This window comes from Acomys russatus, chromosome 26 (assembly GCF_903995435.1).
Source record: "Acomys russatus chromosome 26, mAcoRus1.1, whole genome shotgun sequence".
Lineage (NCBI taxonomy): Eukaryota > Metazoa > Chordata > Mammalia > Rodentia > Muridae > Acomys > Acomys russatus.
In genome coordinates, this window is record NC_067162.1 from 53049288 (window position 1) to 53121376 (window position 72089).

General features: G+C 41.3%; 1 protein-coding gene across 1 annotated transcript; it reads left to right on the forward strand.

Moving 5' to 3' along the window:
- Positions 1 to 4772: 4772 nt before the first annotated feature.
- On the forward strand, positions 4773 to 46986 carry Itgb1 (integrin subunit beta 1). Its single transcript, XM_051169265.1, has 16 exons — positions 4773 to 5011; positions 21575 to 21641; positions 23147 to 23232; positions 25458 to 25680; positions 28203 to 28373; positions 28913 to 29151; positions 31073 to 31228; positions 31759 to 31854; positions 32168 to 32257; positions 34281 to 34421; positions 34779 to 34978; positions 36931 to 37169; positions 37356 to 37578; positions 39175 to 39407; positions 41180 to 41346; positions 46503 to 46986. Exons 2-16 carry the CDS (start codon positions 21575 to 21577, stop codon positions 46566 to 46568), a joined length of 2397 nt encoding a protein of 798 aa, XP_051025222.1. The 5' UTR covers positions 4773 to 5011; the 3' UTR covers positions 46569 to 46986.
- The last annotated feature ends 25103 nt before the right edge of the window (positions 46987 to 72089 follow it).

Consider the following 72089-nt stretch of genomic DNA (forward strand, 5'->3'; position numbering starts at 1 on the left):
AAAGTAAATGATTCTTAATATTTTGCCGCTAAGATAAAACTGAAATCAGAATAATCAGATATATAGTACAAATGAAATTCTGCTTACAAATCTTGAGGCCTTAATGGTATCTCATTTATATGCCTGAAGCAAGGACTTAGTGGAGCAAGAATTCATACTGATGTAAGACGTGAGGATTAATTTGGGAGCAATGAAATAAATATATATATATATATTTCTTTTTCTTTAGGAAAACGCAATCCTTCCTGCTTCTCACTGAATCTAGCCTAAAAGGCAGCTGTTTCTAATTCAAGATTGTCACTGCTACATTTTCCTCAGCTACTGGAGTAGGTAAGTGAAGAAAAAGACAATGTTGTCTCACGGTTGCTAGCCCTCTCTACAGTCCTCCCTTCCTGTAATGAATGACCCTTGTTCCCAAAAATAACTTCAGTGCTGCTCAACTGCTGTGTTCCACATATTCATTCTTATTTAAGAAGGCACATTCCCTTCCACAGCTGGACAAACTCAGTCTTTGCAGAGAGCTGCCCCCAGACACTGCTCCCTGTAGGCCTTTAAAAATGTTCAGCATCTGAGTTCTGGCAAGGAATGCTTACACCCAGTGGAAACAAACCTCTGTGGCCTGAGCCAAGAAAAAAACAGGGTGCTATATATGGAGTACAGGAAGCAGGGCCAGAGCTGACAGTCTTACTCAGACACCCATATACAAAGCCGTGAGCCAGGCACTACTAACTTACCTGGAAAGGGAAAGACTCGCTGCCTAGCTGAAACTGCACTGACTGGGCCAGCTTTCTGCCACTTCCCAGGACACTCTTAAGTATGCAGAGAAATGAAGGGCTGCCTGACGCCTTAAGACAACCTAGTCAGCTGGAGTGTGGTTCAGCGCAAAGCCCAGTCTGCCATGCACAAGGCCCTCGGCTCTATCTCCATGATAGAAAACAAACAAACAAACAAAACCAAAACAAAACAGAAAAACAAAACAACCACCACCAAATAAATAAATGGAAAGTTTAAAAAGCTAATCAAATGCCCCGACACATAGGACATGTGCCCAGCAGGTGGCTGCACAATGGACTGGCTTTCCACAGCTTCTCTTGTGGACTGTTGAGGACCATCATTCAATGGAAGCTCTCAAGCTCAAGCCAAAAACTTGCCAAATCAAGAAACTTCCAGTTTCTTTGCATTATATGACTCTTTGTACGTCACTTGCTTATTTGGAGACAGAAAAAGTAGGAACTGAGAGATGGCTTCACCTTTTCACTCACTGTAATTCCAGTTTCAGAGGATCTGACAACTTCTTCTGGAAAACCCAAGCACTAGGCTTGCATGTGGTGCACAAACACCATGCAGGCAATATATCCATACACATAAAAAAATTTTAACGCTGGGTGTGGTGGCACATACCTTTGATTCTAGCAACTCCGGAGGCAGGGGCAGGGGCAGGTGCAGAGGCAGTTGTATCTCTGTGAGTTAAAGACCAACCTGGTCTATAAAGTGAGTCCAGGCCAGGAAACAATTTTTTATAGAAAAAAGTGCCATATTTAGGACAGAGTAACCTATTTTCATTTTGCTAATTTGGATGTTCATACTAAGGGGTGACCAAGTGACAATTTTGTCTTCCTTACAAGAAAATAAAAAGTACTCATCTTTTCTCTTTTTTGTTTTTGTTTTTTTCAAGACAGAGTTTCTCTGTGTTGCCTTGGCTGTCCTGGACTTGCTTTGTAGACCAGGATGGCCTCGAACTCATGGAGATCTGCCTGCCTCTGCCTCCCGAGTGCTGAGGTTACAGGTGTGCAATACTGCACCTGGGCTTATCTTCTCTTAATAAAGATGGAGCCATGGAGAAACATTCTGTGCATAAGTTATGAGCAAGATCACTTTTGCATTTCCCCTGTACCCTGGCCCAAGATGGAGGCTTAGTCCACAATGCTGGCTATTGCTAGGGACTGATGCTGGGGCCCAAGATAGGGATTCTGGGCACAGTGACTATAGGTGGAAAACAACAACAATGAGGCTAATGATTGCTTCTGTCTGATGTGGCTAATGATTGCTTCTGTCTGATGTGGCTAATGATTGATTGCTTCTGTCTGATGTGGCTAATGATTGCTTCTGTCTAGAGTCTAACAAAGAAGGACACCTGTGGTTTGGAAAATACTGGTGCATCTCATCTATGACGGCCTCAAATATAACTTGTCTGCCATCGTAGTCCATGAGCTCGATAGAAACATAGCAAAGGTGTTCAGGGGCAGCAAGACATGGCTCAGGGATCATTTCAAACCTTTGCAGGGTGAAAATGTATCCCTAGCTCACTTTCATAGCCTGAGGTTTGGTCTTAGACTAGCAGTGGGAATTCGGAAAGAAAATGCCCTAGCACCAAGAGAATTGCAAACAATGATGGATCTTCGGCAAGACAGACTCTTCTTTTTGTTATTTTTTTTGAGGGGGGGGCTTTCTCGAGACTGAGTCTCTCTGTGTAGCCCTGTCTCGAAATTGCTTTGTAGACCAGGCTAGCCTCGAACTCAGGGATTCGCCCGCCTCTGCCTCTCAAGTGCTGGTGAAGGAACCTGCCCCACACCCTCCTTAAAGACCCCCATTAAGGCCAAAGTCTGGGAAAAGTCAGCCTACCCAGTCTTCCCTTAAGGACCCCAATTAAGGCCAAAGCATGTAACTTTCTGGAGGGTCCTAGCTTGACCCAAGGACAGCCAGCTTGTGTAGGGTCCAGCTTGAGCCAGGGATAGACAGAGGTATCAGATCACTCTGTGTGTGTGTGTGTGTGTGTGTGTGTGTGTGTGTGTGTGTGTGTGTGTGGCAGGGACAGGAGAAACCTTAAATAGTCCAGCTTGACTCAAGAATAGCCAGTTTGTGTTACAGCTTGTGTTTAAACATTTCCACTACTCCAAAATTGTTCTTACCCGTCCCCAACTAAGAAAGTCCCAATGCTAGTCTATTAACCAATCAAGTTTCTCTGCTAAGTTCTGCTTCTGTAAAGGGTATAAAAGCCCATGCTTCTGCGCTTCGGGGTCTCCAGCTCGAAAGAGTTGGCAGACCCCGTCCTGTCGGCTCAATAAATTCCTATGCGTTTGCATCGACAATGGACTCTGTCTCTCAGGGGGACTCCGGGAATAGACTGAAGATTTCCCTCCGGAGATCTGAGTCTTGCACTGGGATTACTGTTTCACTGAAAGAATTCTATCTCTACCCTAAGGTTGTTACTAAAGCGGCAACAGCTATTGCTAGGGAGAACAGCCCACACAGCACAGCAATGATACAGTGGAGAAAGGCTTACACCCTGAAAATGCAGGAGACAGTTTATATTCTCTGCCTAGGTAGAACTTCAACCCTCGAGGCGCAGGGTAAATAGTTGTGGGTGTAATACAATCTCAAGCTTCTGCCACCACAACTGTCTTTCTGAGATGGATGTACCCTGGAACTGTGAGGTAAGATGAATTCTTTCATTAAGTTGCTTTTGTCAAATTTTGTGTTCCAGTAGTGAGACTAGTAACTAGAACAATGCTTATGCATTTTATATCGTTAAGTAACTGTCCGCTTCTTGACATCTGTATGAATTCAAGTATAGCGACATTTCTGAGCAATTGCTGCATTATTATGACTTTCTGCATGTAAATTGTACTCCTTCCGCTTAGGCTGACCCCTGGGAGTGCTGGGCAAGCACTACTTACTTTTGTGTCTTGTAAGTGCTCGAGGAACTGATTTTCAGAGCTGCCTGTGAAGCCCACTTAGGATCTTGTGGTAGACTTGTTACTGCCTCACCAAATCACTCAGGCCAAGCACGGATAAATTATGTTTATATAGTAGTTTACTGTGCAGAGATCAGGCAAATGGTTTAACTCCGAAGTGGTAAAAAATCAGTACCTTTAAAGACAAGGTTACTGAGCTTTACCTGGGCTGGGCTGCTGCTGAAGAAGTAGCGCCCCCCGCCCCCCACTTTTAAAATTTTTTCATTTTTGGTTTTTTGAGACAGGGATTTTCTGTGTAACCGTGGCTGTCCTGGATTCCAAACCAGGCTGGCCTTGGAACTCACAAAGATCCTCCTGCTTCTGCCTGAGTGCTGGGATTACTGGCCTGCGCCACCACGTCCAGCTCTCAGTCACAAACCTGATAATGAGAGCGGTCTTTCCGGCAGGGCAGGGCGCCCTGCTCCTATTGGCAGCCCACACTCACTCGGGTAAGCTGATGGCATCTGCATGCCACAGTATGATGTGGTAAGTCCAAGTTTCAAGCTTCTTATTTAGATTCTGAGACTGGCTGGCTTCTTTTCAGTTCTTTTCCCAGAAAAAAGAAGATGAATCCGTAAACAGACGATTTTTCTTTTTCATATTGGCCATCCAGATAGAAAACTGGGCAAAAGCAGCTCCCAGGTGGGCAGGGCGGCACAGGCGGCGCGGAGGGGGAGGGTGCAACTTTGGGGGGGACGGGCTGCTCCGTGAGCTGCCTGCAGAATGCCACCACCCCATCTTTCTCGGCCCTCAGCGCACAGACAGGTCAGGCCCGGGATCCGAGGGGACGGAACGGAGACTTCGGCCGGGCCTTCCCGCCGGGCGGCCCGCGCCCTCGCCTGAAAGGGCCGAGCTGCCGCGCTCCTTTGTCTGCGCCCTGCCCCACCTTCCTTCTTCCTGCCTCCTCCCCCTCCTTGGGGCGCGGCTGACGCGGCACGGAGGAATGCGTTTCCGGAGGGACAGAAAGCCGGGCTGCCCGGGAGCGGGATCTTAGCGGCGGGGGCGGGGCCGGGGCGGCTTCCTGAGGGAGTCGGCCGGTCGAGACTCCGCCCACGCGCTGAAGAGCCGCTGAGACCCGCCGACACCACCCGAGACCATCCGAGAAGCCGAGCCCCGCCGACACCGGCCCGAGACCCTCCGAAGGGCCGAGCCCCGCCGACACCGGCCCGAGACCCTCCGAAGGGCCGAGCCCCGGCGACACCGGCCCGAGACCCTTAGAGAGGCAGAGTGCGGCGGAGCCCCGGCGGCGCGGTAGCCGGCCGGCCGCTGCGGAAAAGGTAAGGCCGCGGGCACACGGAGTGCGGGCGTGGGCTCCGAGCGGCTGCGGCCGGCCAGGCGTGTGTCTCTGCGGCCTGGGCCGGGAGGAGTCGGGTCTCAGGGTCTCTGGAGCACCGCCACGTCCCGCTGCTGCTCCGCGCCCCGCCCGGCCTTGTCCCGCGCCCCGCCTGCCACTCCGGGGCGTGGCGGGACGAGGGGGGGTAACACCGGGATTGCGGTGCCCTGTGACCCCCGAGCGGTTCCGTCCGTCCGTGCCCAGCGGGCGCCTTTCCGGAGCGCAGAGTGGGGCCCCGGGGACCAGGCCGCGCGCGGCGGCGCCTGTGGTCGGCGAGGCGGTGCCCGCCCCTGGCCTTGGGTAGTGTGGTTGCCTGCTCTTGTCATGCCTCCTAGGGACTGGCTGGGCTTATGGTTGCCCTGATCCCTCATGGCACAGTGAATTTGAACTTTTAATTTGAAACCAGTGGCGAAATGAGTAATAAATTATGCTATTTCCGTTTCCTCATCCGTAAAAGAGAAAAGGTGCTCTTACACTAATTATAATAATACTTGTGGCACAAGGGTCAGACCGAGCTCCTAGCATGTGTTTACATGTACTGACCTCACTGCAGACCCTGACCCATGGTGGTATTGGGTCTGTGTATCTCCTTTTTCAAATGAAGAAACTGAGGTACAGGAGTATAAGTAATTTAGAGAGTTCATGGGCTTTCCTTCAGAGCGCTCTGGAGATAAATAACTTTACCGATGTAAGGCATTGTTTAGGGCAAGAGAATTCCAGTGCCAATGCCAGTCTAGACTTCATAATGTCGTGAGACCTCCTTGTCTGAAAAAAACAACAAAACAAAACAAAAACTAAATAAAATGTAAAAACCACAAGCTTAAACAATAATATTCCATATATTGATTGCTTTTTGTTTTTTTAAGATTTATAAACTTATTTTATGATTATGAGTGTTCTGTCTTCATGTACACCGCATGCCAGAAGAGGGCATCAGATCCCAGTATAGATGGTTGTGAGCCCCCATGTGGTTGCTGGGAATTGAACTTATGGAAGAGCAGGCAGTGCTCTTAACCCCTGAGCCATCTCTCCAGCCTTATTGATTCGTTTTCATTGCTCATTGCTACATTAAAAAGATCTACGAACTTCTCAGAATGTTTTCGTAGCATGAGAAAGGTTTCCTGGAACTGCCGTTCCACTTGGGTATGAAGAGGGAAGCATGACTACGTTTTTGTTTTTGTTTTTTGTTTTTGTTGTTGTTGTTGTTGCATAGGATAGAAAGAAATGTTAGATGGATTTTGATTAGATCTTCCTTCCTTCCTTCCATCCTTCTTTCCTTTCTTTTTTCTTTTTCTGGTTTTTCAGTATAGGGTTTCTTTGTGTAGCCTTGGTTATCCTGGACTCACGTTGTAGACGAGGCTGGCCTCAAACTCACAGCTATCCACCTGCCTCTACCCTCCTGAGTGCTGGGATTAAAGGCATGCACCACCATGCCTGGCTAGATTTCTTTCTTAAATCACACACAACCATTACAATAGATTGTATCCTAGATAACGTGTAGAAATGACTAAGAACTTTTAGTTGAAAGTTAACCTATTGTGGGCTGGAAAGATGGCCCGGAGGTTAAGAGCACTGCTCTACCAGAAGTCCTGGGTTCAATTTCCCAGCAACCATATGGTGGCTCACAACCATCTATAATGTGATCTAATATCCTCTTCTGTCATGCAGGCAGAACACTGAATACATAATAAATAAATAAATCTTTAAAAAAAAGTTATCCTTTTGAACATTGGTGGACATCAAGGCCAGAAGGAAAGGACTGACTTAAGAATCTCAGTGTGATATTTATGTTTATGAGAAATTTTGATTCATTCATCAATGGTAAATGACCAAAGATGATAGAATGTCAAACAGAGTACAAAAACCCTGGTATGTTGTATACAGGCACTTGGGGAGAGTAGCAGATACTAGAATGCTATTTCTTAGGTGAGTAGAATGCAAATTCTAGCTTATCTGTTGAATTCATGAACCTACATTTGAAGAATCTGTGTTGTTGAGAGTGTGAAGCTCTGCCTTAAGGTTTTTGGTTGTTGTTGTTGTGTGTGTGTTTTGTTTTGTTTTTTGGTGGTTTCTCTGTGTGGTGCTGGCTGTCCTGGAACTCTGTGTATTGCAAGCTGGCCTCAAACTCACAAAGATTCATCCATCTCTGTCTCCTGAGTGCTGGGATTAAAGGCATACTCTACCATGCCCTGCTGAGATAATTTCTTTAATTTTAATTTATGGTTGTTGGTGTGCGCATGTGTATGCTGTGACATGCATGTATGGAGGGCAGAGGATAAATTTGTGAGGTTTATTCTTTTCTTCCACCATCATGTGGATTCCAGGGACTGAATTCAGGTTGCCAGGCTTGGGTAAGCACTTTCATGGCTGAGCCATCTCACTGTAACCCGTTGTTTCCTTTTTTTAAGGTTTTATTTTAATTTGTTTATGTGGGTGGGTGTTTGCTTGTATGTAAGTTTGCACTGTATGCCTATAGCACCTGTGGAGGCCCGAAGAGGAGGTCAGCCTAACCCAGGACCTTTGGAAGAGCAGATAGTGCCCTTACCCTAACCCTAACCCTAACCCTCACCCTCACCCTCACCCTCACCCTCACCCTCACCCTCACCCTCACCCTAACCCTCACCCTAACCCTCACCCTAACCCTCACCCTAACCCTCACCCTAACCCTCAGCCTAACCCAGGACCTTTGGAAGAGCAGATAGTACCCTTAACCACCGAGTATCTACCTCTCCACCCCACCCCCATGTTGTTTTAAATGTTCAATATTCTGTACATGAAAAGTACAGAATCAACAAAGTTGAAAAATAACTGAGTTTAATACTTTTAACACCAATATTTATTTATTTATTACTTATAGATAGGGTTTCTTTGTGTAGCCTTGGCTATCCTGGGCTCTCTTTGTAGACTAGGCTAGCCTTGAACTCATGAGATCCCCTACCTCTGCCTTGCCACCACATCTGACACCAATTTTTTTTTCAATTTTTCTGGTTAGCCTAGTTTGAATCAGTCCTGAATCAATGTCACTAAAATGAAAATGTAGTTCTGTGTTCATTAACTCCAAGAACACTGATCACCTCTCCTCACTGTTTCTTACTAGAAAAAGTAGTAAGTTTTTTCATATTGCTTGCTGCCTGCACAGTTCCTTTACTGTTTGACTTTTTTTCTAGCAGAACCCTCCCTGCCTTATATGTAAAGAGAGAGGCGTATAACCTACTCTGTTAGTATTCTGAATGTATTGGTATTAACTGTGCTGCCAGAGGGATGAGATAAACATGTTGAAACTGGTAAAAGTTTCAGAAGACTTTTTTTTTCTTCCTCAGCATTTAAATGTAAAATTCTTGATGTGTAACAAGCCCAACTGATTTGAAGATTCGTTATGGATGGAATCCAAGATATATTCTGTGAATATGTTAAAATAAGCTTTTACCATTTATCTGCAAATTAGTGAGTTCTAGAGTTGATTATATTAGTGTTTTCTATATTTTGTGTTTATCGTGTGTCAAATAGGTAGTAGTCTGGGATGTGAAGAGAAAGGGAGACAGGAGGAAGCGCGTCCTCTGGAGCAGATCTGAAGTAGCAGCAATGCACAGTCTCAGGAAGTGGAAGTGTACCAATCCTGAAGGGCAGTCCGCAGACCCCTGACTGGCTGCTGGCTGGCGTGGATGAGAGCAGTGCACTTCACTTCCAGGAGCTGCGTGGGAAAGGACTAAACTACTTTGTAAATTTCTCACAGTTTGAAAACTTTATTTTTGGTGTGTGACTTTAGAAGATAAAAATAATTACCTTACATGTCTAGCACGTTGTTTGTTTGTTTGTTTGGTTTTGGTTTTTAGAGACGGGGTTTCTCTTGTAGTCCTGGCTGTCCTGGCCTCACTCTGTAGGCCAGGCTGGCCTCAAACTCACAGAGGTCCTCCTGCCTCTGCCTTCCGAGTGCTGGGATTAAAAGCGTGCGCCACCATGCCCGGCTCATCATGTAATTTCTACATGAATAGAGAGGCTCCTTCAAACTTACATGCATAGGTAAGCAGACATACATGTATATATATCTGTATGTACATACATGGGTATATATATTATATATTACAAATATAAACATTTTCTATAAATGTGAACATATATGTGCACACACACACACACACACACACACACACTTTTTTCTTACATGAGCAGTCTCATTATCCCAAGACTTCAAAATACCAAGGTTTTTAACCCAAGGGATGTGTAAAATGACTCATTGGACTATAAGGAAGAACATTTTATAAGAGTAGTCTCTGTTTATGGCTTTTAAAAGTTCTAAGTGTTTGTTGGGGACAATAGGCCATATGGCCAATGTTCAGCCATCTTGTCAGAGCCTGCACCTTTAAGTCTCTGTTTTTCCCAGAGCTTGCCTTTCACCAGAAACTAGCTGACCCCGTTGTGGGTCAGCAGTTAGACTAAAGACAGACAGAGGTGGAGCGACCCTCTTGTGAGTCAGCAGTTAAACTAAAGCTAGATGAAGACAGAGCCAGATACCCTGTGTGGCAGGACATTACAACCCTGCCTGGAATTCCCTGTGTTTTGAGAAAAGCCTGCAGCTGGGTTGCTATAGCAATATGCTACCCTGCCTTCTGACTTATAAAAGCTGCTGCCTGACTAATAAAGTTTGAGCCTTGATCAGCATTTAAGACTTGCTGTTCTTCTTTGTGTCTTGCATTTTATCATTCAGATAAATCTCCTCTCGAGCTTTAGTTGAACCCCCACAGGCCGGGGCAAGTGTTTATCATAATGTACACTCTTTCTATAGAAACAGGTGTGTTTTAGTTTATAAATAATGGGCACATGGTTACTCCAATTGTGTGTGTGTGTGTGTGTGTGTGTGAGAGAGAGAGAGACACAAAGGTGAAACTCGATAAGCTTAGAGATCCTAAGTGGTAGGCAGTGGGGGGATAAGAATCATGCCATTTAGGGAGAAGAACTGGTGAGATAGAGTTCATGTTGAGGGAAACAGAAGGGCTGGTAGTGCAGTGTACCCAGGGAGGCAGTGCTACTACACTGGAGGGTAGGATCTACACTGCTGAGCCTTTTTAAGGTGGCTATTGGGCATAGGTGGAGATATGTAGCCTAGAGTTTGGGAGTTATTCATCATGTTTGAGAATTAATTGCTCATTCATGTGGGGTTTGGGAATTATCCATCTATCAATGCTGGCTGACAGTGTAGGCTGCAAATAAAAGCACCAGAGCGTAGAGTTGAAAAGGCCCTTGAGAGCAACAGGGAAAACAGTTCATTTCCCCAATTTCTTCTCTGAACTTTGGTTCCTTTGTCAGGCATTGTAGATAGTGTGTAAGAATCTGTGGGGCTTTTCAGCAGTTAGCATGTTTAAATTAAAGACTAGTTTGTTTCTATACCCATTCACCCAGAGCAGTAATCAGAGCCCCAGTCTGGTTTAGGAGAGGCTTCCTACTGGGCAACCTGGCTTTCAGCATAGGCTCTGACTTGGATTTCTATATGACAATGTTGCACCAGTGGGTTTTGGTTTCACATCTGTACTGTTGTTCTCACTTTGAGATAAGAGGTAGTAGCTGTTTGAGCTAAGTACTACAGAGTACAGTTTTTGTTCTTTTATGAGAAACCATTTTAAATAAAAATTTTTAAAAATATTTATATATTTATTTTATGTATATGAGTGTTCTATCTGCATGCACGTGTGCATGCCAGAAGAGGGCATAGACCCTTTACAGATGGTTGTGAGCCATCATGTGGTTGCTGGAAATTGAACTCAGGACCTCTGGAAGAGCAGACATGAGTGCTCTTAACCCCTGAGCCATTTCTGTAGTTGACCCCCCCCCCCTTTTTTTAAGACAGGGTTTCTCTGTGTAGTTCTGGCTGTCCTGGATTCAATTTGTAGACCAGGCTTTGTAGATTCACCTGCCTCTTGCCTCCAGAGTGCTGAGATTAAAAGAATGCACCACCAGTGCCCTAAAAATTATTTTAATATGTATAGATGTATGTGACTTCATATGAGTTTGTACACATGAGTTGAAGTTCCTTCACAGGCCAGAGACTTTAGATTTCCTCCATCTGGAGTTACAGATCATTGTGGGCCACCTGATGTGAGCCTTGGGGAAGTGAACTTGGGTTGTCTGGAAGAGCAGAAAGTGCTTTTGACTATTAAACCATCTCTCCATCCCCGAGCAACCATTTTCCTGTGTCATAATAATAATGGCCGATTAGTCAGACCTGTTACTGGCTGCTCTTTCTCAGGATGTCTTTAGTTACATTTTAGCTCAGTACTCATTTAGTACTGAGTGGCAGTCACTGAAAGAACACTGTACTCAGTGAGTGTAAATCGAGGGGTTGGCATGCCTTTGGTTATGAGTGAATTCCCTAATTGGGACAGTTGTGTTTCCCTCAGGAAAACCTAACACCAAAGAATAGTTTATACAGTTTATACCATGCCAGATGATACTCTCAGTTTTTGAGGTCAGCTGTGGCTTAAGTGGTTTTGGAAGGCTTGGTGGAGAAGATGAGGTCTGAGTGAGGAACAGGCTGAGCTAAGGTGTGGATGACATGATGCTGTATTTAAGAGACCAAAAGACAGTGTAGTTGAGAGGTGGAGTCCAGCCTGATTTGGCAGGTATTACTTGGACATGACTGTGAGTACTTATCAGTGGAAATGTATGATGAAGGCCTGAGTTCTTTCTCTAGTCTAGCAAGATACGACTCCTGCATGAATACAGTTAGTTTAAAAATAAGAAAAGTAACAACACATTATTGAATGTCCTGGAAGCTTGCCATTTTTTGTGCTAGGGAACATCAAGATTATATTCTTTAAAGAAAAGAATAAACTCTGTTGTGACTGTTGAAGATTGATGGCCTCAAATAAAACAAAATAAAAAACAAATAGAAGTTGCAAGGATAGAAGAAAATTTGCATTGCATTTTGCTTAAGAAACGTAGTTGAAGTGGAGGAGTAAGAATACTTACACACACGTTCTAGTATGTGCCATTTGAAGCACAGAGCATATTCCACGGTCTGTATGTTTATTGACGACTTTCATACTCTGAAATTGGATGTTATTAGCTCTTTCTAATACAGCTAGTATTTTCTAGATTATGCATGACTAATTTCATATGATTTTGGCCTGTCTTAGAGGTCAGTTGTGGGGCACTGTACTATTTGATTATTGGGGTATTGAAGTTTGAAATTGTACATTTAGTAGTCTAATGTTACATTTGGGAAATGTAATAAAAATATAGTAGGAGTGAGTTATCCTTATTTAAAAAGTATAGAAGCATGACTTTAAAAGGGTTACAGAGGCTGGAAGTGTCTCTTGGGGTAGAGTCTGTGTTCATACTTGGGAGGCCCTGGGTTCAATCTCTAGCACAGAGCAACAGAAGAAGTTAAGAAACACATATTAAGTAGTCATTCAGTCCCCCCCCATGTGATCATTAAGGAAATCAGCACAGAAATACTTGTTGCTAAAACTTTTCCATTAGGGTAATATTTTATTCTTCTCAAAAGACTGAAATAGATGTCACTCCTGGCCTAGTCTTGAGCAAATTGAGAAATGAAGTAGCTTCTCTGTTGTTTGGTTTCTAAACATTTGTTGTATAAAGTTTGCCTGTGTTGTGCTTGTTCCATTTCCTGCAGGGTGAGAGAAGAAATACAGGATAAAAGGTCAAAATGAACTTTATCAAGAAAAAAAAAATTTGTAATAATGTTTTTAAACCAGTATAGTAGATTATGCAATGGAGAAATGTAGTTCAAAATCCCTCCTAATTGAAGTTATATAGAGGGAGTGCTTTTGGTACCACGAACAGGTAGTTAATTTTCTTTTTTAAAGATGTGTTTATTTTTATGTGCTGTACCTGCATGTGTACATGTGTTACTGCTTGTGTATATGTTGTTGCCAGCAGAGGCTAGAAGAGGGTGTTGGGATTTCCTGGACCTGAGTTACATATGGTGGTGAGCTGGAGGTGTGGATGCTGGGAACTGGACTTGAGTCCTTTGCAAGAGCAGCAAGTGCTCGCACGCACTGAACGGAGCCCTGGATGCTCTTATCCAAGAGACTGGAGCTCACGTGCTGTTCGGATCTAGGTGATGCTGGCCCGGTCTTTTTCTCCAGCTCCCAGCAGTTAACTTTCCCATGATCGCTTCACACTTACATTTGGGAACAAAGTAAATTTTGCCAACTGAAGCATTTAGTAATTCACATACTCTCCAATCATAGGGAAAAACAAGAAACAAACAGAAAAGAAAGACAAAAATTTATATAGAAAGTGTAGTGGGACAGCTTACTAGGTTAGTGTGGAAACTTACTTGCTATTTAATAAAGTCTTAATGGCAGATGACCCTGGGAAGGAAGGCAGTTTTTCTCTCACTGTGGACTGAGTGTTCATAATTTGGCTTAATAGCTTTTCTTAAACTGTTTTATTTTCCAGATTCATCTTTTGGCAGTTACTCAGTTTACTTTGTAGTGTCTGATTCAAATTTGATGCTTTCCATGGGGCTGCCCTTCTTTCTGGTGAGGGAGGTGGAGGCAGATGTCAGTTGTCTGTTGAGTCGCCACACATTCTGCCATATTGGCTGTTCCTCTTTGGTAGTTTGTATTTTGTGTGACATCTCAGATTTGATTTTTTGTTTTTTCAAAACAGGGTTTCTCTGTAGCCTTGGCTGACCTGGAACTCACCCTATAGACCAGGCTGGCCTTGAACTCACAGAGGTCTGCTGGCCTCTGCCTCCTAGAATGCTGAGATTACAGGCGTGCACCACTGTGCCCAGTTTATATTCCTTGAGTTCTGAAGAGGACATCCATACTCTCATTTTCCTTGGGGTGGTGGAATAATCACTAGTCATGAATGGCTGTTTTTTTGTTTTTTGTTTTTTTGTTTTTTCCGAGACAAGGTTTCTCTGTGTAGTCCTGGCTGTCCTGGAACTCTCTTTGTAGACCAGACTGGCCTCTGCCTCCTGAGTGCTGGAATTAAAGGCATGTGCCACCACATCCAAGATGCATTTTTTTCTTCTTTCTTTGTTTTGTTTTGTTTTGTTTGAGACATGGTTTCTCTGTGTAACAACTCTGGCTATCCTAGAACTTGCTCTGTAGACCAGGCTGGCCAGGTCATGGAGCTCGGCCTGCTTCTGCCTCTTGAATGCTGGGATTAATGGCGTGTGCCACCACATCCAGCATGCATTTTTTTTTTTCTTAAGATAACTATTGTGTTGTGAATGAACTGCTTTCAGATTTCAGATTTTTTTGTGAGCTTTGGATCAAACACTTTAAATTATTTTTTTGCTATTACTATTATTGTTGTTATTATTTTAATGTAGCTTAGCCAACCTGGAATTCATTGTATAGAACAAGCCAGCTGTGGGCTAGAGAGATGGCTCAGTAGTTAAGAGCACTGGCTGTTCTCTCAGAGGTCCTGAGTTCAGTTCCCAGCAATCACATGGTAGCTCATCTGGAATGGAATCTGATTCCCTCTTTTGGTGTGCATGAAATCAGAGCATTCACATACATAAAATAAATAAATCTTGAAAAAAAAAAAGAACAAGCTAGCTACAAACTTATAAAAATCTTTGTACTTGAGCCTCAGAGTGCTGGGATTACAGGCATGAACCACTGTACTGAGCTTCCAGCAGAATTAGGCTCAGACAGATGTTTTCTTGGTTAGAAAGGGTTATCATTGAGTTCTTCAAATGTCTTTGTCTGCAGTCAGGGTTGAGATGTGGCTGGCATTTAGGAGGCTGTCTAGTGAGACTGCTGTATACTTGTTAGGCCTGTAGTCTGCAGTGAGGTGCTACCACATTCCTATTTTAGATTGCTTAGCCTCTTTTTTTTCTGTCTGTACTGGCTGGTTTTGTGTGTCATCTTGATGCAAGTTAAGAGTCATTAGAGAGAAAGGAGCCTCAGTTGAGAAAATGCCACCATAAGATCCAGTTGTGAGGCGTTTTTTCAACTAGTGATTAATGGGACATGTGTGTCTCTGAGTTTGAGGTCAACCTGGTCTACAAAGGGAGTTCCAGACCAGCCAGAGCTGCACAGTGAAATGCTGTCTCTCCAAAATGAATGAATGGATGAATAGATTAGGAAGAGAAATAGACAGGCCAATATCAGAGATGTGCAGGTGGTGCCATCCCTGGGCTGGTGGTCCTGGGTCCTATAAGAAAGCAAGCTAAGCAAGCCATGGGAAACAAGCCAGTAAGAACCCACGCTCCATGGCCTCTGCATCAGCTCCTGCCTCCAGGTTCCAGCCCTGCTTGAATTCCTGTCCAGATTTCCTCCAGTGATGGACTATGATCTGGAAGTGTAAACCAAATAAACTCTTTACTCCCCAACTTGCTTTTGGTTATGGTATTTTTATCACAGCAATAGAAACACTAAGACACCTTCCTTGTTTTCTTCTTCCCTGTGCTTTGTGATAATTTTTTGTTTGTTTGTTTGAGACAGGGTTTCTTTTTGTAGTCCTGGCTATCCTGGAGCTTGCTATGTAAATCAGGCTGGTCTTGAACTTAGAGAGATTGCCTCTACCTGGAATTAAAGATTGTGGTGCCATTATACCTGGCTATTTGCTAAGTTTGTTAATCCTTAATTTGGTCTTGTTATTAATATTTGGGCCAATGACTGACCCTCTAGTTACCATTACACCTCATCCTGCCAGACAGAAAAAGCTGAGTATCAGTTGTTCTTCCTGTAAGAGGACAGTGCCCTTGCCATGGTCTGACTTCATCTCCCTCAGGTGATGCAGAGCTCAAAAGGTTGGCTTCTTTTACTCAAGCTCTTTGATTTTATTACTGTCCGTGGGTGACAAGTAGACGAAACCATTTGTTAATTCCTAGAGTCTTTTACTTTCCTATGTTGTTTTTCTTGAATACTGATTTTTATGTATTAAAATCTGGTATTAGACTGTTATTTTGGAGAGGCAGTATTTCACTGTGTAGCTCAGGCTGGTCTGGAACTCCCTATGTAGACCAGGTTGATCTAAAACTCAGAGATTCACTTTCCTCTGCCTTCATGTTGGGGTTAAAGACACACATCCCTCTTTAAAAAGCAGATGCAGGGAATGGTGGTGCAGCATTTAGGAGAGATGTATGACACACTTTAATAGAAGTAGCATATTTTCTACCAGTATGACAAAAGGTTTAAAAATGTTATGATATTACAAAGGAGATCTTAGAGTGAGAATCTTTAGCCTTTCATATTGAACATCTAATGTTGTTGAGCGTTTGGGCCTTGGGCTTTGGCCTGAGGGGTTTTTGTTGTTTTCTGAGGCTTTTTATTTATGAACCTAGCACTTAGGAATGCACTGTTTCCTCACTTGATTCATTGGAAGGAGTGTGACTATGCCCATACTACAGAAATAATCTGGCTGGTCATGGTGCTGCACACCTTTAATCCCAGCACTCAGGGAGGGAAAGGCAGGTGGATCTCTGTGATTCCCAGGCCAGCCTGGTCTACAGAGTGAGTTCCAGGACAGCCACAGCTACACAGAGAAGCCCTGTCTTGAAAAATAATAAAACAAACAAACAAAAAATCTGCCCCCAAACCAAAACAACAACAAAACCCAGCCCCCTCCCAAAACCCCAAAACCAAACAGACCGAAACATAAAAAGTTGGAGAAATGTTTAATTACATGGGACACTTGAGCAGCAGCCAGCATTTCTGAATGAAGCTATGAATGTGCTCTCGGATGAAGTTGTTGCATATTTAAAGTAAGAAATGTGAATCGAAAAGCTGATTTCATTTGTGGTCTGGGTGGTCTTGTCTAGTCAGATTGAAATTGTGTAATTGATGAAATAAATATCTGATTTTCTTTATTCTTTGAAGACTCATTCCAAATTTTAGTTACCACAATTAGAAGTATTTGTTTTTCTAAGCCATCTTTTAAGAAAAGATTTCTAAGAGCCTATCATAATAGATCAATACTTTAGAAAACTTTATTGTTTTAAACAGAGCCCAGCCCTCATTTTATCTGTTATTGAATTTTGACATTGAAATTTTGATAAGACAAACACACACACACATATATACACACAAAAACAAAAAAAAAACTTAAGCACTTTCTATAAGTTTCATTTTGGCCGTTTCTACAACACAGTTTAATCTTTTAAAACAATTCTCTTCTATTTCTACTTTGGAACAATCTTTATCTAATTATGTAAAGTCCTTTCATACCCCAAAGCAGTTTTCCAAAAACTGTATCTCATTATATATAGCCTTTATAGCTTGCTTGCTTGCTTTATTTGTTTATTTGTTTGTTTGTTTGTTTATTTGTTTATTTATTTGTTTATTTGTTTGTTTGTTTATTTGTTTGTTTGTTTATTTGTTTGTTTGTTTGTTTGTTTGTTTGTAGATGGGGTCCTAGAACTCCTACATCAGGCTGTCCTAAAACACAGACTTGCCTGCTCTTGCCTCCAAAGTGTTCAGATAAAGGCTTGTGCTACCCTGCCTAACTTAGAAAAAACATTTTAATACGATAATTTAAAATGAAAACCCACAAGGAGGCTTCATCTAAAATGTAGAAAACATATGATATCTTAAATAATGAATAGTTATAAATACAGATAAGACATTCATGGGTCAGGCAGTGGTAGCACATGTCTTTAATCCCAGAATTTGGGAGGCAGAGACAGGTGGATCTCTGAGTTTGAAGTCAGCTTAATCTACAAAGTGAGTTCCAGGACAGTCAGAGTTACATAGAGAAAAACTCTGTCTTGAAAAGCCAAACTAAGCCAAACCAAACCATATTCATACTCTGTTTTCCTAACCAATTTAATTTTTTGTTACAGATTTGAGTCATAACAGGCACTTTGAAATTGTTTTGTTGAAACCAAATATTCTCATTAGAGTTTGTGAGCCCTCTAAAGCAGGATAAAATGTGGTATTTTTTGTCTTTATTTCCTTTGAGACGCCTGTTTATTGTTGTAGTAAATATGTTCATCATTTAATAAATGTTTTATCTAAATTTATATATTTCTTTAAAATTAAAAATAGATGAATAGCCAGGTGTGGCGCACACGTTTAATCCCACACTTGACAGGCAGAGGCAGGTGGGTCTCTGAATTTGAGGCCAGGCTCAAATCAAGTCCAGGGCAGCCAGGGCTACTGTACAGAGAAACCTTGTCTTGAAAAACAAAATAAAAGCAGGTGTGGTGGTGCATTCCTGTTATCCCAGTGCAGAGGCAGGCGGATCTCTGTGAGTTTGAAGCCAGCCTGTTCTACAGAGCAAGTCCAGGACAGTTAAGGCTACACAGAGAAACTCTGTATTGAAAACCAGCCAACCAACCAAAACAAAAACAGATGAATAACTGTGCCATATATATTAGTATGATGTAACACATTAAAATTATTTATATGGGGCTGGAGAGAGGCTTCAGTGGCTAAGAGCAATTGTAGCTCTTGCTGAGGATCTGGGTCCCATCTGGGACTCAAGTTTCAGCAGGTTTGTCGATTTCTTCTGGCCTCTGTGGGTACTTCATGCAGGTGGTGTACATGCAGGCAAAATACTCAAACATCTTTAAAAAAACATTATCTGTAAACCTTAAGATATCTTTGGTGATGTCCGTGGGCAGCACTACTCTTGAGATCCATGTTGATGTTTATGGCCCGTGCTGCCACCTGAGCCATGTTGATTTTCATGGTCTGTGCTGACGCTGGCGGCCATGTGGATGTCTAGCCATGGTTTGTGCCTCCATTGACTATAAAGGGCAGAGAAGCTTCTTTTGCAGTAGTATCGGTGTCTACAGACTTACAGTTGAGAGTGAGAGACATAGAAGGCTTCTGTGACAACCTCTCCCCTCCCCTCACCCCTTCCCACTCCCCAAAAGAAACAGTCTAGCCAGGGGGAAAAAAAGGCATTTTTTGTTTGTTTGTTTTTGTTTTTTGTTTTTTTCCCCCAAGACAGAGTTTCTCTGCGTAGCCTTGGCTGTCCTGAACTCCCTTTGTAGACCAGGCTGGCCTCGAACTCACAGTGATCCACCTGAGGCAGTGGTATTTGTATTTCTAGAGATGACACAACCTGACATGACAGCCTGAAGAAGGACCTTAAAAGATTAAGAGACTAAGCCAATAGAGTCCAAGGAGTAGAGGTACTAGGAAAGAAAGCTGAAAAGTATTGTCCTATTTTCCTTTCTGTTGCTGTGTTTAAACACTGACCAAAAGCAACCTGGGGAAGGGGTTATGTATACTCAAGAAGTTTATAAGTGAACAGATAAAGGCTGTAAAGTCCATGCATGGTAAGCAGAATCTATATCCATCAGCTGCAGTAGTTTGATGAGATGAAATGCAGACCAGCTAACAACCTTTGGTTATGATGTCTCATGACATTTTCCCTGTTGTCCCCCTCTGGTGATGAGTTATCTTTAGATGCCAGTGATAGGGAGCCTCTGAGCTCCTTTTTTAGTGCAAGGGCTGCCTGCTGAACAGGCCTTGCTGCTCCAAGGTGCAGCTTTAGGCGTGGGAGGGACATCTATGTGACTCAATGAGCTGTGATGCAATTTTCTCAAGCCCCACTTCTTGCAGGTACTTTGCGTCAGTTGTGCTGCCTTCCTTAAGGCCACTCTCAAGAGTGCTCTCAGTCTTACCCTTCCAGCTCTTGCTCTCTCTAGTTACTGTCATTGTCCTTAGATCCCTACTGAATTCTTACTTATTTCTGTCCCTAAAACCCAACATTTACAAACGCCACCAAGCAACAACAGCTCCTCTGTTTCTTGCCAGACTACAGACGCTTACAGGAGAGTTGATGACTGTCTCCAAGCTGTTTGCAGAGCTGTCTTTGTTCTCTTAGCTGTTCTTGAACACTGGAACTTTGTTTTGTCTGCTTCTGGGCTTGGCATACTTCCAGAGGCACGAGGGCCTTAGTAGGTTCTTTGGCCTATCAGGGTATGTAGAAGCAGAGGTCTGGGGTACTTACACTAATGTTTAAAGTGATGCATCTCAGCACATTGGGAAATACCACTTTTTCATTCTATCACAGTGTTTCTCTGACATGTATGGTATTTTGAAAGATTTCTCAAGGATGATTAGCAAGTATCAAAGTAGCCTGAAGGAATGTGTTGATCTTTATTCTGTGATCATACGCTCCTGCAGGAGTGGCATGTTCTCGGTCCTTAGTCACCAGTGGCAGTGTTGACTTACTACATTGGCCTTAGACAGACCTTAGAACATGCTTTTGTAACCCTCAAGTTTTATTCACTGCTTGGATGCCTGGCAGCCCTGGGAGGGACTCATTTCCTGGAGTAAGCCTGATAGCTGGCAGATGGTTCCTAGACCCTCTCTTGGATAGATACCTCTCTCTTGTCTCTGGAAATTCTGCATGAACAGAGGAGGCAAATGTTCGTCCCAGGATTAAGACTTGTGTTTCATGGCACAGTAGTATGCCTGCCTTTACTCTTTATGTGAAAGGGGCCTGTGACCAGAACAAAGATTTCTGTGCTTTGTAAAGGTTGATGAAGAGCTGGAAAGGAAATATTCATTGTTAATGTGGAATTTAAAGGACTTAGAAAAAAAGAAGACAAAGTCTTGAACTTGCTGTGTGGGGAAGGATGATGACTTTGTACTTCTGATGCTCCTGCCTCCACAATCCCACTCAAGACAACAATTTTGTGATTTAGACCAGATTGGCCTTGAACTCACGGTAGCTCTCCTGCCTCTGTCTCTTAAGTTCTGGGATTATGCCCACAGCAGCATCCCTTGTTCCCCAGTCATACCGAGGGTGAGTATATGCATTTATACTAGACTGGAGGTGTCCATGAACAGAAGGCAGTTAAGGTATTAGCTGACCAGTCTGTTATCTCAGCCATCTTTGAACACATTTAATTAGGAATGAAAACCTTGGTTGATAGAAGTAGAGGTAGTGATTAGAAGTTGCCTGTTTAACATACAGAATATTACCTGATTTCCTCACTCCTCACTCCCCAGGACACTACAGCCTCTAGGTCTAGTAAGACCTTTTGTTGTGGAAGGTTGAGGGAATCAAAGCTGATTAATTTACCAATTCCATGTATAGTTAATTTTCCTACAAAAGAAAAAAAAAAATAACAGGAAAACAAACTGAATGATTGGATCAGAGTCTTGCATGTGATGTTGTGATTTAGCCAGAGGAGTTGTCAGCATGAAGATGACTGATTTAGTTCTGGAAAGTTCCCTCAGTTTTGAGGTACCTGGGCCTTTGGATGTGCCTGTTGGGCTGAAGGCCCCAGAAAGCTGTGGGGATGGACATTCTACAGGACAAGCTGCCGTAGTTTTCTTCTGTTAGGAATACTAGCTTGGTTTCTTTAGGACATATGTAGTTTTGTGACATTTAATTGAATGCTAAGACATTTCATTTAGAGAAGACAGGAACATACTCTGCAAGTGTGGTATGAGTGTTGGAGTAGTGTGGGTCAAAGGTATGGTAGCCATCTGGGGAAGAAAGGCAGATAACAGCACAGAGACGTTTGGAGGGAAACAGATTGAGAGGGGAAGGAAGGGAGTGGGACACAATGTATCTGATGTTCTCTCCAATAATGACACCTAATTTTTTTTTATAGATGAATTTGCAACTGATTTTCTGGATTGGACTGATTAGCTTGATTTGCTCTGTATTTGGTCAAACAGGTAAAAAAAGAATTGGTTTTTTTTTTTTTTTTTTTTTTTAAATTTCAACATCTTGTATCAGTAGTCTTTGGTCAATTAGATTTGGGTCAGAGGGCAAAAAAACAAAAAAACAAACAAACAAAAAACAAAAAACAAAAACCCTCCCTTAGCCCAAACTACTACTTTTGAAATTCTGCAGCACTGTGAATGAGAAACAGGTTTCTAAGCGGCCTGCAGGATCTTCACCATCAGTTAATCATCTCTAACATTAGTGTGAGGATAGTATGTCACAGACCACACAGAAACACCCGAGAATGTGAGAGTGCTGGAGGAACTAGAACAAAAGCAGAGGCATGTAATATGTTCTGAACCAAATAAAATAAACATGTACCTTGGTGGATTACAAAGATGTGTCCATTGGCATCTAAAAGTGAAAGTAGGCTGGTGGTGGTGCACCCCTTGTAATCCGAGCACCTGGGAGGCAGCAATAGTCAGGAGCATCATGGGTTTTAGGCTAGCCTAGGCTAGACACAACTCCCCTCCATCTCCAAATTTACAAAACCGCAAAGGGTTGGGGATTATTTCAGTTCTGGGTTCTGAGCAGGCAAAATTAAAAAAAAAAAAAAAAAAAAAAAAAAAAAAACTCAAGGGACATGTACTTTCTAGAAGAAACTCTTACTCTGATTAAGAAGTCTTTGTAGTGTTAGCATATTTATAACAGCAGAGGACAAGCTGAGGATGGTTTAAATTTCCATGGCAACCATGACCATCTATATTCGGAGCAAAGGACACCTGGTTCTATTGTCTGACTCTCAGAGAAACCATAGTAAATAGAGTAATTAGAATCATCTGACCTCAGCATGGGTATGTGAAAATGATGAAAGATCCTGAACAGGAAACTTGGTCCATTTTATACATGAACTCGACAGCCACCCAGAGCCCTGAATTGTTAGTGCTTAGGGTTACTGAGAGGATTGTGGGCAACCTCTATCTAGTCAGAAAACATAACTCGAGATGGTCTTTACTATAAGAAAATGTGCCAGACTAGACGAGTCAAAGAAATGTAAACTTAAGGAGTTATGGATTAGATAAATGTGGACTTGCAGTTATTTAACATACTAAAAGTGGAGTGGAACCCCTGAGGGTACTTAATGTGGTATGAGCATGGGATCATAAGTCACAGGAAAAGACAAACCCTGACCTGGGTATAGGAATACCAGGGCATTTATACCCTTTCAGAATTATAGCTACTGAAATTATACTTTTCAACAGACTGACTGGTGTGTAGCTAAGCCAATGGTACCTACTCTGTCCTACAAAAGACAAGAATGTCTTTTTATGGCTCTCAGTGTCAAGGGGATCCCAGACCATTATGTTTTCTTTGGAATAGCCTAATGTAACTTAGTAACTAGGCCAGAATGTTCATATTTAACATGTATGTTTATCTGCATATCACGTCTGTCTTTCATTGTGATCCATTTATTTTTCTTCTTGGAAACTTAAGTTGTCTGTTTTTTTTTTAACAGATAAAAATAGATGTTTAAAAGCAAATGCCAAATCTTGTGGAGAATGTATACAAGCAGGGCCAAATTGTGGGTGGTGTACAAATACGGTAAGATTTCGGATTCTGGTCCATTTATTCTTTGTTTTTGTTGTTGTTTGTTTATTTGTTTTGAGGTTTGTTTGTGGTTTTTTGTTTGTTTGTTTGTTTGTTTGTTTGTTTGTTTTAAGACAGGGTTTCTCTGTGTTAGCCGTGGCTGGCTTGGACTAGCTTTATAGACCAGGCTAGCCTCGAACTCACATAGATCCACTTGCCTCTTCTTCCTGAGTGCTAGCATTAAAGGCGTGTGCTGCCACACCCCGCTCTGTTCTCTGATATTTGAGCCTCACTCAGAGTCTACCCTTGTGAAGTACCAGATAAGATACCACTGGAATCAATGTTCATTGAAAATAGTGTATGGTGGTCACAGCTGTGGGGCTTGACAAAGTACATGTCTTAGGTAATTTCCTATTGCGGTGACAGAACACCACCATCAAGGCAACTTAGAAACAAACAAAACCCATTTAATTTGGGGCTCATAGCAGTGCTAGTTCATGACCATCATGGCAGTGAGCATAGCAGCAGGCAGGCAGGCATGGCGCTGGACCAGTAGCTCGCTGAGAGCTTATATCCTAATTCATAGTATGAGGCAGAGAGAGCTGACTGAGTGATGTGGGCTTTTGAAACCTGAAGGCCTAGCCCCACTGAAAGGAAATAAATGTAAATTTGAGTTCAGATGCCTGACGTGGCCCCTTATATAAAGCTTACTAAAACTGCAATGAGTTAAGTTGAGGTTCTGTTAGGTCAGAGGTTCATTGTGTATGTCTTTTCTCACATGTTTGGTCTTAAATTGTAAGATGTCAGATAGGACATGATCTGACAAGGTAAAACATAAAATGAAAAGCTTTTGTTTTGTTTCAGAATTCTCTTTTTATGGTACTGTCCCCCTTCTAATGGTGTGCTGGGTGAAACTGGGGACATTTAACAATGGCTAGTCGAAGCTCTTGCCTTCTTTCTCCAGAAAACGAAGAATATAACTCTTGTTTACCAGTTGCAGTTAGAAATGGTGGATTAAAAGAGGGGGTTGGACATGGTGGCCCAGGCCTTTAATCCCAGCACCCAGGAGGCAGATCTCTGTGAGTTCAAGGCCAGCCTGGTCTACAAAGTGAGTGGAGGACAGCCAGGGATACACAGAGAAACCCTGTTCTGAAAAAACAAAGCAAAACAACAACAAAATGGAAATGGAGAATTCCCTAGGAGCTTGAGCTTTGTTGGATTTTGAGGTTTGATAGTAAAAATAAACCTGTTTCAGTTTTGACCCCTGACTCTGGTCATTCTTTCTAGATGTCTCTATAATTGTATAAATGCTCTTGCTATGTGACATTTGCTTTAAAAATACTTTGACAGCCACTGTCATGTTTTGAGTCTTGTGCCCTATGTGGACACATTCATGTTTGTGCTGGAGATGAGAGCAGATAGCAGGGTGTCTCTCCTGTTGCTTTCCAACTTATTTTTTGTGACAGGGTCTCTCACTGAACCTGGAGCCTGCTGCTTCAGCTAGATGGCCTGAACCAGCATGGACGGACCACACGGTCCTGGACAGTGAGTCTGAGAACCCACTGTTTCTGTCCTCCCTTATTGGGGCTGTGGTTACAGATGTTCACTGCCGTGTGCAGCTTTTATGTGGATGCTAGGGATCAGAACTTAGGTTCTCATGTTTGCATAGCAAGTACTTTACTCATTAAGCCATTTCTCCAGTTACCACCTTTTTTATTTGTTTGTTTGTTTGTTGGTTGGTTGGTTTTTAAAGATTGTTTCTCTTGTCCTGGCTGTCCTGGACTTAAAACACACACACACACACACACACACACACACACACACACACACACACACACACACACACACACACACACACTATTAATGGGATGTATTTAGGCTAATGCGCTTTTCCTAAACATCTGGTTGCTCTGCTGGGCAGAGTGTTACATACTATGAAAGACCTTCTAAGGACTTTTTCTAAGAGAAAGTTTTAGAAAAATACTGTCTGGTATGCGGGCTCATCTATAGTAGGACTGCCGAGAACTGAAGGGGAAGTCTGGGGAAAGATGGTACTTTTTCTGTTGATTTTACTTGTTTTTATTTGAGAGCACTTACCATGATGGGAGTTGTTAAGAAGCTAGAAATGAACTACCTTAGATTAAGCCATTTGATTTTTGTAATTTGTTTACATGCAGTTAAACCATCAAAATACTTGCTACACTTTTTTTGTTGATGTCAGTATTTTTTATGTCATTTAGACATTTTTACAAGAAGGAATGCCTACTTCTGCACGATGTGATGATTTAGAAGCTCTAAAAAAGAAGGGTTGCCAGCCAAGTGACATAGAAAACCCTAGAGGCTCCCAGACTATAAAGAAAAATAAAAATGTCACCAATCGCAGCAAAGGGATGGCAGAGAAGCTCCAGCCGGAAGACATCACTCAGATCCAACCGCAGCAGCTGCTTCTGAAGTTGCGATCAGGTACCTCCATCCCCACTTGAGTTCTCCATAGCAACTTTACACAAGCCTTTCTCTCCAGTCTTGATGGTTCAGTTTTAGAGGTGAACTGGTACCCAAAGATAGAGTATAAGTTAAATTTTAGCAGATAGAACCTTTTGTTTTTGTTTTTTGAGACAAGGTCTCTCTCTATAGCCCTGGCTGTCCTGGAACTTGCCAAAACTGGCTTCAAACTCAGAGGTCTGCCTGCCTCTGCTTCCCAAGTGCTGAGTTTAAAGGCATGCACCACCACTCCTGGCCATTACAATTTTTGTAACACATATACTTTCAATAATTTTAAATCTAGCCTCTGTCAGAAGCAAAATCTGTTAAAGATTCAGGAAATACCAATTAAACTCACTGAGCTTTAAAAATAATAGTATCTATCTGTTACTATAATTTCATAATATAAAAGCAGAGTTTTAATTCGTGTATTTACTTAGTATCATTTAAATACTGAGGTACTTAGGTGCTTGTGGCCACTCCACCTCTAGAATAGACAACATGCCCTCTTTCTGCCTGTCACCCTTCCCGTCCTTCTGTTATTGCTGCCTGGGAAGTGGACATCGCTCCAGCTTGAATGTGAAATGTCCCACACAGGGTCATGTATGTGAACATTTGTTCCCTGGCGTGTAGTGCTGTTTTAGGAGGCTATGCAGCCTTCAGTTGGCAGCCTTGGCTGGCAGAGTGGGTCACTGGGGGTGGGCCTTGGGCTTCCTGATTTGCCAGGATACAGAGCTGCTCCCTCATGGTCCTGCTGTTAAGGGTAGATACTAGCTTCTGTGGCCTCCCTGAGACGGAGCCAAAATCAGTCTTTCTTCTCCTAAACTTCTGTGTCAGGAAAAGAACTTACTACAGAATTCTACTTCTACTGGAGCAGAGTACCACTGCTGTCTTGGAGCTACAGACCTGCAGGATCCTTAGCAGGACAGTCATTATGTACTTGCCTAAATCACATTTTATTTTAATCATCATTCCTTTAAACATCTTTTCAGGTTTTTTTATTTATTTGTGTGTTTTACCTGTGTGTGCCTGATGCTGCAGAGGTCAGGAGTCATCTGATCCTTTGGAACTGAAGTTAAGGATGGTTTTGAGCTTGGAAACAAACCGTGTTTGATTGTAAGAGCAACAAGGTCTCTTACCCTCCAGCCCCAAATCATTACTATCACTATTGGGTGTTTGTAAGAGGCTCTCTTCTCAAGCTCAGAAGCTCATGGTGGTTTTCCTCACTTTCTTTCATTGCTTCCAATTTCCTTTGTGTTTTTTCCCTTCATTCCTCTGCATTTGCTTAAAAGTTGGTTTTCTAGCCAGTTGTGCTGCGTACACCTTTAATCCCAGCACTTGGCAGCAGAGGCAGAGGCAGGTGGATATCTGAGGTTGAGGCCAGCCTGGTCTATAAAGTGAGTCCAGGACTGCCAAGGCTACACAGAGAAACCCTGTCTCAAAAAACAAAAACAAAAAAGGATTGGCTTTCCCTCAAGTCATTGAGAATCATTCATACCCTGCAACACCACAGACTTCTCAGGTAGCTGCACCTCTTCCTCCAGCTGCCTGCCGGTGGCTATAGAGAAAAGACTGATATTTTTTTCATCCAACCAGACTGTTTTTTCATCCAGACCTTTATTTTCTAAGTGTTTTATTTTGTGGTACCGGAGATAGGGTGTAGGACCTCTCATGTGCTGGGTGGATGCTGCCTTCCGGCTCTGCTTTATAAGTAAAGAACATGTGACAACTTTTACCTCTCTCACCTCCCTCGTTTTTTTCAGTTCGGGCTTCATCTCTTGCTATTGATCTTCTGTAGTTTCTAACTAACCTCTTTACCTCTGTAACTTATTTGTACAACTCTAAAGTAAAACTAGATTGTTACTCCACCTACACGTAGCACTGTTGTTTTACATAGACAACATTTCCCTCCCAACTTCAGTCTCTGCCTGTCCATTGTGCTCTGTAGTGTGCTGGTCTTTCATTCTCCCAAAACTTACGGTGTTCTGTTTTCCTCATAACTTTTTATGTAAATCAGCTTGTGATTACAGTAACAACTACTTGTAATAGAAGAAAACGTTTATTTTGGTTCATACTTTTATAAGTTCCAACTGATGGATGGACTGGCCTGTTGCTCTTAAGTTTGTGGTGAGGTGAAATGTCATGATGGGGCATCTGGGAGATGATACAGAAAGGAGATCCCATAGCCTCCAGGCCACATCCCTGGTGACCCACATCTCCTGCGTCCTGCGGTTACTGGTAGTGGGTTTTGCTTTTATTAGTTTTGCTTCCCTAAGTCTTGGTGTTGTGATTCTTTTAAAAAAAATATTCATTTTACATCCCAGTCGTAGCCCCTCCCTCCTCTCCTCTGTAATGAAATCAAGTGTGTGCCTGTCGAGGCTCTGACAGAATTCTTAGGTCACTTAAGACTATAGCATTGAACCTGAAGTTGGACTTGTTATTTATTTTTCTCATTTTTTTCTGATTACTGGCCACCTAATTTCAACTGTGACTCTATTAATTAGGAGAACCACAGAAGTTTACATTAAAATTCAAGAGGGCTGAAGACTACCCTATTGATCTCTACTACCTTATGGATCTCTCCTACTCTATGAAGGATGACCTGGAGAACGTGAAGAGTCTGGGGACAGATCTGATGAATGAAATGAGGAGGATCACTTCAGACTTCCGCATTGGTAGGAATGCTGGGAACATAGTTTTTACGTGTGTGTGTGTGTGTGTGTGTGCGCGCGCGCGTGTGTGTGTGAACGTGCTTGTGTGTGCGCGCGTGTGTGTATGTGTACGTGTGTGTGTATGTGTGTGCGCGTGCGTGTGTGTATGTGTGTGCGCGTGCGTGCGTGCGTGCGTGTGTGTGTATGTGCACGCGCGCCACACCTGGTCTTTTACCGGGGTGCTAGGAGCTGAGCTCATCCTCATGTCTGTGCAGCAAGAGCTCTTGCCAGCTGTGCAGCCTCTGCAGCCTTCATTCTGGGCCTCAGAAAAGGGTGTGTGTAGAGTTGTTAAGACGGCTCAGTGGATAGGGCCCCTGCTTCCAAGCCTGATGCCTGAGTTCAGTCTCTAAAATCAGCTCCTGTAAGTTGTCCCCGACCTCCAGGCGTGAATGTGGGGTATGCATGTGCACCCTTCTCCCAAATAAATAAACACCAATTTAAAGGGGATGTAAGTGTGTTGGTCTCTGCCCGCTCATCTATCCAAGTGCATTTTTTTTCTTTAGGCTTTGGCTCATTTGTGGAGAAAACTGTGATGCCGTACATTAGTACAACCCCAGCAAAGCTCAGAAACCCTTGTACGAGTGAACAAAACTGCACCAGCCCATTTAGCTACAAAAATGTGCTCAGTCTTACTGACAGAGGAGAGTATTTCAATGAACTTGTTGGTCAACAGCGCATATCTGGTAACTTGGACTCTCCAGAAGGTGGTTTTGATGCAATCATGCAGGTTGCAGTTTGTGGAGTAAGTGATTTCTATAGGGGCTGGTAGCATTGTCTGTGGGAATTTATGTTAAGTGCGTTTTTACTAAACGTTAGATCAGAGTGGCCTTAGCGACTATATTATAAGATCCCCCCTCTTGAGGAATAGTGGTGATGTCAGTCTTTTAAGTTCCCACTTGTCACTGCTGCTTTCTCAGGTCCCTCTAATTACTGCATCTCTTATTTGAGCCAGGTAGGGAATTCACTCCTAGTAGTGGTCTGTCCATTTTAAGCAGCAGAAGATAGACTTTGGCTGGCTTGGGGTTTTGGAAGAGGCTAAGGTGTCTTAGGTAACTTTGTGGCTCTGTTCTGGAAATGTAACTGATGTTGTCTGGGGTGTCCCTGAGAACTCCGAACATGCCATGTGGAATAGTGTCACACCATGGCTCTGTCCTGGAGATGTAACTGATGTCCGGGGTATCCCCGGGAACTCCGAACATGCCATGTGGAATAGTGTCACACCATGTTTCTCAGGTCAGTTCATTGCCTTTGGGACATGTCTTCCTCTTTTGCCATAATAATAAGCAGAAAGAGCTTTCAAAGGCTTGATTGATGAGCTATATGACAACTTATGTTTGTAATAAAAGTAGTAATACAATATTTGTGGTTTAATTGTAAGGTTTTCAGGGATAGTAAGCCTGGTTCTGTTGTACTAGGGACCAATGTTTATGATCCGTGGGTATTTCTGATTGATTTGCTTTTTTGAGTCATGGTCTTGCTGTGTAACCCAGGCTATCCTTGAATTTGTAGAAAAGTTTTTGCCTCTACAACTGGGATTGTAGGTGTGCTCCACCAACCAGACCCTTAGTGATCTTTTAATGAGAACTGAGGCTGAGAGTAGAAAACACTGTTAGGTCAATGAACATTGTGTGGATTACCATAGTGTAGCAGGGAAAGTGTAGGGCTTCGAGATACTAAGTAAAGCACTGTGGGAGTGTAGAGGGAGCATTTTCCTGTCCTCTCTGCTCCTAGTCAGTTGACTTGATGTCTTTTGGAAAAGGTAACAACAGAAAGCTCATAGGGCAGTGGTGACATATGAAGTACACACAGACAGCACATGCTGACCACTGTCCTTACTTTTGACCTGCCAATGCAGTGTTCTTTATTTAAAAAATAGTATTCCAAGTATTTACTACCCTTAGCTTTCCTTACTCTCTGAAAAGCTTGTTTTTCCTAGTCACTGTATGGAGAACATTTTCTGGGCTGCTTCTGCTTTAACCAACAGGATCAAACTAGCTCCCCCTGCCCACCCTGCCACAGAAAGGCTTTGGCTGCCTTTCTGAATTTGTCATAGTTCAGAGGCAAAGGAGCAGGTAACCTGCTTTTGAAAGATGACTAGAATTAAGAAACTTAGTTTCTGTCTTCAAGGATTTTATAAACATGTGTTGAGTCAGTTTAAATTTAGAAAAAAAAATTAAGCTAGTGAAATTATACAAATGAACTGATTTCATGAGATAAAATGAAAATTTAGAGTAGGGCAAGTTCTTAGACAACTTTTCTTATAGTAAGAAAATGGAGCTATGTATGGTGACACGTGTCTATAACCCTAGTTTAGGAGTTAGGGGCAGGGGGATTAAAAGTTTAAGGCCATCCTCAGTAGGTTTGACACTAGCATGGCTTAAAGGAGAGAGCTGATAAAGGAGGTGGTGGTGTAGGAGAATGCAGGGTGCACGGGGGGGGGGGGGGGGAGGGAATGGGAGCCAGAGAAGGTGGGCAGCAACAGGTGTAGACCGAGTCTGTGTAGTCATAAATTCTCAGCACCACTGTAAAAGGCAGACTCCGGACTGAGGGATGTCCTTATGGGTGGCCAGCAGGAAGAAGCTATAAAGTGCTGCAGCTTGTGAACCTGGGAGCATTTGAGTTACTTGAGCAGTGTCTGCAGTTGACCTTTTTTTTTTTTTAAGTCACTGATTGGCTGGAGGAATGTGACACGACTGCTGGTGTTTTCTACGGATGCTGGGTTTCACTTTGCTGGAGATGGGAAGCTTGGTGGCATCGTTTTACCCAATGATGGACAGTGTCACCTGGAAAATAATGTGTATACAATGAGCCACTACTATGTAAGTACTTAAGCCCTCACAGAGGCCTTCTCTGGGCTCTCCCCTCTCAAAAGTTCCCAGAATTCCAAATCAATCCTCAGCTGCCAAGATCACGCCCCTGCTAGAGCAGAAGACAGTCATAGTTAGTGGCTGTGGACTAACTGAAGCAGCCCCATACCTATCCCACACCTGGGATTAAAGCATTCAAACAAAAACATGTTCACATAACATAATTGGTTTTTGTTTTGTTTTGCTTTCCTGAAACAGTTTCTCTGGTATAGCCTTGGCTGCTTGGATTTGCTCTGTCGACCAGGCTGGCCTCAAATTCATAATGACCCTCCTGCCTCTGCCTTTCCAAGTGCTGGGATTGTAGGTGTGCATCACTGTGCCCGGCTACACACCTGGGTTTTTAAAGAAACCAAAATTCTCACTAAATACACACGACCCAGCTCAGCAATTATTTGCTACTGAGACCTGAGCAAAACAAAGAAAACTCCATCATTGGTTATACAGTGTATTTATTTACTAAATTGTATTGCTTGATTCCTTAGGATTATCCCTCAATTGCTCATCTTGTCCAGAAATTAAGTGAAAATAATATTCAGACAATTTTCGCAGTTACTGAGGAGTTTCAGCCCGTTTACAAGGTAAAAAGAATGAAGGTTCTAGATCTTTCTTGTTGTTTAGTCTTTAGTAGCAGAATTATGTTTTTGAAATTTAGGAAAATGCTGCCAGGTAGCCAGACTGAATTCAACAAACATCATTTATGTTAATTTTAATTGCATTTTATTAGGGTGGGGTTTTTTTTTTTGTTGTTGTTGTTAAGGTTTTTTTTAGGTTTAACTTTGAAAGATACTTAGGAAATGAGTGGAGACTTGGAGTGTCAAAATAGTTGTTACTTTTCAGAAGATTCTAGTTGGTTGACTAAATAATATTAATATTTTACATGTTTAATTTCAGGAACTGAAGAATTTAATTCCTAAGTCAGCGGTGGGCACACTGTCTGGAAACTCCAGTAATGTGATCCAGTTGATCATTGATGCCTACAATGTGAGTGCATGTTAAATGCTGTCAGCTTCATGCTGTGTCCTGAATAAAACACCCTTTGTATACATGTCAGAGAGCTGAAGGGTCAGTGCAAAATGTGAATTTAAGTTCCATGTCTGGAGGAAAACCTTATTGTCTTAGTCTCATGGAAGCATAATTTAAGCAAAGCAATACTTTTTAGATAAAGGCATATGCATAATTTCCAAGCTCTTGTTTATGTGTCATCAGGCCATATATTTCCTAGTTGGAATAAGAGTAAAACACGACTGACATTTTGATGTATACAGCTCTTCTTACCTTCTGTTTCTTCCCTAAAGTCACTTTTATTGATTCATCTTCTCTCTCTCTCTCTCTCTCTCTCTCTCTCTCTCTCTCTGTCTCTCTCTCTCCCCCCCCCCCTCTTCCTTTCCTCCCTCCCTCCCTCTCCCCTTTCCTTCCTTCTTTCCTTCTTTTCTTTCTTTTGTAGACAGAGTCTTTCTATGTAACCCTGCCAGTTTTGGAACTCACTATATAGACTAAGCTGGCTTTGAACTCATAGGAATCCACCTGCCTCTGCCTTCTAGGTGCTGGGATGAAAGGTGTGCATTACCACCATGCCTGGCTATATTCACCTATTTTGATGATATATCCTGGGCCCCTGGCATACCTAGTGGTGGGCAGGTGATGATGTCATAGGTTGTTAGGCAGCCTGGAGGCAGGCTTGTAAAGCTGCTTATATGCTAACACAAAGGACTTGCTTTTTTGTTTTCAGCAAGGCTTGCACACTCTGATATGTATGTACATACATAGGCATACCATTTGGGAATTGAAACTATAGCAGAATTCTCTCCCTTTGGGAGCTTAAGTCAGAATGTCTGATTCCCAGTAAGCACCAGCCAGTGATCATTTAAAATAATCCACAGTCATCTACAGTTTCATGGTGACTGTTAAGAACTATATGTACCTATAGCCCCAGTCTTTGGTTGGTTAAATTTAGATTAAACCCCTCCCCCTTCAGACTGCGTGTGTATATGTATGTGCGTGTGTGTGTGCGCGTGCGAGCGTGCACGGTAGGTCACAGGATGGGAGTTCTTTCCTTCTACCATGTGGATTTGTGATCAAACTTCGGTTGAGGCTTGGTACAAGCTTCTTTCGAACTCTGATCTATCTTGCCAGCCCTGTCTTTTGAGACAGTATCATGTGGCCCTGGCTGCCTTGACTTTTCAGTATAGCTGAAGGTCTGAACTTGTGATGTTCCTGCCTCCGCCTTCTAGGTATGCTACGTCATGCCTGGCTTTGAACTTCACATTGGTTTTTACACATGCCTAAGATCCCAAGACATTTTGGAAAGACTTTGACTCAGAGGGGTTTGTCAGGGACAGGATTCTACTTGTTTCACACCCTTCCGTTCAGCTGTTGTCTTGACAGATTGCTTTTCTCACTGCTATCCCTACAGGGGTGTGAGTGAGTGAGGCTTATCACGATAGCCTCACTGTTCTGAGATATCTGCTCTTTTAATTAAGCACTACTGTACTCTTCCTTGTCTGCTGTTCCCATGCTTTATTTTTTGTCAGTGTTGAGAACCAAGCCCAGGGCCTCATAGCTCCTGTGCAGGTGTTTAGGAGGTGGGTAAGATGACAGTGGTACCAAGTAAATTTGTTTACTCTGTTGCTCTGGTCTCTTGTTAGCTAAACGAGGTTAAGCCAGCAGACAGCCATGTGACACTGGGGGAGGGGGGAAGCAAACATCCTTTATATGTTCTTAGAGTTGCTCATAATCAGGCCTTTGTGCTGTGAGATTAGTAGCATTTTGTTGAATAATGAAGAAATGCTTTTACATTGTATATATGATTTTGAAGATTGGGCCCTTTTTAGAGTTGGTTACTCTATAACACTCATTTGGATTGAAGCCTTTCATAACAGCTTATTTCATCCGTGTGTGTGTGTGTGTGTGTGTGTGTGTGTGTGTGTGTATGTGTGTGTGTGTGTGTACAAGTCATATTTTATTGTACTTTACTGTTCATTGTTAGTCTTTTTTTTTTTTTTAGTCCCTTTCTTCAGAAGTCATTCTGGAAAATAGCAAATTGCCAGAAGGAGTAACAATAAATTACAGATCATACTGCAAGAATGGGGTGAATGGGACAGGAGAAAATGGACGAAAGTGTTCCAACATTTCCATTGGAGATGAGGTATGTTGTATGAGCATTTTTCTGTGAAAAGAAAAAAGCATGTATAAAAAGCTGGAGAGATGGCTCAGTGGTTAAGAGCACTGATTGCTCTTGCAGAGGACTTGAGTTCTATTCCCAGTACCAAATGGCCATGGAAACTCAAAGCCACCTGTAATTCCAGTTCTAGGGGAGCTGATGCCCTCTTCTGATGCCCACAGCTACTGTGTGCACATCGTGCACAGATATAAACACCATACACATAAAATAAATCTAAAAAGAGTTAAAAATTTTAATTTCTTATATGAGAAACATTAAAGGGCTAGCTTTTGAGATATTATATTCATTGCTAAATTTGTTAGCCTATTCTTTCCCTTTAAGGTTCAATTTGAAATCAGCATTACTGCAAATAAATGTCCAAATAAGGAGTCTGAAACTATTAAAATTAAACCTCTGGGCTTCACTGAAGAAGTAGAGGTCCTTCTTCAGTTTATTTGTAAGTGCGATTGCCAAAGCCACGGCATCCCAGCAAGTCCCAAGTGCCACGAGGGAAATGGAACATTTGAGTGTGGAGCCTGCAGGTGAGTGCAGCCTTGCTACAGCAGGACAGAAACATTATAGGCATCTTTATTTGGGAAGCTCATAGAACATTAAAAAACAAAACCAAACCGTAATTCCTTTGCGCCAGTGACTTACTCACATACTGAGGAGCTCTGTTCTTCATAATAACTGCTCATACTCCACAGTGACGCTTTTGGCTAGGTAAGCATTGTGCCCACAGTCTCCAATGGCAGGCTTTGGGCTTTGCTCTCCTAATGGCACTCCCAGGTCTCTGCAGCAAAACACATCTGGAAAAAAAAAAAGAAAGAAAAGTAGATAGAAACATGTTTTGTAAAAACTGTCAAACTGATAGTGGTGACTTTCTTTTTAATTTTTGTTTTACTTTGAGAAAGGGTCCTTTTTTTATTTTTATTTTTATTTTTTTAAGCCTAGGATGGCTCCAAGTTTATGACCTTACTGCCTCATTACTTGGGTTATAGGCAGAAGCCACCGCTCCCAGTGTTGGTGACAGTTTGATCGGTGATGTAGTTAGCAAGAAAAATGTTTATCTTGTACTGCATTGATTTTGTGTTGCTGGGATAAAGAATAAACAGTATTTAAAGTTTACCTTTATTTATTTGTCTTTGTGTGTACGTGCATATGTGTGTGTATCTGTGTGTGTGCATGCACGCGTGCGTGTGCACTCGTGTGTCACGCAGGCTTGAGAAGGTAAGGACAATTGCAGCAGTTTGCTCTCTGTCTACCATGTGAATCCTAGGGATTGAACTCAGGTTGTCAAGATTGGTGGCAAGTGCCCTTACCCCCCCCCCCCCCCCGAGCCATCTCACAACCCCCCTTGGCTACTTTTAAATTAAAAATTAAACTGTGTTCATAATATTTCTTTGAAATAATAGAACTTTTTAATCGAAATGTCAGTCCTTCATCACTGTGGTTTTGACTATTGGGCCAAAAAAAAAAAAAAAAAAAAAAGAAGAGCTATGTTTACCATCAATTTTTAATTGCTCATTTTAAGTAATAATTTAAATGCTATATTTTTTTCTGTGTTGTATGTATCTTGTTTGTTTGAGTCATTAAGATATCTTTTTAGTAAAATGGCATTTTGCCAAAAAGATTTTCTTGAAATTCTTTACCTTTTGTTTAGCACATGCAAAATCAGTTTATTTAGTGTCCATAAACATAAATGTTCTAAGATATGTGGATTATCTGAGAAGTCCAGACCTGTGCAGTAAATTTCCTCTTAGCCAAGGCTACTACTTGTTTCATTTATTGTATATACTCAATATATTTTTCAACTTTTGGGATTACATTCATTGCTATTTTTCATGTTAACAGTTGGACCTTTGCTTCAAACTTAGTGGTAGGTCATCTGCACCAGCAGTATAATAACACTGCATTTGAGGATGCAGCCTAGCAAAGTGGCACATGCCTTTAGTCCCTGGACGGTAGACACAGGCAGCTCTCTGAACTCAAGGTGGTCTTGTCTACAAGAATCCATCTTATTTTTCTGAAAGAATGAGTTTATTTTTCCAGATGTTTTGTTTGCTGGTTTGTTGCTGGAGTATGTTTGCATTTTGGTCTGAATGGTTCCTTACTGAAGATGAATTTCCCTGAGGCACCTGTGTATTCCATAAGAACTTGAGTTGTAGCAGATCAGTGGTGGCGCACGCCTTTAATCCCAGCGCTCGGGAGGCAGAGGCAGGTGGATCTCTGTGAGTTCGAGGCCAGCCTGGTCTACAAAGCGAGTCCAGGACAGTCAAGGCTACACAGAGAAACCCTGTCTCGAAAAACAAAACAAAACAAAACAAAAAGAATGAGTTGTATTACATGTTGTATGCATGGGTGCATGTGTGTAAAAATAGTGCACTTCTCTTCATGTCTGCATGTGTGGAGTAGGCATCCCTACCTGATATTTTGTTACTGTGAGGAAATTAAAAAAACATTTTGTTTTATGACTGTTTGGATCTTTCCTCAGGTGCAATGAAGGGCGTGTTGGGAGGCACTGTGAATGCAGCACAGATGAAGTCAACAGTGAAGACATGGATGCTTACTGCAGGAAAGAGAACAGCTCAGAAATCTGCAGTAACAATGGAGAGTGTGTCTGCGGACAGTGTGTGTGTAGGAAGAGAGATAATACAAATGAAATTTACTCTGGCAAATTCTGCGAATGTGATAACTTCAACTGTGATAGATCCAATGGCTTAATTTGTGGAGGTGAGTAAACACCAGCAGTAGCTACACAGTGCAGATCTCTAATGAGGTCAGACATCAGAAGAGTTCCTGAGTGAACACACAGAAAAGGCAGCAGTTAGGGCGGGCCTTCGATTACATCTGCTTTCTTCTATGTTGTGGCTTGTTTCTAATTTGTGAATGATTGCTGTGATGATGTTTCCATTGCAGGAAATGGTGTTTGCCGGTGCCGTGTTTGTGAGTGCTTTCCCAATTACACCGGCAGTGCGTGTGACTGTTCTTTGGACACTGCGCCATGTGTAGCATCGAATGGTCAGATCTGCAATGGCCGGGGCATCTGTGAGTGTGGTGCCTGCAAGTGTACAGATCCCAAGTTTCAAGGGCCAACCTGTGAGACGTGTCAGACCTGCCTTGGTGTCTGTGCAGAGCATAAGTAAGTATTGCCTGGGTGCTTCACGTAGGCACACGCACTTTGTTCCGCTACTAGAGCCAGAGGAGAGTGCTGATACATTACACCTCGGAGAGAGCATCTGCTGCTGTTTATATCATAAAAAATCCTTAGTAGTGTGTGTGTACTGTGTAACACTGAAGTGTGTCATGAGAGTTATACTTTTTTAAACAAATCTGAAATCACTGTGTGAGTCTGTGCTGCACTACCCCGCCCTTGTTTTTAAGCTTTAGTGTAGGGATAGAGCTCTGAGCTCTACCACAGAGGCATACTCTAGTCCAATGCAAGGTTTTTCTCCTTGGTAAACTATGACACCAATAATACATTCCTTAAGTTACTGTGCTTTTATGCTACATATTTAATGTGATATAGGTCCAGTTTTATTACCAATATCTTAATTTTGTGTTGTGGAGATGTGTATATATGCATGGAGCTCAGACGACGTTGGGTTGTTGTTTCTCAGGAGCCGACCACCTTTATTGACCACAGGGGGTTTCATTGACCTGGAACTGTGCCTAGGACAGGAATCCAGCCATCTCTGCCTCCTGGCACTGAGATTACAAACATGTGCCGCATGCCTGGCACATATTCTCCATGGTTCTAGTGATCAGAACTCAGCTCCTCATGCTTGTGAGGCAGACACACTTCTGACTGAGCCGTCGCCCTGCCCCACCTTTACTTCTTTATTGTGATTCAATTATCATTTTGGAGACTAGCATTTTAAAACCTATTAATGGGAAATTTCACTTGCAAGAAAAATCCAAGTGTTAGCATTGACTAGGAAAATGTGTTTAGTTTACATAAAATTGTTAAAAATTTAAACTGCTGAAGTTTGTTCACTGAAACATGTTGAATGGTGTTAGGGCTTTTTGTTTGGTTTTGTTTTTTATAAAAGTCACACACAGTTTGGAATGAGAGACCTTGCTATTGAGCCTAGGCTGTCCTTGAACTTGAGATCCTTGGGCCTCAGCCTACCCATGCTAGGACTGCAGATGTGGCCACCACCAAGGGCTCAGCTAGACTTGTATGTGTGCCTCCCAGTTCTGCAGTGTGCTAGTTGGTAGTCTTGAGCATACCTATTACAGGCCTGTCTTGTACCCTGCAGCATCCGTAACTGTTCTGTGGATGCCAGGTCTGTACTGTAGGCCGAGCAGATTTCCCGTAGCTGACTAGGAAGTAAGGTTTTGAGTTAGAGGATGGGTGAACCCTGATAATGCCTGGTGTTACTAGGCCCCCATAGGCACTGAAGTCCCTTATTCCTCCACTGGAGGGCAAATGCTTGCAGGCAGCTTCCATAGCTAGAGGTGCTTCGGTAGACTTGGCCCAAGGTGGGTCTGGAGAACGCCTTACCTACCCTCTTACTCTTTGACTGCAGCTTTGCCAGCCACGGTGTTGCTGGCCTTCGCGGCAGTGGCTTGGCTGGGGCTACGGGAAACTGAGATCTCTTGTGGAACATATTGCCTCTTTACTCCCACTGAGTTTATGTTGCCTTTACATCAGTATGGCCATTAGTTTAGCACGTGAAGTATTCTAAGCAAAATGCATCCTGATACATGCTAAGTGTAATGATTTCTGCCGTAGAGAGTGTGTTCAGTGCAGAGCCTTCAATAAAGGAGAAAAGAAAGACAAGTGTGCAGAGGAGTGCTCCCACTTCAACCTCACCAAGGTGGAGAGCAGGGACAAGCTGCCGCAGCCTGTGCAGGTCGATCCTGTGACCCACTGCAAGGAGAAGGACATTGATGACTGCTGGTTCTACTTCACCTACTCAGTAAACGGCAACAACGAAGCCATCGTGCATGTTGTGGAGACTCCAGGTAGACGTCGGGATATGCACACACAGCGTGTTCCTACTCCCGGTTACTGCTGGGCTCTGACATCAGACACAGCCTGGATTCTTACTATTAGGTTTATGTTGGGAAATTTTTCTTCTCAAAGGTTAAAGTAGAATTTGGGTAATTATGTCAACTAAGGAAGAGAGACATCAGTATTTTAGTTTCCCGAATGAAGAGTTTCAAGATTGAATGCAATAATCTGCCCATAGATGCAACCTGAGCAATATTTTGATATTTAAATATGAGCTTGTTCCAGCTTTAGTTACTGGAAGAGGTTATCTTAAAAGACACTTCTAATGTTGAGTTTGCTCAGCTTCCCAGAAATTAAGCATATTTTACCTTCTTTTTCTACTATCCTTTGTAGATTCCTTATCAGTAGTACATAGGTTTTTTTTGCTTTGGGTGTGAACATATGTTAAAGCATATGGTAAGCATGCATTTAATGTTACAGGTAACTGTCCAACTTTTTAGTTTTTACTTTTCAAGAAAGTGTATATATTTTGTGTATGAGTGTGTCTACCTTCACCCACTGAGCCATATTTTGGTCTTTACTGTTCTGCAGCACCAGACAGAAACTCTGTGAATACTGTCATGTGTTCTTCAGTGTCTTTTCATAGTTTTAGCTATCTTTTTTTTTTTTTTTTTGGAGACAAGGTTTCTCTGTGTAGCCTTGGCTGTCCTGGACTCGTTTTGTAGACCAGGCTGGCCTCAAACTCACAGAGATCCATCTGCCTCTGCCTCCCAAATGCTGGGATTAAAGGCGTGCACCACCACTGCCTGGTGTTTTAGCAATCTTTGAACATAGGGACTTTGTTGCTGTTTTTGTGGTGTTGTGTAGTGAACCCAGGGCATTGGTATATAGGTAGGTAGTGGCTGATTTATTCCTGCAGTGGTCATGACAAGACTTTGACTAACATGACGCCAGATTATAGATCAAATTGGGGGAAAATGCATTGATAAAAATACTGTCTCTTAAAAAAAATAATTATATTTGGTGTGTGTGTGTGTGTGTGTGTGTGTGTGTGTGTGTGTGTGTGTGTGTGTGTCGGGAATTGTGCCTGTGCCATGACCTTTACTTGCAGGCCTAATTCATGCACATAGGGTATTTTTCCAATTTCCCAAGTCTTCTTATTTGGTTTTAGGACAGTCTTGCCATGCTGGCCTGGAACTAACAACACAGACCAGGCTGACTTTGAAGTGTGACAATCTTTTTTTGATTTTTTGAGACAGAATTTCTCCTTGGCTGTCCTGGACTCCCCTTGTAGACCAGGCTGGCTTTGAACTCACAGAGATCCGCCTGCCTCTGCCTCCTGAGTGAATATTCTTAATTATATATATAAGTGTTTCATTATTTTTGATGTTCTTATGATTTTTTTTTTTAAAGTTCCAGTTTTTAGGAAAAAATATTCTATTAACCTCCGAGTAAATGAACTACTGATCATATTTTCTGCAGTCTTGTAAGCTCCCTTGTTAGAACCTAATAGCTTTGTTTCTTTGAAATAGTGTCTCATTATGTAGTCTTGTCTGGCCTGGAACATACTATGTAGATTAAGTGTCCATCTCATGAGATTAAAGGTACTTGCCACCATTCCTGGCCTAGAGCCTACTAAGTTTTAAATAGGTTTTTGGGATAGTGTGTACTCTCTTGAGTTTTCAATACTATTAGTTTTATAATATTCCATCCAGATCTTTGGTCATGAGAACTTTATATTAAACAGTCTTTCTGTGCTCACGATTAACCTTTTCATTTGTAGACTGTCCCACTGGCCCTGACATCATCCCAATTGTGGCAGGTGTGGTTGCCGGGATTGTTCTTATTGGCCTGGCCTTGCTGCTGATTTGGAAGCTTTTAATGATAATTCATGACAGAAGGGAATTTGCTAAATTTGAAAAGGAGAAAATGAATGCCAAGTGGGACACAGTAAGTATGAAACATCTGCTGAGAAACAGGTTGGACCCTGAAGTAAATGTGACTTACAATGGTGAGGCTGACTTTTAAAGTCCTTTTTAAATATTTCATTCTGACAAAGTTCATTATTCAAAGAGTTTGCATTTGTTGAAAAACAGAAGCCTCCTATTGCAGTAAAAAATTTATGAGGATCTATGTATTCTGTGTATATATAGTGGCTAGCGTCTTTTGTTTTTCAATAGGTCTGAATCTAAATATGCCCTCTACTCACTTGTCTAATGTGAAATAGAATCTTAAATGACATCACAAGTGTCTCAGGCTACACCATAGAAAGAGCCTCTCCCTCCCACCCCAATCCATCCATATGATTCTCGTCACAAACAAACCGGTGGTTCTGAGGCTGGGATGAGGGAAGGGCTGACCAGAAGGTGGGATCACAAGAGGCCTTGGGATGAGTTCTGTAGTAGGTGTGTTTGTGTATTTGGAAATATTTGGCCTGAACTTAAGGTATATTTTACTCTCTTCAGATTGTATATCTATAAAGCTTGCTCAGTAGAAGCACAGGCTTTGAATGATGTGTGTCATTCAGTCAGTGCTTTCAGAATGGAGTTGGGTGGTTGGCTAAACATTGGCCCTGAAAGATTCACAAGAAAGAGTTGATGTCTTCATTTTGTAGTCTTAAACTGTAAAGACATAATAGTTATGTGCTTTTTACTGCAGTTTGTTTGGGTTGTTAATAAAATTTAGAAATTTCAGAAGTATAGAAATAGAATTCCATTTTATAGTGTTAATACACTATACAAATCGATTTTATTTCTGATGAAATCACTAGAAACTATTTCTTTCACTTTAGCAAGAAAATCCGATTTACAAGAGTCCTATTAATAATTTCAAGAATCCAAACTATGGACGTAAAGCTGCTCTCTGAGTTGCCGTTCGTATTTTCTTTCACTTTCTATCCTTGCATGTGAACTTCTGTCTTTTTTATTTTTTACTGCACCATGTGTGTCTCTCACTCCTACTGCTGTTTGTTTGGCTTTCTTTATATGGCTATCTGTGGCTTCTCTCAAATGTTGACTTAGTGCTTGGAAGAACTTTACAAAAATAAGGTATAGAAGCAGCCTCTGCACTGGTGGAGCGAAGAGAATGAGCAGCCCTAGTCAGCCGCGGCCCTCCTCCTTAGTGAGACAGCAGCCCTGAGCATCTCCCAGAGGCCCCTCCGCTCCCGTCTTCAGCTGGCAGAGTGCTGACTGACAGACTATATAGGCTCTGATGTACCCTGCTCTGACCTCCTAAACTGAGCAGTGAAGTTGAGTGTGAAGTCAGAATGGTGGAACCCAGGGTAAAGACCAGGTATGGTTGGTATTGTTCACAATTACAGGTCATTTTGCTCATTCTAGAAAGATTCTGAGATTTTCGGTTCTTGATTATGTGGGAATTCTACTAGAAACAGAATACCATTGGTGTGCTTTTTACTAGTTATTAAATAGTTCTGACTCTTGAGTTTAAAACTGAAAATCTTTGTTGCTTGTTTTTATTTTATTTTTTGACTGAGACAAGGTCTAACTGTGTAGCCCTGGCTGCCTTGGAACTTGCTGTGTAGATCAGGGTAGCCCTGAACTCACAGAAATCTCCCTGTTTTTGCTGCTCTTAAAACCTACATTAAAAAGACTGATTACATTTAGCACCAAATTCTTTTCTCGTGGATAGGATAGAGCCTGGGAATTTCATGTTTCTCATCTCCACTTTCTGTAGACAGAGACAGCGTTGGCAATGGCTACAGGGCCCGCCTGTGTTTCAAGGGTCCTTCTCAATGCCCTGTATTCTTTGTTAGTTGTCAGGATAGTGGGAACTAGCTTTGCTATTTTATACAAGAGACCAGAGGAGCCAAGTTCACACAGCTAGTTACTGAAATAACATTCAAGTCTGGACTGTGGGATTCCAACACTTACGTCCCTGCCTTGTCCTCCACTGGTTATCAGGTTAGCAATCATGTTCTTTAGGAGAAAGTTATTAGGAAGAAATAGAGCACTTTACAGCGTGGCCCATTTTGACACTGTGTTGTGACTTGGGGTAATGTTGTTGAACAAACATAATGTGGGAATCGCTTTCCTACACAGAAGACATCTACTTACTCTGTTAGTGAACTTGGAAAGCAAAATTGAAGGGCTGCAGGATGTATTGTGGGAGGGTTGAAGTTCCATCTCCAGCCCTATAATCACCTAATCAATGAATCATTCAGAAAGCCCCAAGTAAGGAAATGTTTTATATTTCTAGGGGACATAGGAAGTAGCAATAATACTAGAAATCATGACTTGCTGGACCTTTTTACTTCTAAGAAGGTTTTTATGTAAGGACTAATTTGTTGGCGGAAAGTTATTGTTATGGATATAGTCAGGTATTAACTATTTCATATACATCTCACAGAAAATGTTTCCACCTGTTCCACTCAGGTGAATTATTTGCCCTTCCTGTACATTAAATGGCACTTTGAGTGAATAATCAGTAGTTACTATTTATAATTAATGTTTATATTCCTTTTAATTTTTGGCTATAGTATACCTTCCTTCAGCTAGAGTAAGCATTTCATATAATTAAAAAGTTTTCAATTTTTAACGTATTATTAAAATATAAGAAAATTTATGGGTGTAGACTATCATTAGATGTTTTCTTGATAAGCATTATAGTAGAAATTAACAATAAAAATTAATGTGGGTCAGTAAAATCATACAAAAACATTTTTTGTGCTATGGGACCAATGCTTCCCACCAGTTAATTATACCATTAGCAGACACTGTAATTATATTGGGACACTGGAAAAAATTATCAGGTCTGTCCTTTCCTGCTGTAAATTACAAACCTCCCAGTTGGCATTGCATACCTCACATACCCTGTGCATAAGCAGTTTACAGTCACCACTGTCAGCTGTTGGTAGTGGACAAAGAGAGACTCACTCCAAAGGAAAGCCCTTCAGATGCAAATACGCTTTGGCTTCTTGGGGCAGGGGCTGCACCCTGAGTGGTGGGACTAATCTGAGTTATTTTAGTTTACCTCCATTTAAACTGATATCTAATACACATAGTGAGTTTAATTTTATTTCTAACTTGCATGTTAAAGTTTTGTTTGATTGACCTTAAAATAATAAATACAAGTGTTTATGTGGCAAAGCAAATTTTTCCAAAGGTAAGTTTTTTCCATATAAATTTTACTTTAGACTGATAAACTGATATAAAAATAAACAATAAGCTGATATAAAATAATGAACATCTCTTTTTTGTTTTTCCTTTTGCTCCCTTATAAAATTCTTAAGCACTAAATATTAGATTTTGTTAAATACTTTAACTTAAAGACAACTAATGGTAGTGAAAACACAGGCAGTTCTAGCATCACACCCCAGAAGAGTTTCTAAGAAGGCAGCCTCTTTTCTGCAGGAAGTGTGCTGTAAAGTCTGTGAGGTGCTGTACTTGCTCTGAAGGCCAGCTAGCTGAGAGCTTGGGACAGCCAGTCAAACTGCGTCACAAACAGTGACAAATGCTGGGGTTCAGCTTACTTTCTCCTTCATATTCAAGCTCAGGAAATGATTCTACCCACAGTGGGCAGCGCACCCCAGTTAACCTAAGCATGATAGTTCCCCACAGACATGGCCAAAGGTCAGTCTCCCACATGATTGTTACAGTTGAGATTAACCATTTATTCTGGCTTACATTCTGTTGCCATGATAAACACCATGACTCAAAGCACCTTGGAGAAACAAAAGGGTTTATTTGCCTTACTGGTTACAGTTTATCATCAGAGGAAACCAAATCAGAAATTTAGGGCAGGAATCTGGAGACAGGAACTGAAGCAGAGACCACCAGAGAAATTCCTACTGTTGTGTGCTGGCATACTTTCTCTGGCTTGCTTAGCTACCTGCCTAGGGGTGGCACCACCCGCAGTGGGCTGGGCTCTCCTATGCTAATTAGCAATTAAGAAAATGCCCCAGAGACCTGTCCACAGGCCAGTATGATGGAGGCAGTTGCTTAAGGTTTCCTCTTCCAAGGAGCTTTAGTATGTGTCAAGTTAACAAAAAACTAACCAGCACACCACAGATCCTCCATGCACAGAAAAGGTCAGGTGTGGTCTTGTTCTGACTGGTATTCACATAGCTGCTGCCATCTTGGTAGATGCTGACCTTGCCCTCAGGGCTGAGCCCACATTACCTTCCTCCTGCCTCTGTTCATTCCCAGCACCCCAGAACATACTTAGATATTTAAAAATTTAAATGAACTCTGTGTGTGTGTGTGTGTGTGTACACATCTACCTAGCTATGGCATTCTCTGCTTTATACCTTGGCTTTGTATATATTCCTATTTGGTTTTCAGTAATTTATTTGTAGTCAGTTTCCCTATGGAAGTATTCCTAAGCTTCTCGTGTTATTCCCCGTTTCTAGTGCTCTTCTTATATTATGTATATAGTTCTGTTTTGAACCTGTCGCATCGCCTTGTTTTATATCTTCACACGCTATACTGTGCTCTCCTCAAGGGCAGAGTTGTGCTTGTGTAATGATGATGGCTGTTATTCTGCTTAAAACACCATAGTCAGGATATTTTTCAGTCTTGAGAAATTTTTGTGGCTTTGAGTCATGTGCTAAATTAGCAGGGGTCCTCACTCAGGACTAGAACTGTGATCAGCATCACCCTTGGACTGTTGAAGAATTGTAATTTCATGAAGAATGGTAATTAGTTGGCATTCTGAGCATATGTTTGGATTGTGACTTGATGGGGCACAGTGCCTTGGCTAACACTGACAGACATATGCAGAACTCAGTTTTAGAGCACAGCTCCCTTCCTGGGAACAAAGCCAGCCACCCCATAAATAAGCATTAGAGTATGTCAGTCAGGGGATTGGGGCTTCCTTAGTTTGGTATCAGAGGAGCCCCTGATAGCAGCTGTACAGGTCCTGTGTGGAGGCCATTTGTGAGGCAGCCTTCCAGGGACAGTGAACGGGTCAGAACACAGCATCCCAACAGCCCAAGGCTGCCCTTCTCGGGGCCCTGTCAGGCATTATCTTTGCCTATAAATACTGTTTGAGACTGGACAGTGGAAGTGACTTCTTAAGAGCACTGTAGCTTTTAATGTTTTGGAACACTGTGATTTTAGAGAGTAACTGGTGATTTTTGTTTGTTTTAGGGTGAAAATCCTATTTACAAGAGTGCCGTGACAACTGTGGTCAACCCGAAGTATGAGGGAAAATGAGCCCTCCTCAGGCCGATGTCGCAACACCAAGCTCACAGCAGCAGCGTCTTAGTCACAGTAGGGTAGCTTTGGGGCTCTATGGCCAGGGCTTTATTCATGTGCAGGTTTGGAAAATGTACAATATGTATATTTTTAATTTTTTGTTATTTTGAAAATAATGTTATAATCCATGCCAGGGACTGACAGAAGACTTGAGAAAAGGATCTTTATCCTTGTCAGCTGAGGTCACAGCGTGCCTTTTTAACCCTTCCTCCTGGACCATTTGGAATCACTGCTGCAGCGAATGCAGGACAGAGTTGAAGCAGCAGCATCACAAGCGTCTGCATGGCAACTGATTCTCAGCTTTATAGATTGGCCGGGGCTGGGTATGCAGAGTCAAAGCACAGCCCTGCTGGTGGCTCAGGGCTTGGTTCGGCCTGCTGGCTGCCCACGGGGCATCTGAAAGACAAGTGTGCTGACAGTTTCCAGTTAAAATAATTTTGACTCAGAGAGGTGGGAAGGAAAACTTAGCTTTAAAACCTGTGTGCCATTTTGAGTTACTTGATCCTGTAACTCTGACACCTTCTCTTTATAAATCCAACCTTGGATAAAAGTACTGGGAACCTCTCTGCTAAAGAGTCCCTGACTTAGCACTATTCACATAAAGGCCATACTTTTCATAGCATTTGCTGAGTGGGGACTTCTGGGGTTCAATTTATTTTACTTAATTGTTTTTAATTCCTGGTGCTCTTTATCACCTCCTCTAATCTTTTAATGTATCTGTTTGCAATTTGGGGTTTTGACTTTTTATCATTACCTTTTCTTTTATTTGGCTGTACATTTGCCTTTTCCACAAACACTGTAAGCTGTCCTGCTGCTTGTGGGACTGCAGGGCCTGGGCAGGGCTCCCTCCAACCAGCAGCAATCCAACCACTGTGCGCCTTCTGCACGTGCCTTCCCTACTGTGCTTGCTCTCACACTAGTCACAATCTTGTTTTAAGTGCCTTTTAATTTTGACAATGCTATTAACTGAAGTTATTTATTAAAATAAAAAGGCCTAAAATACATAGTTTGTTTTTGTTCTGTATTTTTATTGTTATTTTTTATGTATGGAATTTTTTTCATTTATTATTTTTTTTAATAATTTATTCAGATTGTATCCTGATTGTTATCCCCTCACTTATGTCTTCCCATTCACCCCCTCCCTCCCTCCTTCGCCCTATGCCCCTCCCTTGGACCTGTGACAGAAGGGGACCTCCCCCCCCCCCCCGATCATGTGATCACAGCCTATCAGGTCTCATCCAGATAGCCTGCTTCCCTTTCCTCTGAGTGCCACCAGGCCTCCCCACCAAGGGGAAGTGGTCAAATGGGGGCACCAGAGTTCATGTCAGAGACAGTCTCTGCTCTTCACAAAACTGTGGAGAATGTGCTGTCCATTGGCTAGATCTAAATAGGGGGAGTGCACATGGAATTTTTATGTGCTAAAGATGTCGCAGAACTTTTTATGAACACCATCTTAGACTTCTAGATTCTGGAGAGCTAATATTTAAGGAAACCCTGTCTCAGAAAACCAAAACCACAACAGAAATCAAACAAACAAATGAAATGACTAGCTAACTAGACTCCATCTTATGCCTGGCCTCCATCTTAACACACAGGCCTTCAGTTCTGGGTAAAACTAACAGAATTAAGGGACCACCCATTAGCCAAGGACAGACAGATGTTCCCAGACCCAAGATAGATTGCTGTTGTCAGCTTCGCACAATGGTGACTCCCTGGTCCTCATTACATCCTGGTGACTCCTGGCTTGGTACTGACCAGTCTAGATAAGACTGCCCTCCCCCTTCTTGTGCATGCCTTTCTTCTTATGGTTTTGTTTGTTTTGCTTTTTGTTTCCCTCTCTTTAAAAGGACTGTAACAAGCTTGCTTTGAGTTGTGGCTTCAACTTCTGAAATTGGAGCTGTGTCCCTGGCTCCAAGTAACTGTTGCCTGAAAAATAAACCGTTTGCTTCACCACAGGGCTACCCTTAGTGTTTTGTTTGTGCAATTCCAGACCCAGGGCAAACAAACAAACAAAACATACACACGCACAAACTGTCCTACCTTATCCTTCTGCGAAGCAGTAGTCAGTCATAGGAGGGACCCCTAGGAACTCCTTATTTCTTTCTGCTGAAACTGTCCCCATTAAGTTGGCGCCTTCCAAAAATTTGAGCAAGTATCTGATAACAAGGCCCTATGCGCTAACATTTTCTCCCTTCATCCATATCTGTATGCAATAAGGGTCTTCAATATTGGTGATTAAAAAACTCCAAAAGCAAACAATTTCAAAGAGTCTAAAGCCCAGTTTCTAAGTAGCACCCACAGTTTGAACCCAGCCTCTTCCCCTGTTCAGCTTCTTTTTTGTAGCTGTCTGCCTGTAATGCAACCCTTCTCTGTTCCAGACCGATCTGTACTCACATTTCCCTTTCCAGAGAAGTTTGTAATCATGTGGTGTTCCCCCGATATCCCAATTCCTGAAATAATGACCCTGAGACTTATTAGTTATGAATAAATGTCTAGGCCATAAACATTGGCTTTTAACTTAAATTATCCATTCTATACTATGTGTGCCACGTGGCTGCTTACCTTTCTGCAGTTTCACGTGTCCTTTCCTTCTCAGAGTCCATGAGCGGAATCCCCTCGACTTTCCCTACTGAACTTCCACCTCCTTAGATCCTGTCTCAGCTAAAAGGCCATCCGCTTTTCATTGGCAGGTGATGCTTCCATGCAGACACAGGAGATTCCTCCTGTAGAGGTTTGTGTTGGTTTCCAGTCACTGCTTGCCTAGCCTTGTCTCACTCTTTATGTGCCTTAGCTCTTCACAGTGTGCTCTCAGTTTCCCTGATTGTTCCTTGCAGCTGTAGTTAGAAAGTTTATTCATGGTATTTAAACTCAAATTGCTTCAGCCTTCCCCTGTAATGTGTTTCCCACACTGAAAATATTTAGCATCACTTTGCAGTACAGTGGTGAAGATGGGAAAGCCAACATATATTTATTAAAGCCTCTAGATATGCTAATAGTCCAGAACAAAGATTTCCCATGTACCCTTTATCATCTTCTCCAATAGTGTTCCTCTCCTGCTACCTCAGCTGTTGGCTGGTTTGTTCATCACAACACATTGTCCATACAAAGTATTTTCACCTGTTAGCGGCTTTTCGCCAAAGAAAGAGTCCACTATTTGTATAGCTTTTTACCTTGAATACTTTATTTTATGGAGTAATTGATTTTTTGATCAGTATACTGTTAAGTCATGGTACTTATTCACAATAAAGTAAAATATGGTATCAGGGCTTCCTGAGCTTTCTCTCCTGTGTCTTAGTAAAATGTTTCTTAACAATCTTATTGAGTAACAGTAATGGCTTCTTCAAATATATGAAGTATATTATCCTAACCTTCATGGCCATAGAGACCACAGTCAACAGTTCTATTATGATATGTATATTTTTGGTGCCAGACTCTGAGCCAAGGCTCTACATTCATTATTGAATGTCACGTCTCACTTTCTCCTCTTCATTGTAGCTTCATCAGTTAATCTACCTGGTAAGATGATGGGGCTTGACTCAGTCTTAGCACTCATTTCTGGCACTGAGAGAGTTCTTACCACTGAGAAAGCGAGGTCTCTGATTAGCTTCTAAAGCAGATGCTGAAGGAACGTCTGTCAAGTATCACAGTGTAAGAGAAATGCTACAGAGAACGCAGAAATGTCTATCATATGTGATGTGTTCTTAGTCATACCTTGAAATCCAGTGTTGTTAAAGGCATGTATTTCAGAAAGGTGGATAAAGAGGAATAAAATGTCACCCTTCACCTAGGTCTGACATTTTCTAAGATGAAATTAAGATTCTGATGGAATACATAAGTATGCTCTGCCTTAGAACTCAAGTGTGTTCCACTGAGAGCCATCAAATGTATGATGGACTATTTTGAATCAAGCTATAGGAGCTTCCATGATTATTAAATATTAAACTCATAATAATGTGTGAGAGAATTAAGCCTAAATATAGAGATTTTAAAATTTATTGATTTAAAAAACAAAAGCAGCAGCAGCAGCAACAAAACCAAAACAGAACTAGAAGCTGCAGTCTCTTTGCAAAACCTGTCAAAGGTGCACCTGACGCCTGATGTGGGGGAACACTCTGCGGTTCTAGAACTGAGAGAGCTGAGGCAGTAGGGTCCACAGCCAGCCTAGGCTACACAGTAAAGCGTTGTCTCAAAAGATAAAAATCAAACAGCACAAGGCAAGGGACACATGATTAGAAGATGGCCACCCAGAGTGGAGATAAGCTGTGCAACATAGGTATTCATGAAGTTTCTCTCTGCTTACTCATTTTAAACAAATATTTTATTTCATTTTATGTATATAGATGTTTTGCTTGTATATACGTCAGTGCACCGTGTATGTGCCTGGTACCTTCAGAGGCCAGAACAGTCAGATCCCCCGGGACTAATGGTTGTGACCCATTATGCTGGCAATTGAACCTGGGTCCTCTGGAAGAGTAGCAAGTGCTCCTCACTGCCGAGTAATCTCTCCAGCCCCTGGCCACTCTCTTTAATGTTTCTCTGAACCAGTATCCATCAGTAATAATCTCTTTTTAACTATACCAGGTTAACTTGACATTTGTTAGTGGTTTTGTTGTCTGTGAGCTACACTTTATGGTGCACCTAGCTAGCATGCTTTCCTTGCCAGATCTGCTGGCGTTGAACTGTTAGAGAAGTAATAATTGTGAACTCTTAAATACATTTTAAAATTGCATTTTTATTGTATTCACACGCTATGACAGGTATGTGGAGGCCAAGGGAGAACTTTGTGTAGTTGGTTCTTTCCACTTTTATGCATTCTGAGAATTGAACTCAGGTCTCCGGGCCTGTGCAGCAAGTGCCTTTATCACTGAGACATCTCATCAGCCCTCCTTTTTCAAATTATCTATGTGTATGTGTGTATGTATCATGCTCACATGTGGGCATGTGCATAAACCTGCATGTGTGCATAAGAAGGCCAGCGATCAACCTTGGGTATCACTTCCTTTGACATAGGTTTTTATTCTTATTTATTTATTTTTATTGGTCTGAAGCTAACTAGAGTGTCTGGCCAGTGACCTTCAGAGATTTTTTTTTTTTAACATCTCCCTGGCTTCCCTCCTCCTCCTCCTCCTCCTCCTCCTCCTCCTCCTCCTCCTCCTCCTCCTCCTTCTCTCTCTCTCTCTCTTTCTCTCTCCTCTCTCCCTCCCTCTCTCTTCTCTCTCTCTGTCTGTCTCTGTCTCTGTGTGTGTGTGTGTGTGTATGTGTCTCCTAGGTAGTATCAGTCTCTCTCCTCCCTCCCTTTCTCTTCTCTCTCTCTGTCTGTCTCTGTCTCTGTGTGTGTGTGTGTGTGTGTGTGTGTGTCTCTCCTAGGTAGTATCAGTCTCTCTCCTCCCTCCCTCTCTCTTCTCTCTCTGTCTGTCTCTGTCTCTCTCTGTATGTGTGTGTGTGTGTGTGTGTGTGTGTGTGTGTGTGTGTGTGTGTGTCTGTCTCCTAGGTAGTATCAGTCTCTCCTCTCTCCCTCCCTCTCTCTTCTCTCTCTCTGTCTGTCTCTGTCTCTCTCTGTATGTGTGTGTGTGTGTGTCTCCTAGGTAGTATCAGTCTCTCCTCTCTCCCTCCCTCTCTCTTCTCTCTCTCTCTTCTCTCTGTCTGTCTCTGTCTCTGTGTGTGTGTGTGTGTGTGTGTGTGTATGTGTGTGTGTATGTGTGTGTATGTGTGTGTGTGTGTGTGTGTCCTAGGTAGTATCAGTCAGGTCCTTGTGCTTACAAGGCAAACACTTTACTCTCTTCAGCCTGAGTTTATTATTTTAATATTAAAAATATCACAGCAACATATTTTTACTTTCTAAGCCAAATGTCCTTGCTTGAAAGATAGGTGATGTATTAATGTAAGTTTTTTTTTTTTCTTCTACAGGATCATACAGAATAGTCTTGCAAATCAAACAACACTGAAAGAACCACTCATTTCAAACACACAGCACAAATGTCATTTAATTGCTTTTACACCATACCAGAAGGCAGTGGGGGAAATCTTATCTACCCAAAGCAAGCTGGAACATCAGCAACAAGAGGGTGATCTTGGAGGTTCAAGCTGTTCCAAAGAGTGTAGAGGAGTTCTGAAAATAAACCAGCAATTGTCACTGTCAATCCTAACATTGCACTTCTGACACTTTCAATTTTCTGCAGCTTTGATAATAAAAACATTTTTTGTATTAACTACATTTTATTGTCAACATATCTTTGATTTTAAACTTACTGTTCATTCTCAATGGCAAAACAGACTCCAAAGCATCAGACTGCCTTTGAATGAACTATCCATGAAGCTCTCAACACACTGAGCTCTAGTGATCACTGTCCCTTATTTGTTGGTTTATGCCTCAGCTATATCTTTTAAAAGTTCATATCCCACAAATTCCAATAAAAAATTCTAGCTGTATCTGCTGTTCCAGTTCTCATTGATCCAGACAAGACGTTTGAGAATTGTTCTCCAAGTAACAGAGAAGTTGAGTCTGCAACTGTGAACCAATTATATAGTTATTGTTACTTATTGAGCTGTGTTCTCCATTGTGAGTGCTATAAGTTACTTATGGTTATCAAACAAACTTACGTAAACATCTAAATTTTCACTCACTGTCGCTGCTTGGAACAGCTCATCTGTTCCATATTGGAGAACAACATACCAACTTCCACAAAGTTCTACAGGAGTGTTACAGAGGGGAATCCTTTCATGATTTCTCTGAAAGAAGGTCTGGAGAGGAGGAACATTTGAGCCCTCTCTGCCAGTAGTTACAGAACTCAGATTAAAGCAAAGGGGAGCAGCTGTTTGCTTGTGTGCTTGGCTGAGTTCATGACTTAGATGGCTTCACAGTGGCAGCACATTAGCATCACATACAAAGAATGTGGCTTAACTTAGGGGAGTGGGGACAATGAACCAGTGGTTTTAAAAGCACCCATGATGGATTCTATTTTGTGGATGGGCTTGAGATGCACCTGCCTCTGCAAACATCATCTACCCTGATTTCACAGCTCAGCCTTCATGGAAAGTGAATTGGAAATGCAAACACTGAATAGTGTACTTTCCCCTCCTTTTTTTTTTTTTTAAATGTATTTTATTAATTTATTCACATTACACCTCAATTGTTATCCCATCCCTTGTATCCTCCCTCCCATTTTCCCCTTACTCCCCTCCCCTATGACTGTGACTGAGGGGGACCTCCTCCCCTGTATATGCTCATAGGGTATCTAGTCTCTTCTTGGTAGCCTGCTATCCTTACTCTGAGTGCCACCAGGCCTCCCCATCCAGGGGAGATGGTCAAATATGGGGCACCAGAGTTCATGTGAAAGTCAGACCCCACTCTCCACTCAACCCTGGAGAATGTCCTGTCCATTGGCTAGATCTAGGTAGGTGTTTGAAGTTTACTGCACGTATTGTCTTTGGCTGGTGCCATAGTTTGAGCAGGACCCCTGGACCCAGATCCGCCTGTCATAATGTTCTTGTAGGTTTCTAGGACCCTCTGAATCTTTCTATTTCCCCATTCTCCCTTGCTTCTCTCACCTAGAGTCCCAATAGGAAGTCTTCCCCTCTGTCCCACTTTCCTGGTGAGTGAAGACTTTCATGGACACGCCCCTTGGCTAGTGTGCAGATACAAGTGAGTGACACCATTTCCCCTTTGAGACTAGGTCTCATTAAGTGACTCAGTAGGTAACATTATGACCCTTCTGTCTCAACCTCCCGGATTCTAAGATTACAGGCCTGAGACCTCATACTTGGTTACATACATACATTTTTAACCTAATAGTCCTACAACCCCCAAATAGAGGAACTCTTGGACAATTCATTTCAATGCTTATTCGTCATTTTGCCAGATCCCTTAGAGTCAACATCTGCCCTTGTTTGGCTTATAGTTTCGTAGGTTTCCTCAGCAGAAAGCTTTCGATTTCCAGAATTGCTCTAGTCACACATTTGCTTATTAGTTTCCAGATATCTCATGTGTCAGGCCTTGTTGTAGAAAGTAGGGGTGTAGGGCCCTTGCAGGACTTGAGGTGCTTCTTAGGTACTGAGAAAAGCACAATTGGGTTGGTGGGTGAAGGTGCTTGGCAAACACTCTACCAACTGAGTCTGATCCCCAGCTCTCTAGATGCGAGAGTTCAAATGGTCATTGACATGCAGGTGGCATTGTCAGCTTGGAAGCCCATAAGAGTACTCTTGAAAGGTGAACTTGATCTAGCATAGAGAACCCCATGAATTGCCACACATGAAAGACGGCTGTCTGTTACACTAAGCTGAAACTTACACTGGAAAGAGAAATCCATAACGTGAAACCTCCCCTTGCCTGAAACTCAAGTTTTGTTGACTCTAATTTTACTTGTTTCTGCATACATTCTCTCTGAAATCCTCACAAGAACCAATAGAGCGTGGTTCTGTGTAATAGCACTGGCTGCCCTAGAACTCTCTTTGTAGACCAAGCTGGCCTCAAACAGAGATCGCCTCCCTCTGCTTCCTGGGTACTGGGATGAAAGGTATGCACCACCACACCTAGCCCATTTCTCTGTTTCTTACTGGGGGAAAACTAGGTTCAAAATAGTCAGCAAGTCTAAAATTTATGTCAGTGATAGTCCAGATTAGATTCAGTATAATTACATCCAGTATTTATACTCCTTAGGAATGTTCAAAAGCATTAAGTTGACAAAAGTCACATCTTTTAAATCCTTGAAAGTTGACTGCAATATTTAAACATTAGTGATTTGAACAGGGTGAATACTTTCTTGTGACTTAAATTTATTATTATTTATTTCAGTATTTCAGGGCCTTGTCATGACAGGGAAGGTCTCTAAAACTGAACTACATTTATTCCCAGTTGTTTACTTGTGATTATAAAGTAATTAGAACTTTTAAAATTAGGGGGCTATCATGAAATGATAGAATCCACCTGCTGCCGTCTTTGAAGGACTCTCACGATCTGTTTCTACCATGTCCGACAGGGACCTTCTACACTGCTGGTCTATAAGCACCGTCCATTCACATGGCTTCCCACACATTGGTTCCTATGGCGCTTTGCCTCACTATGTCTATGAACATCTTTATGCTGTTTACTCTTGGGATTCTTTTTATCAAGTATGGATGTGCAGCAGGTTTTCATGGAATATTATTTAATGCTAAAGAAAAAGTATTCAGTTATTTAATTTTACAGTATTAAAAAACATTGTTATTATATTTGGTGTCAGAGAAAACAGGATACACAAGTCAAACAAATGATGGAAATGGAGAATGGTGTGAGTCTGCATGCATAACATCTGTAGGAATGGTGCAAGAGCATTCTTTTGTTGTTGCTTTTCTTTTTTGTTCGTTTGTTGAGACAGGGTTTCTCTGTGTAGCTTTGGCTGTCTTGGACATGCTCTGTAGACCAGACTGGCCTCAAAAGTCACAGAGATCCACCTGATCCACCTGTGTGTGCTTTCTGGGTGCTAGGATTAAAGGTGTGTGCCACCACACCTAGCAATAAAATATAGCATGAAATGGGCCCTCTCGGCTATTCCTAAGTGAACAGTTAGGCACATTAGGCTTTTACCCACCATGCAGTGTGGCTTTTACCCACCACGCATGTCCAGAACTTCTTATCCTGAGGAAACACAGAAACTTTATGCCTATTAAATGGTCCCCAAGCCAAAAGTTCCTGCTAGCCAGCATCCTGCTGTTTTGTATTTGTGAATTTGCCACTTTGATTCTCACATAAATGGATGACTGTATACTAGTCCCTGTGGGGCTCGTTTATGGATGTCGTGTTGTGACATGTGTCAGCATTTCTTTCCTTTTTAAGCTAATATACCATTCTATGTATAGTACTATGTTTTATTTAATCGTTCACCAGTCAGCCGACACTTGGGACCTAATGCTGAAATGAATATGGTTATACAAATAGCTCCTTGTGCTCTTGATTTCGATTATTTTCTATATATATCAAGAGGTGAAGTTAGTGGGTTTATCATGTGGTAATTCTATTTGAAATACTTTTAAGAACTTCCACATTGTTTTCCAGATATTATGTACCATTTTTACCTTCCTACAAGTAGCCACAGGGGTTTCAGTTTCTTGACATCCATGATAATGTTTTTTCCTTTTCTTTTTTCTTTCTTTTTTTTTTGGCTGGAGGGGTTGGTATTGAACATAGGGTCTTATCTACACTAGGCAAATGCCCCACAACTGAGCTACATCCCTCTCCATACCTCTTTTTCTTTTAAACAGGGTCTCACTAACTTCAACAGGTGAGTCTTGAACTCACTTTGTAGCTCAGGCTGTGATTGAACTTATACTTTTCCTGCCTCCCTCACCCTAGTGAATAGAATCACAGTCTGGCACCCAAATGCTCATTTTATTGTTTTTTCTTTTCACTCTCCACTTCTATTCCTTCTTTTGTAGACAGTAACCATCTGATGGGTACGATGTGCTGTCTAACTGTAGTTGGGAGTTGTATTTCCATGGTCATTAGTTATATTTAACATGTATGATGGTTGGTTTCAAATTACAACTTGCCACAGTGTAGAATCACATGTCTCAATTGAGGATTATTAGATTGACCTGTGGCATGTGTGCAGGGGGATTGTTCTGATTATTAATTGACTCATCTCATTGTGGTTGTTGTCATCCATCCCCTGGTGGAGGGTCCTGCACTATATAGGACAGGAGAAGATGAGAACAAGCAGGCAGCAGGGGGCATTCATTTCTTTCTGCTCTTTTCCGAGGATATAGTCTGACCAGCTGCCACTGTGATTTTTCTGAAAATAGGGACTATAATCTTGAACTGTAAACCAACCATGTCTGTTTTTCCTTACACTGCCTTTGGTCAGTATATTTTACCAGAGCAACAGAAACAAAACTACAACACGATGTATTCATGTGGTTGTTGGCTACTTGTGGTATATTCTTAGGAGGAATGTCTCCAGGAGGACTAGTTTTACTTAAGTTTTGTAATGTCTGGGCTTTAGGCCTCTATTAATATACAAAGAGCCAGTAGTGGTGCACACCTCTAGCACCAGGCAGAGATAAGCCGACTTCTGAGTTTGAGGCCAGCCTGGTCTATATAACGAGTTCAAGGACATTTAGGACTATATAGTGAGACCCTGCTTCAAAAATCAAAATAAAAAAAACTAAAACCAAAGAGGTTACGTAGATAGTAGAGGACCAGTGGAGGGGGTAGATCTTCGAAGGAAGGTGGAATAACATATAGTGTTTTTAAAGAGATAAAGGGAAAATCTGAATAAGAGGATTAGGAAGGAAGAGTGAGAGAGCAGGGAAATGGAGAGGCTACAAGAGGAAGCCAGCACTAAAGGCCCTCTGCAAAGCCCTGTGGGCAACTCAGTGCTGTAGAAGCTTCCTAAAACATACAAAAGTTACCTGGATAACATTACTATTTGACAATGCCCCCATTGGGATATGTTTCCAAATAAAACCTCCAATATTAGGAATGGCGAGTCATTGTCCCAACCTTCCCCCCCCCCCCCCGCCCCCAAACATCACAGGCTATTGCCAGGGCTACTGGTTCCCCTCCACAACTAGACAATAAGGTATCTTATTGCTGAAGACACCACTTACTTACGCTAGCACTCATCTAAAAGCTTTACTCCTACTAACTAGCCTAGCTGACCAGTGCATCTTTGAATGCTCATCACAACTTTCTTCTTGCAGTAGTGGTAATTAACACAGACAGTGGTAGTTATTACACTTTTGATTCTATTTGCAACAACAGAAATATAGAGGCGACCTGAAAAGGAGCCACTGAGGAGGTATGACATATTCTATTTTCAGAATATCATGCAGAAAATTAAAGGTTTGAGGGTTGAAAGAAATTGATCAATTTAACTAGGCTGGAGATAAGAAGGATCTATGCACAGGATTCTGTTACTGTACACAACCATAAAGCCCCTCAGGTATCTATTTACAGGAAGCATTCAGGTATTATAATATTGGCTGTTTGTTGGAAGGGCCCACACTTAAGGACACTGGTAAATAGAACAATGGGGATGGGACCTCTGTGTCACACATCTGGATAGCAGGGAGTCCCTTACCCTGATGCACATGTTTCTTTGTAGCAGAAGTTGGAATGTGAAGACGTCTTAGAAGTTGAGCACGTTCATCATCTAAGTTTATAGGTTTCAACAGATCTGGGCGAGGGGAAGAAACGCAATTATTAACATCAGAAATAAACTAATTTCTAAGGTAATGCTGTTTAGGTAAAGCAGCTTAATCATCAAAAGTGGACTGTGTCTGAATAATCCTTGCCTGGTAGTTGACAAGAGCTAGTCAGGAGCCGGGTGTGGCGGCACACTCTGGTAATCCCAGCACGCTGAGCGGCAGAGGCAGCCTGGCCTACAGAGTGAGTTCCAGGACAGCCAAGGATACACATAGAAACTCTGTCTTGAAAAACAAAAACAAAAACAAAACGGCCCAACAAACCAACCAGCTAAACAAAAAAGAGCTAGTCAGGGAAAAAAGAAGAACTGGGAGTGTCAATGTACACGTATAGTCCCAGCATTTGGGAAGCCAAAGTAGAGCGTTGTAGTGTGTATGTATATATGTGTGGGTTTTTGTGCACACATGTGCCTGAAGTGCTTTTGTGTGCTCTTCTTTCTTTACTCCATCTTGTTCATTAAGGCAATGTCTATTGATCAAACTCGGAGCCAGTCTGTATAGCCAGTCTCAATAGCCTGCTCTGGAAAGCCAGTCTCTGCTCTGCAACCTGGAATAACAGATGTGTGGTCATGAGTTTGCTGCATTTTACAAGGGTTTTGTGATTTCAATTCTGTTACTCTTTCTTGTATTGTATGCTGTTTAACTACAGAATCATTTCTGCAGCCCTCAAAATAGATTTTTCTAGCTCTGCACCATTGCTAATGGCCAGCTGATGCTCTGAAGAGATCCAGGGTAGGGCCTCTGGGCCTGGATGCAGATGCCCTTCCAGTTTGCTTCATCTCTTGGGTCTTCAGAGCTGATGGTTCAGGTAACTGATCAGGATTGAAAGAAGGAAGAGGAAAGAGAGAGCCCAGGGTTTCTTCTCTAGGAACTGGCTGAACTGCGGCAGGGGAAGAGATTTTAAACCGACCACAATTTTCCTATGGCTGGGGCTGTAAAAATGGCTTCTAGCCAGGAACTGCAGGGGGGTCATAAAAGGAGGCTCTTTGATCTGTAGATAGGCCTCTTTGTGAAGATCTCCAGTAAGCGAATGTAAACTTAGGCTCATTAGCCATAGAAGGCTGATGGCCCTGAGTCTGCAAACTTACTTGCGTGTCTACAGGGAAATAAGAAATGAGAGAGAGAGAGATAGGCAATAAACCACTCACACACACATACATTCAAGAGAAAAGGTGGGTGAAATTAGACAACTGAAGTTAAGCTTCCCAATTTGAACACCGTTTATTGCTGGTGTCCGTGCTTATACTTCTGAGAAAAGGGAGTTACCTCATAGTCAAAAGAGGACAATTAATCACAAAAACAGATGAATTCTATAAAACAACAGGTTATATGTTTTAAAGCTAAACATTTCTTATCTAGGTATCTATTACATAAATTCACAGTGAGTTCAGAGTGACAAAGGCCTAAATGTTACAAGAATATACGACTTACCAATTAGGACTGACTTAATTATACATTTTCCAGGTATCTCTTAGTTAATAGTGAGTTCAGGGCAATAATTTTATCTGTCTTTCATTCTAAGAAACAGTAAATTCAGACATCTCTAGGTAGCTTCATTCCAATTTGGGTTCATGGGAAGTTCAAACCAACTTGCTTATATTTATGGTAAATGCCAGGATTCGTGGTGCCATCTGGAGTGGAGGCTTATCTGAAGCCACAAATCTGTTACAAGGCTCTCCTTAAGTGAGGCATCTGGAGGTCCACAAAGGTATTTATTGCAGCCGTAAACTCTCTAAAATTGTTTTAGATCTTCTAAAACAATTTAACTTTTTAAACTATTTGAATCAAGTCAGGAATCCCATAATCAGGGATTAATTCATTTGAATGACAAACAGTACATCCTCAACAAGATCCTGTAGGAAGTTTGCTCAATCAGAGTTGGTCAATACCCAGAAAGTAACAGTTCACACCAATGCCAGATGTTTTTTCTTTTGGTTTTTCAAGACAGGCTTTCTCTGTGCAACCTTGGTTGTCCTGGACTCACTTTGTAGACCAAGCTGGCCTTAGACTCACAGTGATCCACCTGCCTCTGCTTCCCTGGGTATTGGGATTAAAGGCATGTGCCACCATGCCCATCTCTAGTGCCAGATTTTAGAGGATGAATCAGTGTACAATTGACAGGGTAGTCAGAGGTTGGAAGCAATTCTGGGGTACATCACGATACAAATCTTTCAAATACCAGATCACCTCCAGAGATCTCTCATGCCTACTGAACTTCCACAAGTCAATGGCTCCTGACAGCATGTCAGGGGCTGGAAGCAGTTCCGAGGTGCATCACAGTTCAGGCCTTGCAAATACCAGATCACCTCCTAGACAGCCCATATGCCTAGTGAGCTCCCTCAACAGGGTGGCTCTTGGCATACCATAACTTTGGGATCCTAGGGATTCTCTCAGACTTAGTAGGTCACTTTCTTTCCTAATGACAACTGATCAATGTAATTTAACCTTGCTGATATTTTGAATCCCTAAAATGTCTAGTGGTAATAATCAGGAAATCATTTTCTCATGCCATCACTGCCATAATTATTAACTACAGTTTTCTAGAATGGATATGTAGATATCAAATCAATTAAAAACATATGTTCTTAATTTAACCACTACTGTATATGCACAAAGTGGCAGAAAAAAAAAAAACTATATACAATGATGTTGATTGCAGAAAGGTAAAGGTTATTTAAAAAGGAATTATTGAAGAACTGTGAAATATTCTCACTTCATAATGTCATGATGAATATTAAGGATATGAGAGGTGAAGGACACACATCAATTTATGTGTACTAGAGATAAGGGGTAATCTATACATAGGATTCTGTTACTGTGCAGAACTACAAAGCCTTACACACAGTTGTCTGTAGAGGAACTGTAATCCAGCATCATGGCTGCTCTGGCCAGAGGTCACATCCAAAGACCTTCTAAGTCTATGTGATCTGGCTGAAATGAAGACACACCCTTACCACACACCTTTAATCCCTAACAATGGAGATAAAGTTAGTTTGTAGAAGGAAACAGCCAGTTTTGAAAGTGAAGTCTAATTTAGGGGCAGACAAAGTGATGAATCAGAGAAAGATTTGACAGAATGAGTTCAGAGGTAGGACATGCTCAACTCTCATGAGAACAGAGATGGGAAAGGGAAGCAACTTAATAGAGCAGTAGCAGGAGAGAGAGAGAGAGAGAGAGAGAGAGAGAGAGAGAGAGAGAGAGAGAGAGAGAGAGAGAGAGAGAGAAAGAAGGAGGAGAGAAGAGGTAGGTTTTTTTGTTTGTTTGTTTTTGTTTTTTGAGGTATGGTTTCTGTGTGTGTAGCCCTGGCTGTCTTGGAACTCACTTTGCAGACCAGGCTGGACTCAAACTCACAGAGATCCACGTGCTTCTGCCTCCCAAGTGCTGGGATTAAAGGCATGCACTACCGCCGGCTGGCGAGGAGGCAGTTTTACTGGGACAGTTGTACAGAGACAGGTTATACAGAGAACAAGATAGACACAAGTGAAGACAGAACTATCCAGGCAGTGACAAGGAGTCAGAAGATTAGAACAGACTGCCAGTGTTAATTTGAGGCCAAGTGGGGCACTTCAGTCAGAAGCTGAGAGGAGCCAGTTTGAATAAGTCAACTTGGAGAGGAATTTCGAGCCAAAACAGTTAAGCAAAACCAGCCAGCTAGAGTTCAGAAAGAATTAGAAAGGATGAGCTTATTCAGCAGTAAGCCTCCGAGACAACAATTACATCTTGTGAATAAAAGTTGCTGCCTATTTACAGTTGTCTGTTTGAAAAAAAGAATAAAGGAACACATTCTGTGTTTGTAATATTTCCTGTATGCTGGAAATGCCCAGAGGTAGAAAGTAGTGGTACATAGAAACAGTGGGAAAAGAATAGAGTTCTGTTTCCCAGTGACTTCTTTACCTTTAAACAAAAGTTTCATTATGGCGGAGGTTGACATGTGTAGAATATTCATATCTTCAGCAACTTTCTTGTCTAAGTTACTGGATTTAGATGGCTCTGAAAAGCAAGAAAAAATAATTCAGTGGTACTGGATACTTAAACACAGCTTCCTTTCAGCATTCAAGCATGTAATAAGCGAGCAGGAAAAGACTTTGTCCTATCAGCCTTGCCTCCTATCTGGTATTTTACTTAAGTTCATTATACAAGTACTTGCCAGATGACAATAGAAGAGAGCTGGGAGAGGTGTAGCACAGCACCAGGGAGGCTGCGGCTTATATATGGTTATCTTTCATGCTTACGTATGTGCATCATATGGTGCCCTGGACTCTCACAGTGCCAACCCTTGGCTGCTTCTTCATGACCCCTTTATGCCTTCAAAACCAGTACCACCTAGGTAACTCCTATAGTACCAAGTTTGTATACTACCAAATTCGTCTACCAGTGCAACTTACAACCTTGGCTACCTTTGGAACACAGCTTTTGTGTACTCTCAGGGTAATTCTTCCCAGACGATTTCACCTCAGCAATGCTGGTCTCTTCTTAATCACTGCTAAATTCTTAGCCCTAGCTGACCAGCATCAAGTCTCCAAGCACAGCAAAGGTTTCACTTTATTAGTTCTGGTATCTTGTTAATCACAGTTGATTCTTCAGCCCCAGCTAACCAAAACCACAGATTCTTCACATAAAAGTCCTGGGAGAGTCTTTACTTCCCCCCTGAAACTTCCAAGCCAGGCCTCCATCTTCTGCACTGATCTCTACATTCTTAGCTTCGACAGAACATCCCACTGAGCTCTCAACACTCAATGGCCTTACTATCCCAAAGTTCCTTTGATAATCATTCCCTCAGCACATTGTTAGGTCTGTTCAGCAACACCCTACTACACTGATACCAACTTGTCTTAACTAAGATTTCTATTGCTGTGACAAAACACCATGACCAAAAGTACGTTGGGGAGAAAAGGGTTTGGCTTACACTTCCACAGTACTGTTCATCATTGATGGAAGTCGGGACAGGATCCAGGAAACAGTTTTCTCAAGCAATTACTGCCATAACTTAATTATAATCATTCTATAATGAATATGTAAATACTTCACTCACAGAATCTATAGGAACTGAAAGCACACATATTCTTAGTCAATAGTTCCACTCGCATGCTCTACTTTGCAGATTCAAAGTAGCATAATAAAGACATGTGATCATATTGTTAACTGTAGTCACAAGGTCAGAAATGTAAAGAAATTAAAAAATGAACTACTAAGTGTGGTACGTTCATACTTTGGAATATCACACAGAATATTAAAGGTGTGAGAGCTGAAGGACCTGTCCGTTTATCTGGGTCAGATATAAGGGAGTTGTATGCAGAACTATAAAGCCTTCCATACATAAAAAGCAGAGGAAGAAACAAACACTATGCTCATAAGATCGGCTCTATGCTGAAAGAGCCCACAGGTCAAAGACTGTGGAAAACAGAAACAATGGGAGATGAACAGACGTCTGTGTCGTATATCTGTTTGGCAGTGACTTCTTTACCTTTTAGCACATGGTTCATTGTAGCAGCCAAATTTGACATCTGCAGATTATTCTTAACTTCAACACCTTTCTTGTCCAAATTTGTAGTTTTAGATGTCTCTGAAAAAATGAAAACAATTTCATATAACGGTACTTAAATATTCCAATTTCTGAAGCACAGCTTCCTTTTCAGCTATTGAAGTAAAGCACTTGAATGAGCACTAATAAATATTATTTTACTTTACCTTGCCTGGTAGCTAAGAGTATATAAAATTGCATTATAAGGGTATAGGTCAGGTAAGAAAAAAGAATAGAGCTGGGAGAAGTCTCTCACACCTGTAGTTCCAGCGCTTGGGAGGATGAGGAAGGTCGATAGGTATCTTCCTGCCAGTCTGCCTACATTTAGAGAGTTACTTGGCATTGCTGTATGTAGCTGTCATATCAAATAAAGATAGAATGGTATATGCAAATTTCATAGACAGAATGTTGAAAAAAATAGTAGGACAATAATAAAAACCGTGAATGGCTTAAATAAAAATTCAGAATATTTTATTATGTGTATGCATTTTTCTTTGTTTATTTTTTTCATATAAAGTGGCATTCAGGGCAGTAGTAGGAACGACTATATGAACAAGATAATTTGCATAACTATATATGGAATTTTCAAAGAAAAATAAACAGTTCACATTCCAGGTTAAAGAGATGGGTCACTGGCTAAGAGCACTTGTTTCTTTCTTTTTTTTTTTTTTTTTTTTTTTTTAACAAATTACAAACCAAGTTTAATTGTAACAATATGAATATGATTTTCTAAGTACTTAGACATACTGTTTATGGGCCTATGCATACATAATAATCTGAAAGTGTGTCAATATAAACTCTTTTAAAAATGTAAACCATATTTATTGTTTAAGTGATACTGGAATTCAAATTTTTGCCTTTTGCCCTTTATCTTTTTTCCTAATTTATTAAATCTTCCGAATAAAGGACTTGGCACAAAAAAAAAAAAAAAAATCACATAACTGAGTTAGCAAACCCAAAGCCTATAAACTCCGGTGCCCTTCACATAAGTCTTTCAGTTGCTTGGTTAGTATTACACCAAGATACTTGAGCACTTGTTTCTTGTACAGAGGACTTGAGTTTGATTTCCCACACCGATATGGTGGCTCAAACCATTCAAACTAGTTCTAGGGGGTTGAATAGGTAGGCAGTTGGCACACATGCATGCATGTAGGCAAAATATTCATACACATACATAGATAAGAATTTAACAAAACTCTTATATTCCAATTATCCTTTATTTCTAATGAGAGAATAAAAGTGTAGCTGAGGTCACTGAGGCTAAGAGGACACCTGTGATGACATGGCAGCTCTGTAGAGGGAAGCTTGTCAAGCCAGCTGGAGCTCAGGGCACATGATGTGAACTCTCAGTGTTCTACTTATGTCTTATACTGAGACAAAGTCTCATGCTCAGGCTAGCCTTGAACTTTCTCTTTTGACAAAGCTGGCCTTGAGCTTGTGATTTTCCTGCATGAGTTCCCAGGTAGCTAGGATGACAGGTATGTAACAGTAGGTCCAGTCATTTTTTTTCTTCCATTTCTTCCATCTCTGCTCCCCTTCCTGGCTACCATTCAGTGGGTGTGAAGTATATTTTTTATTGTAGTTTTGGGTTTAATTTTCCTAATGAACAATGATGTCACTCAAGTGATCATGGCGTATGGTGGGATAAATAACACCAGGACAGTAAAGATGATTTGTTTATTTTAAAGATTTGTTTATTATTTATTTAATATTCTACCTGCATGTGTGCCTGCAAACCAGACCTCACTATATAGATGATTGTAAGCCATTTGAACTCAGGACCTTTGGAAGAACAGCCAGTGCTCTTAATCACCGAGCCATCTCTCCAGCCTCCTGTAAATGCATTTAAAAAATAAATAAACAAAAGATCTAAAAGGTTAGAGAGATGGCTCAGGGTTTAAGAGCACTTACTGCTATTCCAGAAGACTCAAGTTCAGTTCCCAGAAATTACTTCAGACAGCTCACAACCATCTGTAACTACATTCCCAGGGCATCTGAACCCTTCATCTGTACAGATGTGATACGTACATGCATGTGTACACACACACACACACACACACACACACACACACACACACACACACGACAAAACATTTTAAAAATCTAAGAAAATATTATAAAATAATAAAATATAAGAGATAATATACTTATTTCAATAGTAATTTAGAATGTTAATGGCCTAAATTACCAAATAAAAGACACAGATAAGCAGCATGGATTAGCATGCAGGCTCCATCCTTTTGCTTCCTTCTAGAAACAGATGTAACCATTAAAAATAGGCACCACCTCAAAATAAAGGACAGAAGATGCCTTTCTAAGCATATGTATTTAGGAAAAAAACTAGCATAGCTACTGTAGTTTCAGAAAACGCAGATTTCAAGCCCAAAGTAGTCAGAAGGGCCAAAGGAGCCAGTTCATATCTATTAAGGGAACAACCCATCAAGAGGATTTGGCAATTCTGACCACAAAGAACAAATACAAATGTGCCCAATTCCATAAGACATACACTATTCTATGCAAAGTTACAGATTAACCCTAACAGTAATATTGGGCAACTTCAACATCAACTCTCAACATTAGACAAGTCATCTGGACAAAAACCTGAGAAACAGTAGAGATATGTGACATCATAAATTAAGTGGACCTAACAGACAGCTACAGAATGTTCTGTCAAAACACTAAAGAATACATATTGTTGTAATCAGACCATGAAGCTTTCTCCAGAATTATCAGCATATTATAAAATGAAATAAGTCTGAACAGATATAGGAAAATTGAGATCACATTCTTTGTATTCTACCTTGCCTTCCACCACATAACAATCAAAACACTAAATGTATAGAACAAAGAATATTAAAAGCTGTAAGAGAAAAAGGCCAAGTAACATGTAAAGGCAAACTGATCAGAATTATATCTAACTTCTCAACAGAGACTCTAAAAGCCAGAAGGTACTGGGCAGATATCTTGCAGACTCTGAGACCACAGATGTCAGCCCAGACTACTATACACAGCAAAACTTTTAATCACTATAGATGGAGAAAACAAGATATTCCATGACAAAACCAAATTGAAACAACATTTTTTCATAATCCAGCCCTACAGAAGATACTAAAAGGAAAACTTCAACCCAAGAAAGCTAACTACACCCAAGAAAACATGGGAAATAAATAGCCCACACTCGCAAAACAAAAATAGGAAAAACACACACACAACACCCCACTCTCACCAATGGGAAGATCATCAAGATAGAAACTAAGCAGAAATAATGAAACTAACCAGTGTTATGAATCAGATAGATATCTATAGAACATTTTACCCAAACATAAAAAAACACCTTCTTTTCAGCACCTCATGGAACCTTCTCCAAAACTGAATATATACTCAGTTACAAAGCAAGCCTCAACAGATACAAGAAAATTAAAATAGCTCCTTGTATCTTATCAGATTACCATAGGTTAAAGCTGAATTGTCAACAACAAAAAACCTATGAACTCAAGGAAGCCAAACAACTCTCTATTCAATGACCACTGGGTCAGAGAAGAAATAGAGACGGGAATTAAAGACTTGCTAGAATTAAATGAAAGTGAAGGCACAACATACCCAAACTTATGGGACACACTGAAAGCAGTGCCACAAGGAAAGTTCATAGCACTAAATATCTTCATATGGAAATTGGAGATATCTCATACTAGCAAATTTAAAACACACCTGAAAACTCTATAACAAAAAGAAGCAAACACACACAAGATTAGTAGATGACAGGAAATAAACTCAGGGTTGAAATCAACAAATTAGAAACAAAGAGAACAATATAAAGAATCAATAAAACCAAGAGCTCCCAAAGTAATGGCCCTGACACTTTATATTTATGAATATATGCCTAGGCCATAAGCTATGGATCATTCCCTGACTAGCTCATACCTTATCATCTCATGTGTTCCACATGGCTGGTTACCTCTCCTCCAGTTTCATCATCCATCTTTCTCAAGATCTGGGGAGAATCTCTCACATCTCTGACTATATCCAAGAGTCCACTCTCTCCCTGCCAGAACTCCCACCATCTATTTCTTGCCTCAGTTAATAGGCCATCAGCTTTTATTGACAGGTAATGCTTTCATACAGACACAAAAGATTTCTTCTACATTAGACAAACCCTTTGCCAAACTAACTAAAAGGCAGAGAGACAGTATCCAAATTAACAAAAATCAGAAATGAAAAAAGGGACACAATAGCAAACATTGAGGAAATCCAAAGAATAATTAGGTTTTATTTAAAAAGCATGTACTCCACAAAATTGGACAACCTAAAAGCAAGACCAGGCTAACAATTTAAATAGTCCTATAACCACTAAAGAATAGAAGTAGTCATTTAAAGTCTCCCAACAACAACAACAAAAAAAGGCCAGGGCCAGCACAGCATTCTACCAGGCTTTCAAAGAAGAGCTAATACAATACTTCTCAAACTATTCTACAAAATAGAAACAGAAGTAACATTGCCAAACTCATCTATGAGGCTACAGTCACCCTGATACCTTAACCACACAAAGACTGAACAAAGAAAGAAAATATCAGATCAATCTCCCTTATGAACATTGATGCAAAAATACTCAATAAATAAAATATTGGCAAACTAAATCCAAGAATACATAAAAAACCATTGTCTACCATGATCAAGTAGGCATCATCCCAGGGATGGTTCAAAATATGAAAATCTATCAACGTACTCCACCATATAAACGAACTGAATAAAAAAAAAAAATCCCATGATCATCTCATTAGATGCTGGAAAAGCCTTTGACAAAATGCAACACTTGGTCCTGTTAAAAGTTCTGGAGAAATCAGAGATACAAGGTGCATACCTAAACACAATAAAGGCAATATACAGCAAGCCAGTAGCCATTATCAAATTAAATAGAGACACTTAAATCAATTCCACTAAAATCAGGAACAAGACAAGGCTGCCCTCTCTCTCCATATGTCTTCAATATAGTACTTGAAGTCCTACCTAGATCAACAAGACAATAAAAAGTGATCAGGGGGATACACATTGGAAAGAAAGAAGTCAAAGCATCACTATTTTCAGATAATATGATAGTGTACTAAGTGACCCCACATTTTTTCACTTGTCAAAATAATTTTTAATTCCATCCATCTTTATGGTTGAATACCATTTCATTGGAAGACTGGTTTCAATGTATGGGGAAAAAAAAAAACAGAAAAGAACTGACTGTAGCATTAAGCAACTACCAAATCTCAATGTCTGGAAGCAAAATATTTCTTATATGCATCATCTCCGGTGGTCCAGTGATTTGTTCAAAGAAGATACTTGTCCCTTTTCTGTTCATATACCAAGACACACTGATCTTACTGAACATCACACACTGGCTTGTAGGGAACTGGCAGTTATAAGCACTATTTAATCAACATTAAACAAAAAAAGATATTTTGTTTAAAAAAACCTGGGGGGCAGAGATAGACAGATAGATAGTTCCAGATGTGTATAACCATTCCAGACTCATTAGATTTTAACAATCTTGCCACTTTCCACTGCATAGCTTTATCCAAGGAAGGTAGAATGATCTACATATGCCCTGTAGCCACAAGAAAAGGATACTAGAAACTAGCAAGGATGTAAACCTTCATAAACTCTACAGACATCATGGTGAGAGCAGTTTAGGTGAAAATGTGCAAGTATGAAACAAAAATCACGAGTTATTTAAGTAATGAACTGGTGTTTTAGGAATGTCAAAAACAAGAAGGAGAACATGGAAGAAAAGGCAAGAGAGTCTTATACAAACTAGGTCATGCAGCAATTTATAGAAGGAATAAGATTTGCCTTAACTTCTATTTTTATTCACACTGAATTTTTAACAGGCCATTCACTTTCAGCACTATTTTTCCTAATCATATTTGTCTTCTGAAATTTTTATCCAATATATTTCAAGGTGTAACTACCTCTTGCTCTTTCTGTCAAGCAAATGGAATTCTGACTAGTATAATTACATTCAAAATAGGCAAATGATAGTTTTTCACTTAACCCAGAGTATGCAGAGTCACACAAATGTCCTCTGTTAGTGAAAATTGATTTCAGAGATTCTTGGCAACTGTCTCTGGGATGCTATCAGACTCCATTTTTGTCTATCATCTCATGGCCTACATTATTTTATTGGATGGAAGCTGTCATTTCTAGGACTATGCTTCAGACATGAACCAAAACAATAATTCATTAAAATATTATATAAGTGAAATTTCAGAAATAAGTTTTAAGATTGAGAACATATAATTTATTAAATTGGGACATGCTTGTACCTCTGTCAGGGGACCCCAAATATTCTACAGAGTAATCCTACAGCTGCTAAGCATCTTCAGCAAAGTGGCTGGATACGAAACTTTCAATAGTTCTCTTTATACAAGCAATAAATGGGCTGAGAAAGAAGTTAGGGAAAGAGCACCCTTCACAGTAGCAACGAACAACACAAAGCATCTTGGTGTAACCCTAACCTAGCAAGGCAAAGACCTGCATAATAAGAACTTCAAGTCTCTGAAGAAAGAAATTGTAGAAGATATCAGAGGCTGGGAAGATCGTCCCTGCTCATGGAGAAGTAGGATTAACATAGCAACAGTGGCCATCTTACTAAAAGTAATCTACAGATTCAATGCAATCCCTATCAAAATACTAACACAATTCTTTTATAGACCTCGAAAGAACAATCCTCAACTTCATATGGAAAAACAAAAACCCAAAATAGCTAAACCAATTCTGTACAATAAAAGAACTTCTGGAGTGTCATCATTCCTGATTTCAAGCTGTACTACAGAGCAATCACAATAGAAACCACATGGTATTGGCATAGAGACTGATTGATCAATAGAATTGAATCAAAGACCCAGATATAAACACACACAACCTACAAACACTTGATTTTTGACAAAGGAGTCAAAATCATACAATGGAAAAAAGAAATCATCTTCAACAAGTGGTGCTGGTGTAACTGGATGGCTGCAATGTAGAAGAATGTAATTAGATCCATATTTATTACCTCGCACAAAACTAAAATCCAAGTGGATCAAAGACCTCAACATAAAACCAGATACACTACATCTAATACAAGAGAAAGTGAGGAATAGCCTTGAACCCATTGGCACAGGAGGCAAACTTCCTTAACAGAACACCAATAGCTCAGGCACTAATATCAACAGTTAATAGCTGGGATCTCTTGAAACTGAAAAGCTCTGTAAGGCAAAGGACACTGTCAGTAGAAGAAAATGCAAGCAGCCTACAGATTAGGAAAAGATCTTCGCCAATCAAAAACTAATATCCAAAATATATAAAGAACTCAAGAAATTAAGCACCAACACCAAATAATCCAATTAAGAAATGGGGTACAGAGCTAAACTGAGAATTCTCCACAGAGCAATCTTGAATGGCTGAGAAATACTTAAAGGAATGGTCAATGTCCTTAGTAGTCAGAGAAATGCAAATCAAAATGACTCTGAGACTCCACTTTCCATCCTTCATAATGGCTAAGATCAAAATCTAAAGTGACAGCACATCCTGGTGAGGATGTGGAGCAAGGGGAACACTCCTCCATTGCTGGTGGAACTGAAAACTTGTACAATCCCTTTGGAAATAAATTTGTCAGTTTCTAAGAAAGCTGGGAGTAGTTCACCTTAAGACGCAGCTATCCCACTCCTGGGCATATACCCAAAAGATGCTCCATCATACTGCAAGGACACTTGCTCAGTTATGTTCATAGCAGCTTTATTCATAATAGTCAG

Excerpts from the sequence above, each read along its gene's own strand:
- Itgb1 (XM_051169265.1), top strand. The coding sequence starts at position 21,575 with ATGAATTTGCAACTGATTTTCTGGATTGGACTGATTAGCTTGATTTGC. Across the intron at positions 34,979-36,930 it reads TTTGAGTGTGGAGCCTGCAG|GTGCAATGAAGGGCGTGTTG; the intron begins GTGAGTGCAGCC and ends ATCTTTCCTCAG. Across the intron at positions 37,579-39,174 it reads GGTGTCTGTGCAGAGCATAA|AGAGTGTGTTCAGTGCAGAG; the intron begins GTAAGTATTGCC and ends TTTCTGCCGTAG.